We start from the raw sequence: 70,282 nt of genomic DNA, 5'->3' as shown, positions 1-70,282 counted from the left end.
GGGGGTGGCCCGACCCCAAGCTGGGAGGGGGCAGCCGCCGCAACACCCTGAGCTCGTCCCCTCTCGGGGGGAGCCACGTGGGTTTGAGGGCGGCCTCCTCCCTCTAGCTGGGAGGGGGTAGCCGCTGCGCCACCCCGGGCTCGACCCCCCTCGGGGGGAGCCACGTGGGTTTGAGGGCGGCCCGACCCCAAGCTGGGAGGGGGCAGCCGCCGCAACACCCCGTGCTCGACCCCCCTCGGGGCGAGCCACGTGGGTTTGAGGGCGGCCTCCTCCCTCTAGCTAGGAGGGGGTAGCCGCCGCGCCACCCCTGGCTCGACCCCACTCGGGGGGAGCCACGCGGGTTTGGGGGTGGCCTCCTCCCTCTAGACGTGATACCCTCGGGCCCATATCACCGACAGATAGTGAGAAAAAAGTTCCAACAAGGCTCTGATACCAGATTATTAGCAACCTAACTTGTATCTCACTCAAACACTCAAGAACACACGAATTTCTCACCAAATCCGACAGGATTGACGATGACCTCGCGCATGATCAGCTTCACAACCTCCGGATTGACGGGGTGGTCTCTAGCCGCCAAGCACCTAAGCTCCTTCTCCTCCTCGGTTTATATATCCACAAATTAATAGTAGTATTCTAAGTCAAATATTACAGAAATATTTAGATTCTAAGTCTCATAATTAAGAAACAACTTTGATGAATTACTACCATTCATCTACGAAACGAAATATTGACTAATTTTTCCTTACAAAATGTCAACATATTGTAGGTACTCCCTATAGTATTGACCCTCCTAATCCCCTCCCTCTCAGGCTGTGTTTAGTTCCACGCCAGAATTGGAAGTTTGAAGAAATTGGAACGATGTGACGGAAAAGTTGAAAATTTGTGTGTGTAGGAAAATTTGATGTGACGAAAAAGTAAGAAGTTTGAAGAAAAAGTTAGGAACTAAATAAGGCCTCACTTATATGTGGGTCCAACCTGATTTTAAATCTTAAACTATGATGTGTTCAATTGTCAATCTCTCCAACTTTTTCACGCGAACGTTTATCAAACTACTGTAAATAAATAATAATTTTTTTATAAAAAAATTATATATAAATGTTGTTTTAAAAAAATATGTTAATCCATTTTAAGGTTTTCTTAAGCTAATAGTTAATTAATTAGTATGTGCTAATGAGCTACTCGTTTTCCAGGTAATGGGATTGAGTTCACAAAGCATATGTTTCACTGTTTAGATCCGAAACTAATCTCTCGTGCATATGGAACGAAGAGACTTATTAGCACATGATTAATTAGATAATAGTTATTTTTAAAAAAATATATTAATATGCTTTTTAGAACAACTTTTCTATATTTTTTTTTGTCAAAACACATCGTTTAATTAGGAGTTTAAGAAGCGTGTACGCGAAAAACGAGTGAGGAGAGTTGGAAGGTTGACTATCGAACATAGCTAGCCTCCGGCTCCACACCCAAGATTTTGCTGAAATTTTGAAAATCGTTTACAAATATTTGAATTGAATGTACGTTTCACCGGAAACTTAATTCCTAGACGCTAGAAATCAGTGTTGGCTAGCTGTAATAGATGAACTTGCTGGTAATTCCATCTCGGCCATTACATGTAGCACAAAATCATCACATCGATTATGGACTAACTAGCCCGCCGTAATTCCATTGCGCGTACAAGATCTAGATTAACAGCTGACAAAAAAAAGAGCACATGGTAATCTACCTACTAACTAATAATGACAAATTAAGTGGCGATCGACATGAGCTCGCTAGTCTTGTGCGGCACTGTCTCCTGTGCGGCGCCTCTGTCGTGGCGGCTCCTGATCCTGCTCCTTCTCCGTCTCCGGCGTCGGCCTCTTATGCACGACGACGACGGGACTTGCTGCTCGGTTTGCATCGGCTAACAAGACCGCAGAGAACGCTTGTGATTCCGCAATCTCCGCCTCGGCCGTCGCGGCGTGCTTCTGCAGCGCCTGCACGATCTCCTCCTCCCCCGCGAAGGCGGCGGCGCCACGCGTGAGCTTCTCCTTCAACACGGTCATCTTCTCCACCACGGCGTCCTCGAACTTGATCGCGCTGGCCAACAACCCGGCCTTGCGGCTACGGACGGCATCACCGCCGGAGTCCTGCAGGACCAGTGATTTGGTGGACACGCGCATGGCGGTGATCAGCGCCGCAAGCTCCGGAATGACGGGGTGGTCTCTCGCCGCCATGCACCTGAGCTCCTTCTCCAGCAAGCGCCGCGCGGCGGAGGCGATCTCCACCGCCTCCGCGCGGCGCGCGTCGGCCCACGCGACGTGCTTCCTGAGTACCGCCTCCTCGGGCCTCCCTGTCCCGGCGAACACGGCCAGAGCCCTCCTGAGATCGAGCACATAGGACGCCATGTTATCCGCCGCCGACTGGGCGGAGATCACTGCACCTTCCGCCCATCCCACCTGCTCCGGCGAGGGAGGGTCGGGGTCCACAAGGTACTCGGTGGCTTCAGACAGCGCTGTCGCCGAGATTTCCTCGTGCTCTCGGTCCTCGGCATCGTCCTCCATCAGCTCGTCGATGAGCTCCTGGAGGTCATCGTCGACGGCGGGCGGCATGTCGTCCGCCATGATCGATCGATCTATGCACGGCAAAACTATGGCGGTATGCAAAATTAGTGATCTGTTGGACAGGATGGGAAGCAAATCTCCCTTGAAGGCGGGCCCCAATAAATAGAGAGATGGAGAGGATCCGATTCGGAGTCCATGTACTTCCGTGGATCCGATTCGTAGATGGACTTGCGTGGCCCACACCGCCACACGACATTCCACTCTGTGCCTCTTATTTATCTGTGGGCCATCATATGCATAATACTGTTTTCGACTGAACAAATTTGTTTTTCCTGAACTAAGAACATGGCAGAACATCATACCAAATCAAAGTGTTAGCATAGTATCATACTGTTAGGATTTCCCCAGAAAATCACGTCAAAAATGGGGCGCAAACAATTGGCAGCAATCTAATCAATGAATAAATCATGGGAAACATTAAATTTGAACCTAAAGCATAAGCATTAATGCTGGCATCCACACAAAGTTCAGAAACCTTGTTTCTAGTACCATTCTTACACGAAGTATTTTTCTTTGTTCACTCTTCATGTACAAAATAATGAGGTGTTGTTTGAATCTCCTGAAGATGAAAATAAAAATTAAGTGTTTCACACAAAACGAGATGGTAATAACGTGTGATTAATTGAGTTTTAATTATTATAAACTTGAAAAATATACTAATCTGACATTTTAAAACAACTTTCATATAGAAAGTTTTCGCACGAAACACACCGTTTTGTAGTTTGAAAAGCGTGCCATGAGTATTCAAAATTTCATCACCGTCTAGTTGGAGAAACGAACAAGACCTAAGTCAATCGGGTGAAAATCGGCAGTGTAAAAGGAATATTGAAGGACACTCCATTCTTCTTCTTCCCTCAACCCGACATCCTGTAATGAAGAAAATTCCATCTTTTTAACAAGGGGGATAGTGGACATTCCGTTCGAGGAGACAAATCTTGCCTCGAAATCGAGATGCTTTAAACCTTTAAAGGCTAAACACAAGAACAAAAAGAACTGTAGATGTATGAAGGTTGTGAGGCTGTGCAGGGAGCGATAGATACAATGCATCCGAACTGGAATGATGTATGCATAGGGACAAATTAGAACATTGAACCGATATGAACACACACCCAACGAAGGAATTTTTGACAAAGACCCAGATAGGGGAGCACAGAGAGTGATGGGGGGTATTGGGGGATGGACATTTTTGAGAGCCACTGACTGCATGTTCGAATGTGGGCCGGCGTCACCAAACGGCATCCCCGTGAAACAGCGACGACTTAAGAAGGAGATTTGTGTAGGACAACGAATTTCGCATGATGGTTGGAACGGCTCGGTCCTATCGCTGCACATCGCCATGGAACGAAAGGTCTATGAAACTATTGGCCCATATACTATATTCACCAAAGATGTATCTGTACAGTAAGTGTTCCCGGGCAGTTACTGAACATCTCTTTAAGAACAGGAATGTAAAATGAACATCGTAGCCCAACAGCAACAGGCCAATGATCTCTGACCAACAAGAAATTAAATGGCTCTTTAATTTGTAGTTGCTCCTCTAGAGATTGCCTCCTCCTTTTCTTTTATATGGCATAGCTGGGAGAATAGAGCAGCACGTTATTGCGGGGAGGAAGAACAGAGCAAGGCGTAACGGGGAAAGGCATCTTCAAGTAAGTAAAGAAAGCGTATTAGTTGTGTGAGTCTACTGTGTGGGGCCCAGAGGGCAAACGAGTGCTGACTATATAAATCTCCAGCTGCTGTAGCGTATATATACAAGTTGAAAATGTAAGAAAACAATCTCTCTCTCTCTCTCTCTCTCTCTCTCTCTCTCCCCTTCTGCTTTCCTCTCAATTCTCTAGAATAAAAGTTCTTCCTGCTCGCCGGGCGTCGCAGTTCCTCGCCGACGACTAGGTTGTAACGGAACTGGATCAACTGGCTGCACCACAACTTGCACACATGAGCTACAGCATCAACCTGCCAAAGAGATACTAGTACTCCTAGAAGAACACTGTATCAAAACGACAAACTGTACCTTTTTCTGCATATACCGAATCGTAGTGCACCTCAGCCCAAAAACTAATGCATATCTCTGGGTTTTGGGAGAAAACAAAAATAAACAGAAATACATCAGATACACATCTACTCAAGTAAGTATGACCTACTAGGCAAATCAACTAAGAACAGTGCAGTTAGTATATTAATTGCAGTAAAAATTCAATTGCCAAAAAAAAAAGGCTACCTCCTTTTGGTTTCTGGTCAGCAGGAAGAACTTCAATGTAAAAGGTATCTCTGCATGATGTCAGCAGGGTTATCTTTACACCATACTGCAAAAACCAATGCGGATACTTGAGTTTCACATTTATAACAAGGATCGACATACAACATCCCTAGATCATTCACATAATCCTAAGATGCACAAGATTGCAATATAGCTGTTGAGACATGCTGGTTACCAAAATAAAAACCACAGAAAATAGCATTATTTCTTTTGATTATTTGTCAATTAATGAATCTCCAACCATACTGTCCAATACAAAGAACTATTGATCTGTATACTTCATAATATGGCCAATGTACAAGACAGCAATTTTTATTTAACAACTCAGGAAGTGAGGAAACATCTTGTTTACCAAGTCGGCCCACGCGACGTGCTTCCTGAGCACCGCCTCCTCGGGCCTCCCTGTCCCGGCGAACACGGCCAGGCCCCTCCTGAGATCCAGCACATAGGACGCCATGTTATCCGCCGCCGACTGGGCGGAGATCACTGCACCTTCCGCCCAGTCCACCTGCTCCGGCGAGGGAGGGTCGGGGTCCTCAAGGTACTCGGTGGCTTCAGACAGCGCTGTGGCCGTGATCTCCTCACACTCTCGGTCGTCGGCCTCTTCCTCCGGGCAGGCCTCCATGAGCTCGGCGATGAGCTCCTGGAGGTCATCGTCGACGGCGGGCGGCATGTCGTCCGCCATGATCGATCGATGGATGCACGCACTACCTACCGTCCGTGTTACCGCCAAAAATTGCAAAGCCCAAAACCTTGGAGATATGGGACGGAATCGATGGATGGATGTCCCTCGATAAATAGACACGACTGCCGATCCGAGTCGGAGTACGTGTACCCGACGGACCGATTTCCTTTCCGATCCAATCGCGTGATCGAGATGGAGGTCGAACGAGGGCCCAACTTCACTGTTGGGCTGCTCGCAGCCGCGGAGCCCAGCCCATCTGCAACTGCAAGAGTTTTCGCAGTAACATTGAACAATTATGCCATATACTCCATTTGTCGATAAATTCTCTCTTAAAAATTGACAGATATAGCGAAAGAGCCTATAGCCTAGTGGTTACAAGAGTCTCAGTAGCATCTAAGATCCTAGGTTCGACTCTTTATGGGAGCGAATTTTTCAGGATTTAACAGCGTTGTGCTTTCAGTGGTAGGTGGCGTACCCGTTGACAGCAAGGTGCCTGTAGTGACGGTGCACGAACATGTGAGAAGATTCGTTCCCACGACTGCCATTTCACGAAAATACTCTGGTTCGGTTGATATATTTGTGTACCTATTTATACATATATGTTAGTTAATCTAAGTCGATTATTTAATTTATTTGTATCGGTCAGATATTTTGTGCACCTATTTATCATATATGTTAGTTAATCTAAGTTGATTATTTAATTTATTTGTATCGGTCAGATGTTTTGTAGGGTTTTACCGGTATTGGCTAAATTGCTTTGTCGATCTAGATTAGTTAATGTATCTACCACATTGAAAATCAGTCAAGGAGATTGTCTAGATATTATGTTCCTTTTCATACTTTGTGCTGCATCAGCCCTAGTCATGCTTAGAACCATAATCTCTAACATGTTTTTTGATTGCTAATAGGGTTTTATCGGGGTTTCAACCGATGAGTTATCTGGACGTTGCATCGGATTATAAGGATTACATACAAGTTGGTTTTAGCAGATTGCAACAAATGTTTCATTGATTATCTAATCGTTTGGACATCGGAACACTAGCCGATATATGCTTTAACCATCGAATCAGCACTCATTCTATCATATCATTATTAGTTGATTGGTTTCTATTATTGTTTTATTATATTACCATCAGTCGATTGTATTTATATCATTATTTACTCATTACCATCAGTCGATTGTATTTATATCATTATTTACTCAAGTGTCAAAATCTACACTAGGCATATAGCCGGTTGCTCAAAACCCTATCGACATCGGCTAGCGTTGCTATATCGGCTTGTCAACCGATTGGCTCTTTAATTTTTACTTTATACATCTTGTCGGTTACATAATCAAACTGAGTGGCACGTCCGCATCTCATCAATATTTTGGATCTGCATTGGAGCTAAGCAGATCTCCCAGGCCGTTGTGTTCGTCGACTTTGTTCGCACCAACACATATCTCGCACCATTGTTAGAGCGTAGATTTTTCGTCAACAACCACATGTGAGAAGATTCGTTCGTACGACCAGATGACCTCCATTTAACAAAATCAGCATGTTACGGAGGAATTTTTAAAAGTTATATATAAGTTAGCCTGTAGTTACATTGAAATTATAATATAGTTACACCACAATTATACTATAATTATATTTGTCAAAATTCTGAAATAAAATGTGTCGATAAATATATAGGTGATCCTACTAGTAGTACTATGCAGGTGCAGGTGGGTTAAAGAGGTGGGGCCGAGGACTTGTTTCTCCTTCTTCTTCTCTCCTTGTCTTGTCTTCTTCCGAGCGGCGAGGCGAGGGCGGCGTTGGCGACGGGCGGTGGTCGTCTGGGCTTGGAGGAGAGGCCACCGTGGCGGCAGCGAGCGGTGGCCGGAGGAGCAGCGCTCGGGCGGGGACGAATCGACCCGGCGTGGCGGGCGTCGTTCGGGAGCGTGGAGGCGGCGGGGCTTCGGCAACGTCCCGAGGTTGCCGGCAGCGAGGTGGATCGGGGCGTACGGTGGGGAGGAAGAGGGAAGCGGTGGTGGTCGGTGGAGGCCGGCATGTTGGGCGGCGCGGCTAGGCGAGGGGGAGAGGAGGCTAGTGGCTAGCTCGCTCAGTGCGACTCTGACCGCGGCACGCGGCACGCGGGCTTTTACAGCCGCCATGACCGCGAGGAGGGCGAGGACGGCGTGGGACGGGAGCAGGTGGCTGTAGCGGCGTGCGACCGCATGCACTGGCGGCGGCGGGAGGCAACGGGGCGAGGAGTAGGGGCATGGGCTCGATGCGACGCGGCGAGGCCGTCTTGGTCCGCGGGTATGGCGTGGACTTCTGGCGACGAGGCGTTGCGGTGACGGCGGCTACAGTGGCGCGCCGGCTTTGAGGAGAGGCGCGGTGGCTCGCTGCTCGGACCGCAGCGGTGCGGCATTTTGTCGAGCAGGTGGCGTGCGAGGGCGGCTGTCTCGGGGCAAGGCCGTGGGCTGGCTGAGAGATGTGGCTTAGGTTGAATAATATGCCTTAGGATTGAGAATTGGAGGGAATTCATTAGGTGTTAAGTTTGGATTTTGATTTTGAATGGTTTCTAATTTTAGAGGGGAGTGTGAGGATGTATGAATTGAGATCCTAACTGAAATTTATCTTGGGAGAACCTCTTGTTGATTAAAAAACAGACAATATTTGTCTTTTGCAGGCAGTTTCATAAGATGGTTTTACTCCAGAAAAGAAGTTCTCTAAGCTGCCATCAGGAGGATTAACGGAGCTCATTGGTGCATACTTAACACTGCTCCAGAATTTCTTTTTGAAGTTGTGCATAAGTATTGTTAGTGAGATGGTTCACTTTTGTAGGTCAAGATGGCATAGGCAGGAGCAACATCATGGAAGCAGAAGGTATTTTGAAAGATCTGATTGATGATAAGGTGAACAATGTTGATGCCGAGTTGCATTTCTTACAAGAAGAGCATGAAAAAGACCTGCTCGAGCATGACAGTAAGTTAAGTTTTATCTCTATTCCTTCCCCACCCACACACATGTTGCACTATTTTACTTATCCTTAAGTAAAAAAACACTGTGTTACATAGTATTATTATACGCAAATAAGGATGATCATCTTGCATTTCACAAACATAAGCTGATTATTAACCCTCAAATAATAATCCTCTCTGTTCTTTTCTTGAAAGGAACGGCCCAAAAGAAGAGGAGGCCCAGGAAATGGGAAGCCCAAAGCCCAGATCAGATTGGCAAACAGCAATAAAGCGGGGCGAATACCCCAGTTTCCCTCTCTCCCCCGCCGAGCCTTCGTCGTCAGCTGGTGTTACCCCAGCTTGAATTCTCTGCAAGACAGCAAGTTCTTCCCTACTCCCTCTCCACCCTGCGCAATTCCCTCGCATTCTCATCCTACTCCAAGAGCAGAGGAGGAAGGAGATGGAGAGGCAGGACGGCGACGCTGAGGGATCGGGACGGGGAGAGCATAGGAGCAGAGGCTGCCGTTCCCCGGCAGAGACTAAGACTGACCGAAGCCCCGGCATTCCCAGGTCAGGAGGACCAGCGAATCCATTCTCTTCTCGTTCGTCTTCACGTTCTTGCATTTCTTTTCGACCGTTTCAATCGCAGTTCCACCGCCATTCTTCCTTGCTGTCTTTCTTGGTCGGTGTTCTTGAAGTTCTCGTTTGGTTTGATGCAAGAAGCATATCTGATCGATTGATTGCAGAGTTCTGGAGGTGGGGTTCGCCACCGTGCGAGAACACCACGGGACCAAGAGCACCACGGGACCCCAAAAGAGCAACAACCTCCAGAACAAGAAGATAAAATCAAGAGAAGATGGCAGAGAACCGGAGGCCGCAGAGTTGAGACGGGGCGAGAGGAGAAGGTCAGGACCTGCGAATCTTTCTTTCCCTTCTTGTTCTTTGTTTCTTGCTGCGTTCTTGCTTTGTTTTCGATCGTCTCAATCCCTGCAGCTTTCTTGCGTTGGTTTTCTTGCCAAGTTGTGTTTGGCTTCACACGTGTCTGATCGATGTGCAGAGACCACGAGGTGGTATTTGCCGCTGCTGCGCGAGATCCACCTACACTGCAGCGCCCCGACTTCGACTGCGTGCGTCAGAACAAACATCCCAATGGTAATCAGTCTCTCTCCTGTCCTGCTCTGTGTCCGGTTTAATTCTTTTCCTTTGCTCTGGGAACGAACATGCATGTATAAAAGCCTATGTACTAGTTGTTGATCCATGTCCATGAATCTGGATTGAAATGTTAACAGATATTGGCAATATCTGTAAATTCTTGTTGGAACCATGCGGAAACTTAATCTAGTTAAGTTCACTGATGCTTTGACACCTTGGTTTCTGAAACTGGATCCTTGTTTCTTGCACTCCTGCCTTTATTTCAAAAGAGAAAAAAAGTAACTTCAGAATTTCCAACAAGAAACTGATCTTTTTTTTTTCTTCCTGCAAAATGCAAATGCAAGTTCACTGATTCATAGAGAGTTGTTTAAGTTACTCCAATCTGATTTTCTTTCACTACAAGAACTAGTCCTGGTGTTCAGTTTTGACAAACTTCTATGATATAAAAACTCCCTGATATGAGAAGCTAACATGTGTATGTGTGGTCATGCACCCAGCCAATACTGAGAATGAGATGACGGGCGGTGATCTCGAGAAAGCAAGTGGAAGCTTACTAGACCAGAGCAAGCAACCGCTGAACATAAAGAGGGATCGTCGCAGGCTAGAAGAAGTCAGGTTAGTGACTTCTCTGCTCCCTTCTTATGCGCAAATATGTATTGTTGGTTGCTCTGTTTGATCTGATAATAACTGTTAGAATTGAGATTATGTTGTTGGTGAATCTGACAAATTGTTGAACCCTAGTGATAAAATGTGGAAGGATGAAGCGAAGGAGATTGGAAGCAGGTCGCTAGCACTAACAAAGGGGAGCACGAAAGAGTCTCAGATGCTTCAGTCTCTCGGTAAATATATTTGAATTTGGGCTTGCTCTTTTGAACTGTGGAGTGGAGTTGATTGGGCCTGTTTTTACTTTTGGTGTGTGTGGATGCACTATCAGGTGCACAAACTGCTAAGAGCTCCAGTGGTTGTCAGGGAAAAAAATGCTAGTGTCCAACTCAATGGCTTCAGGGCAGCCACGGCATCTTTTTTCTTACACCCTATACACCCAGTGTAGTTTGATATCTATATCAGGTCATGTCCAGAGTAACGAGTGGATATTTCAATTAATCAGGATGGAAATTCCAACTAGGTTAATTGCTTGCTCTTGGTTTCACAACTTGTAAATTCTCGTCTCATGCATGGAAACCGTACAGAAACCTCTAATCTAGTTAAGCATGTCAATTCATACTGTAACAACATGCATGATTTCTGACAAGAAACAGAATTCATTGTTTATGTTTTGCTGTTACTTGACAAAACAACAAGCTGATCCCCCCTAATTTCTTGTAAAATGGTATCTTGTTGTTTTGTATCATGTTAAGTAATAATAATGTAACTACAAAAGGATTATTGGAAAGTGATTATTTTGCCAATTTGGAAAGGGAACGTTCACACTCTCAGTGTGCAATTTTGTAGATGAAATTGACTCAACATCAGTACCTGAAAATTGACTTTGAAACTGTGGTAACCCTTGGAACACTTCAATTTTACCTCCAAAATGTGTCCGCACCCCACTTAACATGCCTTTTCCAAACATTTCTTCTTGTAGATGGCAAAGCAAAAAACGCTCAGAAAAGAAGGAAAGATGCTAAGCAAGAACTCCGCAGCAAGATTCCAGGAGTGACACTGGTTTCTGATGACTCACTGTTTGGGCAAGCAGCTAATTACATCGAAGACCTTGAAGGGACATCACTTGACTTAGAAGGCTTATCTGGAACTGCCATGATCAGAAAAGTTCTTCCTGGTTCAAATAAAATACGAGGTGTTACCGCGCTTTTTGAGGCAGCGAGCAGACATATAACAGAAGGTAAGTAGGTAGAATACATCCGGATATGATTCAAGAGCAAATTTCTGCTGACTTCTTTAACCTTTAATTTTCCTTGTATCCACTACGCATTTGCAGTTAAAAAGAAAAAGAAAATTGCCCCTGAAGAAGTTGAAAAGGAATTTCGTCCTGGAGTTGATGCCCATGATGACCGAGCTGGGAAAAAATTGACCAACATGATTCCCATTCCTGTAAGTATTTATTCCCCACCGACGATTGAGCATATGTGCTCAGATTGAGATTCTTCTTGATGCTAGTTATCAGACAGCTCTCAATGTCCTACTTATACATGGAAATTATTTGCAAGCATTGGTATATTTTTTACTTAGTTCAGTTGTCAGTCTGCTTTGGTTGGAAAACCTGTATCTCCAATTCTCCTCACCATCACCAAGGAACTTGTTGTGTTCCTAGGCGTTTTGTTATCTTTCATGTTATATCTCAAAAGTAACTTATGTCCCTCTGTTATTGTAGCATATTCCAAAAATAAATGGCGATATTCCTTCTGCTGTTGAAGCCTTTGCAGATCACCAAAGACTGCTTGACAGGTAAATAGCCCTGTAGTATATTTTTAACTGTATTTCCAAATCTACGACTGATAGAATGTGAACCTCATGGCAGCTTTTGTATGTTCAGTGTTAGTAATGTGAGTCACCATAGGTGTTTCACTTAATGTTGCTTCTAAAATTTGACTCATGGCACGATGTGATTTCTTATTTAGGTTGGTGCTGTATGATCTGGCTGAAGTCAAGGTTAAAGGAGACAGGAATTGCCAGGTATACTTAAAATATCTAGCCATTTCCCTTTTCCTTAATTTTACTACATGTTGTACTTATCTCTTTTAGCATGTGTCTTTTACTCAGTTCCGAGCATTGTCAGATCAAATGTACCACACCACCGAACACCACAGGTTTGTTCGTCAGCAAGTAGTGAAACAGGTTAGTGTTGGTGCAATCATCATGTTTTCTTGTTAGAACTCTACTTGTCCATGCTCATGTTTCCCTTTTGAACTGTTCCACAGCTTGAGTCTTATCCTGAAATTTATGCGGGTTATGTCCCTATGGATTATAGGGAATATCTGAAGAAGATGACAGAGTAAGTAATTGCTCTTTTTGTAACAAGAAAATCTTTGTTATAGTGTAACATTATGCATTTAAAATTTGTTGCCACAAAATCGACCAGGGATGGAGAGTGGGGTGACCATGTTACGCTTCAGGCTGCTGCCGACTTGGTAAACAAGATGTTTCCTCACTTCCTGAGTTGTTAAATAAAAATTGCTGTCTTGTACATTGGCCATATTATGAAGTATACAGATCAATAGTTCTTTGTATTGGACAGTATGGTTGGAGATTCATTAATTGACAAATAATCAAAAGAAATAATGCTATTTTCTGTGGTTTTTATTTTGGTAACCAGCATGTCTCAACAGCTATATTGCAATCTTGTGCATCTTAGGATTATGTGAATGATCTAGGGATGTTGTATGTCGATCCTTGTTATAAATGTGAAACTCAAGTATCCGCATTGGTTTTTGCAGTATGGTGTAAAGATAACCCTGCTGACATCATGCAGAGATACCTTTTACATTGAAGTTCTTCCTGCTGACCAGAAACCAAAAGGAGGTAGCCTTTTTTTTTTGGCAATTGAATTTTTACTGCAATTAATATACTAACTGCACTGTTCTTAGTTGATTTGCCTAGTAGGTCATACTTACTTGAGTAGATGTGTATCTGATGTATTTCTGTTTATTTTTGTTTTCTCCCAAAACCCAGAGATATGCATTAGTTTTTGGGCTGAGGTGCACTACGATTCGGTATATGCAGAAAAAGGTACAGTTTGTCGTTTTGATACAGTGTTCTTCTAGGAGTACTAGTATCTCTTTGGCAGGTTGATGCTGTAGCTCATGTGTGCAAGTTGTGGTGCAGCCAGTTGATCCAGTTCCGTTACAACCTAGTCGTCGGCGAGGAACTGCGACGCCCGGCGAGCAGGAAGAACTTTTATTCTAGAGAATTGAGAGGAAAGCAGAAGGGGAGAGAGAGAGAGAGAGAGAGAGAGAGAGAGAGAGAGAGATTGTTTTCTTACATTTTCAACTTGTATATATACGCTACAGCAGCTGGAGATTTATATAGTCAGCACTCGTTTGCCCTCTGGGCCCCACACAGTAGACTCACACAACTAATACGCTTTCTTTACTTACTTGAAGATGCCTTTCCCCGTTACGCCTTGCTCTGTTCTTCCTCCCCGCAATAACGTGCTGCTCTATTCTCCCAGCTATGCCATATAAAAGAAAAGGAGGAGGCAATCTCTAGAGGAGCAACTACAAATTAAAGAGCCATTTAATTTCTTGTTGGTCAGAGATCATTGGCCTGTTGCTGTTGGGCTACGATGTTCATTTTACATTCCTGTTCTTAAAGAGATGTTCAGTAACTGCCCGGGAACACTTACTGTACAGATACATCTTTGGTGAATATAGTATATGGGCCAATAGTTTCATAGACCTTTCGTTCCATGGCGATGTGCAGCGATAGGACCGAGCCGTTCCAACCATCATGCGAAATTCGTTGTCCTACACAAATCTCCTTCTTAAGTCGTCGCTGTTTCACGGGGATGCCGTTTGGTGACGCCGGCCCACATTCGAACATGCAGTCAGTGGCTCTCAAAAATGTCCATCCCCCAATACCCCCCATCACTCTCTGTGCTCCCCTATCTGGGTCTTTGTCAAAAATTCCTTCGTTGGGTGTGTGTTCATATCGGTTCAATGTTCTAATTTGTCCCTATGCATACATCATTCCAGTTCGGATGCATTGTATCTATCGCTCCCTGCACAGCCTCACAACCTTCATACATCTACAGTTCTTTTTGTTCTTGTGTTTAGCCTTTAAAGGTTTAAAGCATCTCGATTTCGAGGCAAGATTTGTCTCCTCGAACGGAATGTCCACTATCCCCCTTGTTAAAAAGATGGAATTTTCTTCATTACAGGATGTCGGGTTGAGGGAAGAAGAAGAATGGAGTGTCCTTCAATATTCCTTTTACACTGCCGATTTTCACCCGATTGACTTAGGTCTTGTTCGTTTCTCCAACTAGACGGTGATGAAATTTTGAATACTCATGGCACGCTTTTCAAACTACAAAACGGTGTGTTTCGTGCGAAAACTTTCTATATGAAAGTTGTTTTAAAATGTCAGATTAGTATATTTTTCAAGTTTATAATAATTAAAACTCAATTAATCACACGTTATTACCATCTCGTTTTGTGTGAAACACTTAATTTTTATTTTCATCTTCAGGAGATTCAAACAACACCTCATTATTTTGTACATGAAGAGTGAACAAAGAAAAATACTTCGTGTAAGAATGGTACTAGAAACAAGGTTTCTGAACTTTGTGTGGATGCCAGCATTAATGCTTATGCTTTAGGTTCAAATTTAATGTTTCCCATGATTTATTCATTGATTAGATTGCTGCCAATTGTTTGCGCCCCATTTTTGACGTGATTTTCTGGGGAAATCCTAACAGTATGATACTATGCTAACACTTTGATTTGGTATGATGTTCTGCCATGTTCTTAGTTCAGGAAAAACAAATTTGTTCAGTCGAAAACAGTATTATGCATATGATGGCCCACAGATAAATAAGAGGCACAGAGTGGAATGTCGTGTGGCGGTGTGGGCCACGCAAGTCCATCTACGAATCGGATCCACGGAAGTACATGGACTCCGAATCGGATCCTCTCCATCTCTCTATTTATTGGGGCCCGCCTTCAAGGGAGATTTGCTTCCCATCCTGTCCAACAGATCACTAATTTTGCATACCGCCATAGTTTTGCCGTGCATAGATCGATCGATCATGGCGGACGACATGCCGCCCGCCGTCGACGATGACCTCCAGGAGCTCATCGACGAGCTGATGGAGGACGATGCCGAGGACCGAGAGCACGAGGAAATCTCGGCGACAGCGCTGTCTGAAGCCACCGAGTACCTTGTGGACCCCGACCCTCCCTCGCCGGAGCAGGTGGGATGGGCGGAAGGTGCAGTGATCTCCGCCCAGTCGGCGGCGGATAACATGGCGTCCTATGTGCTCGATCTCAGGAGGGCTCTGGCCGTGTTCGCCGGGACAGGGAGGCCCGAGGAGGCGGTACTCAGGAAGCACGTCGCGTGGGCCGACGCGCGCCGCGCGGAGGCGGTGGAGATCGCCTCCGCCGCGCGGCGCTTGCTGGAGAAGGAGCTCAGGTGCATGGCGGCGAGAGACCACCCCGTCATTCCGGAGCTTGCGGCGCTGATCACCGCCATGCGCGTGTCCACCAAATCACTGGTCCTGCAGGACTCCGGCGGTGATGCCGTCCGTAGCCGCAAGGCCGGGTTGTTGGCCAGCGCGATCAAGTTCGAGGACGCCGTGGTGGAGAAGATGACCGTGTTGAAGGAGAAGCTCACGCGTGGCGCCGCCGCCTTCGCGGGGGAGGAGGAGATCGTGCAGGCGCTGCAGAAGCACGCCGCGACGGCCGAGGCGGAGATTGCGGAATCACAAGCGTTCTCTGCGGTCTTGTTAGCCGATGCAAACCGAGCAGCAAGTCCCGTCGTCGTCGTGCATAAGAGGCCGACGCCGGAGACGGAGAAGGAGCAGGATCAGGAGCCGCCACGACAGAGGCGCCGCACAGGAGACAGTGCCGCACAAGACTAGCGAGCTCATGTCGATCGCCACTTAATTTGTCATTATTAGTTAGTAGGTAGATTACCATGTGCTCTTTTTTTTGTCAGCTGTTAATCTAGATCTTGTACGCGCAATGGAATTACGGCGGGCTAGTAATCTGATCAGGGCTACTAAAGAAATTTGCTGAATCTTGCCGAACGTGTACAGTAAACTGACGAACAAATGCAGAGAACGAAAAACTATCGAGAGTTTGTGCTCCGAACTATCGACAGCCTTTTCTGATTTCTCTTCTTCTCCTTTTATTAGATTAGATCTATTGGGAGTTTGTTACATGCATAACAATCAACGACTTTACCTGATCCAATCTCAGCTCGGTCGGCTAACCGAAAACAAACGATGCGGCTACTCTAGCCCGATGGTGATCTGAACCCGGTCAGCCACTTATTATTACATGCATGACTAAGTAAAAACAGATAGAAAAAAGAACAAGCTAGACTAGAATGTGCAAGAGTATACGACAAATCCATCAGAGATAACCCCTCACATACTCCCTCGCCTCGCTTATGCGATTCTCCCCCAATCTCCAATTTGGATTAGCAGGGCTGTCTGCTGGTCTTAAGTTTTCTCCAACCAAAAAGAGACACAATGTGCCAGTGCCACTACTAAGCATTCAGCGCCCCCGGGGGGGGGGGGGGGGGGGGGGGGGGGGTAGTCTCTTCCCTGTATCTACTATACTTATGTATATACTACATATACACATGCATATACATATGTATGTATATATAGTTATGAATATTTTTTAATGTGTACAAATATATACACATATACAAAGTTTATATACGATGTATACAAAGTTTATATAGGACATATATGAACTTTGTATATGATGTATATGAACTTTGTATACGATATACATACGTATTTAAAAAATAAAAAAAAGAAATTGTATCACATATATAAAGTTTGCATACGCGTATACAAACTTTGCATATGTACAAATACAAACTTTGTATTCATATATCTAAAAAAAACGAAAAAAAAGGAAAACCAATCTTAACAGAAACAAAAAAAAGGAAAAAAACAGCCAACCGAACAGAAACAGAAAACACGGAAAAGCAAAAAAAAAAAAGAAGGGAAAAGTCGGTCTCCCGCGTGGTGCGTCCGCCGCCCCCTCTCGCGCCATAGTATAAAAACTCGGACCGGAGCTTGACCCGGCGGACCTTTCGGTTCACCGGTCCGCCGGTCTGACCGATGAACCGGTGGTTCAACCGCGATTTTTTACATATAGGTATAGTGCATGTTTGCTAGTAGTCACAAGTGATATACAACCTTAACCCACAGACCTGAGGTCGATTCCCAAGTATGCACCCATTTTTGCCAAAAAATTCGAGGTACCAATATGATATGGACCATACTGGGCCTCTCATTGGGCCATTACAAACCTTCACTGGTCCAACTGTAGGCGGTTTAATCTCCGGTTCAACACAAAACCGCCCGGTTCAGCCGGTTCACAGCGGTTTGAATGCATGTCGGTTCCGGTTTTTCCCGGTTCAACCGCCGGACCGGTCCGGTTTTTTCCACTATGCTCCGCGCACGACACGTATCCAGTTGCGCGGGGAGGGACGCGCGGGGGGGAGGGGGTGGGGGGTGCCTGGGCTAATACGCGATTAGCTGCGCGCGGTCAGTCGCTCCCCCTTTAGTCTCTTCCCTGTATCTACTGTACTTATGTATATACTACATATACACACGCATATACATATGTATGTATATATAGTTATGAATATTTTTTAATGTGTAAAAATATATACACATATATAAAGTTTATATACGTATACAAAGTTTATATAGGACATATATGAACTTTGTATATGATGTGTATACAAAGTTCATATACATACGTATTTAAAAAATAAAAAAAAAGAAATTGCATCACATATACAAAGTTTGCATACGCGTATACAAACTTTGCATATGTACGAATACAAACTTTGTATTCATATATCTAAAAAAACGAAAAAAAAACAGAAGAGAAACCGAAAAAAAAAGGAAAACCAATCTTAACAGAAACAAAAGAAAAAGGAAAAAAACAGCCAACCGAACAGAAACAGAAAACACGAAAAAGCAAAAAAAAAATAAAAGAAGGGAAAAGTCGGTCTCCCGCGCGACGCGTCCGCCGCCCCCTCTCCGCGCCATAGAATAAAAACTCGGACCGGAGCTTGACCCGGCGGACCTTTCGGTTCACCGGTCTGACCGATGAACCGGCGGTTCAACCGTGATTTTTTACATATAGGTATAGTGCATGTTTGCTAGTAGTCACAAGTGATATACAACCTCAACCCACAGACCTGAGGTCGATTCCCAAGTATACACCCAATTTTTGCCAAAAAATTCGAGGCACCAATATGATATGGACCATACTGGGCCTCTCATTGGCCCATTACAAACCTTCACTGGTCCAACCGTAGGCGGTTTAATCTACAGTTCAACACAAAACCGCCCAGTTCAGCCGGTTCACAGCGGTTCGAATGCATGTCGGTTCCGGTTTTTCCCGGTTCAACCGCCGGACCGGTCCGGTTTTTTCCACTATGCTCCACGCGCGACATGTGTCCAGTCGCGTGGGGAGGGACGCGCGTGCGGGGGGGGGGGGGGGGGGGGGGGCTGGGCTGATACGCGATCAGCCGCGCGCGCGGTCAGTCGCCCCCCCCTCTAGTCTCTTCCCTGTATCTACTATACTTATGTATATACTACATATACACACGCATATACATATGTATGTATATATAGTGATGCGGATATCACTACCTCGGATACACACAACAATCCTCCAACGGTCATTCAAGGACCGATAACAAGAGCTCGTGCGCGACAATTAAATTTAGAGGTGAGCTCATTCCTATGTTCTTCTTTGTATGAATTCGAGAATAGATTGCTACCTAATGATTATATTGTGACTAGGAACAATGGAGGGGACAAGGAGACACTTGGAGAAGGACTTAGAGCCATGGAGGATCATCGGGACGTCCAAGTCAAGGTGGAGGCCCAAACCAAGTCGACGTCGGGTGCAATTCGGAGTCCAGGACCAGTCTGCACTAAAACGGGCGCCCAGGTCGCATACGTGCTCGGATTAGGGCGTTCTTTATATGGATGGAAAGCTAAGAAGATAACCTTTCCAATGGTTTTGGTCCCACGTCCAAATTCTTTCCGAGTCAATGGGAATTGACCGAACAAGTTGACATCCAGAATCTGTCCCGGTGCTGCGTCACCGTATTTGGGCCTTTGGCCCGTGTATCGTGTTGGAACCCATTAGGGTTGCGTCGAGAGGGGTTTGCACGACCCTAAACTCTATATATCAGTACTCGCCGCCATCTTTAGGTTTTTGGGTTTTGCTTAGATTAATCTGTCGAGAACAGTTTCGCCGCTAGATCGGTTTGTAAGACCCCAACTCGTGAGCTTAATCATTCATCTGCAATTTTGGTTGTTTTCTATCTTGTTCTTGTTTGTATTCTTCGATTGGCAAATAGGGATTAGCCTTCTCGGCGAGGTTATTCGCGTTTCGGCACGGGTGATAACCATAGGAGACGTGGTGCTGCGATTGCGGGGCTCAAGAGCGTACGCGTTCAAGAAGCCGGATCGATTTGTGTCGCGACTCCGCCCAAATCATTGTTTATCGGAACCTTTCGGAAGATTGGGAACCCTAGTGCACATCAAGTGGTATCAGAGCTCTAGGTTCACCGTCAGGTTCGCTCAGTTTCTTTGCCCTAGATTAGTTTTTGTTTTTCGCAATCATCCTAGAGTCTACAGAAAAGCCAAAAAAATTTTTAGTTGTTAGTTACCTTAACCTAGACCGTGTTTAGCCTTTGCATGATTCTTTTTCAGAGTCCGTAGTGTTGAGTTTGAGTCCTAGTTTAAGTTCCTGTTGCTGGTCTAGTGCGTGTTTTAGTCTAGTCGTGTGTTTGTCCTTTGTAACCCTAGCCGCTACCTTTCACCGTGTGTTAGGGTTCATCCTTTGAGAGCCGTTTCCGCCATCATAAACACCCATCCAGATCACCACGCATCACCAGAACACCCTACAACTCCGCTGCCACCATATCCCAATTCCACCGCATAATAGACTAGGTTATATCCCCTCTGGAAAACCTAGCCGGAAGCCGAAACTTCAAACAGCCATAACTTTTGCATACGGACTCGGAATCAGGCAAAATTTAACTTTTCGGATAAGAGAAAAAAATTTTACATCTGTTTCTCCCCCCTTTGGCGGGTTTGGCAAATCCAAAATTCCAAAATTTGGCTTGCAAAATTGTCTGTTCGAGCTCACAAGTTCCTGCACCTTGTTTATAGTGGTTTCAGAAAAATCCATAGGCCACATATCTACTCCGATTGAGTTGTAACTTGGAGGTGTGCCTATTTTCGTGTTCTAAAAAAAGAAAAAAATATCAAAAAAATAAAAGAAAAAAAAAGAAAAGTTGATTTCCACTAGTGCTTTGAGCTCACGACGCGCTCCGTTGAGCTTATCTGCTAGTTCGGTTTTGTAGTTTTTGCTGAAACTCGCCGAAGCTTGCCTGCAAGTCCTTCTTTGCTGCTTACTGGTGTCATTTTTCTTGAGCCATAATTGTTACCACTACTGTCTAGGACACGAGTAGACCAGCAACTAAGGGCAAGTGACTTGGGATTTTTATTCAGCATTACTATCTGTCATTGGATTGTGTACCACTCATATACATATATTTGGCTTTCCTAGATCCACATATTACTTCTGGACAGTACGTACAAGTTCTTGATCCCTGCAATCGCGACTACGCCTTCCAGGTATCCTTTGTTTTGCTGGTAAGAACCTTATAAGAGCTTGGTTAGGAACTCCATATTGCTGAGAATTATTGAGAGGCACCACTACACCTGCGTAGTAGATTATTAGGGATAACCTTCACCGTTTTGTTTCTGTTTTGGTGTTTCAATGTCAGGTAACGAAGGTGAGAAGAGTCTCCAGGATTTTGCTGACTGTGTCAGCCAAGAGCAACTACGAACACTCCAACAAAATACTCAAAAGGACATCACGGAGGCCGTTGCAAAGTCTGTCCAAGATGCCTTCACTAAAATCGGCTTCCTGAACCACATGGAGAGGTTGGACAAGCGGATATCCACGCTAACTGATCGGGTCGCCGCGTTGGAGACACCTTCCAATGAGGAAGTGGTGAGTGGTGACGACGATGCTCATCCTGAAGACACGGTGTATGATTCCAATGGCTATATTGATGCACCGGCTACAAGGCAAGCACGGCTACGACGTCGCCTACGCACAAACCGCACAGGTATGGGTGGCACTCGCCACCAACAAGGTAATAATAATAATCGCGTGCCCGATGATCCTTATGCTAAGGTTAAGTTTAAAATACCATCTTTTTCGGGATATTATGATGCTGAGAAATACCTTGATTGGAGATGACAGTAGAACAAAAGTTTAATGCCCACCTTGTACCCGAGCAACATAGAGTTAGACAAGCTAGTAGTGAGTTCAAGGATTTTGCTATTATGTGGTGGGCTGGGTTATCTGATGAGGGGGTACTACCTACTACTTGGGAAGAACTTAAGGTAGCTATGCGCGATAGGTTTGTTCCTCCATCTTATCATAGAGATTTACACAAGAAACTGATGCGTTTGGAACAAAGGGATAAATCTATATAGGATTACTATGGTGAGCTACAAAAGGGTGTGAGACGCTGTGGCATAGTGGAGGGGGTCAAGGATTCTATTTGTCGTTTTTATTCTGGTTTGAGGGAGAAAATTCAGAACATTGTTGATTATAAGGAATTTAACTCTATCAACCAGTTGTTTCGATTTGCTATGCTTGCAGAGAAGGAATTACAGGGGCGTGAGCATCAGGGCAAGAGCAAGGCGAGCACATACACTCCGCACACGATGCCATCTGCGGGACTGCCCAAGGCCGTCTCTTTTCGGGCGTCCTCCCAGCCAGTGGGCAAGCAACCAGCTACATCCGGAGCTTCTGCGGCACCAAAACCATCTCCACCACCACGACCAGCAGAGCCAGGTAAAGGTTCCTCGCAGGTACCCGCCAAGAGTGCCTCATCTGTCACCTCGACGGGACGCATTCAGTGCTACCGTTGCCAAGGGTTTGGGCATGTGCAGAAAGATTGCCCTAGTCAACGGGCCTATGTTGCTACAGAAGATGGCTACATCACCACCTCCGACGTGGAAGAGGAAGAGGGGGAAGAAGAAGAAGTTGAGGATGACGATGGCGAAGTTTTTGGTCGTGATGACACAACGGACTATAGGACCATCATTGTGCAGCGGGTGCTCAGCGCGCAGGTACAGCAGCATGACAGGTTGCAATGCCATAATTTGTTTCAGATTTTCTTCGTCATCAACAACCGTCGTGCACGTGTGATCATTGATGGAGGAAGCTGCAACAACTTGGTGAGTTTTGATTTGGTCAAGAAGCTTGGCTTGACTACACGTACACATCCACACCCTTACCATATTCAGTGGTTAAACGATTTCGGAAGAGCAAAGGTAACACAGGTTTGTAGGGTTTCGTTTTCCATTGGCTCATATGCAGATTCTGTTGATTGCGATGTGGTTCCTATGCAAGCTTGTTCACTTTTGCTGGGCCGTCCTTGGGAACATGATAATGATGCTACACACCATGGTAGGAGTAATAAATACACTTTTGTGCATAATGGGAAGAAAATTACTTTGCTACCTTTGACCTCTGCTGAAATTGTAGAAGCTGATAAAGAGCGAGCTGCTAGTTTGAAACTTGATGAATCTGAAAATCAACAAGTGGCTAAATTTGTTTTTCCACCTAAAAAGGATAAGCTTTCACCTAGTTCTAAGGCTGAGGGAATTAAGTTGAAGGGTGGTGTTATGCTTGCAACGAAATGTGACATTGCTGAAATTTCAGATGATGATATGTGCTATTTCTTGATATGCAAACAAGCCTTGGTTTCTTTAGATGATATTGCTAGTTCGATACCTTTCGGAAGATCGGGAACCCTAGTGCACATCATATAGTTATGAATATCTTTTAATGTGTAAAAATATATACACATATACAAAATACAAAGTTTATATACGATGTATACAAAGCTTATATAGGACATATATGAACTTTGTATATGATGTATATGAACTTTGTATATGATGTATACAAAGTTCATATACATACGTATTTAAAAAATAAAAAAAGAAATTGCATCACATATACAAAGTTTGTATACGCGTATACAAACTTTACATATGTACGAATGCAAACTTTGTATTCATATATCTAAAAAAACCCAAAAAAAACAGAAGAGAAACAAAAAAAAAAGGAAAACCAATCTTAACAGAAAAAAAAAGGGAAAAAAAACAGCCAACCGAACAGAAACAGAAAACACGGAAAAGAAAAAAAAAAAAAAAGAAGGAAAAAGTCGGTCTCCCGCGCGGCGCGTCCGCCGCCCCCTCTCCGCGCCATAGTATAAAAACTCGGACCGGAGCTTGACCCGGCGGACCTTTTGGTTCACCGGTCCGCCGGTCTAACCGATGAACCGGCGGTTCAACCGCGATTTTTTACGTATAGGTATAGTGCATGTTTGCTAGTAGTCACAAGTGATATACAACCTCAACCCCCAGACCTGACCCATTTTTGCCAAAAAGTTCGAGGTACCAATATGATATGGACCATACTGGGCCTCTCATTGGCCCATTACAAACCTTCACTGGTCCAACCGTAAGCGGTTTAATCTCCGGTTCAACACAAAACCGCCCGGTTCAGCCGGTTCACAGCGGTTCGAATGCATGTCGGTTCCGGTTTTTTCCGGTTCAACCGCCGGACCGGTCCGGTTTTTTCCACTATGCTCCGCGCGCGACACGTGTCCAGTCGCGCGGGGAGGGACGCACGCGACTGATCACCCAATAGCTTTCTCGCAGCAATGGATCGGAGGCTCGGAGCGGCGGAGGCAACGGCGTCGGTTGGGTTGGGTGTTCGCAGATCCCGACTAGCAGTAAAATTCAGCGTTCCATGGTGTATAGCGCGTTTCACAGGGGTTCCCCTTGGGAACTTCCACTGCCGCTCGATCAGGCCTTTACGGCCCAGATCTCGCACTCACACATGGTAATACGCTTCCGCAGGTTCGGAGTTCACGGTTCACGATGATCATTGGGAAATGGGAAGTTTATGAGCGCTCACAATCCTGCTTAGTTTATACTACTATGACTCCCGCAGGCTTCTATTTGGGCTATCTTCTGATCTTGATTTTCTCCTAACTTGAAAGAGAAACAATGTGTAGTAAACTAACCAGTGATTGCTAGTATATGGATCATGCGGCTTATGGAAATCCGAGTGTTTTTTACCCCATTTCTCTGTTTCCTCCGAAAGATATTCAGTTAGTCCTACACACGCGGACAGCATTATAGAGTCGGACTCCGATTGTCGGATTGTGTAAAGAAAAGAAAAAAAAAGAAAGAAATAAAGAACTAGAGCTAATCCGAGTCAGATACGCTGTGCAAGTATACAACATGTATATGCAACTGAATACTTAAATGATGGTGATGTGGAGGAGAGAAGAGAAGAGAGAGAAGCAGTCATCACACCTCATACAAGACTACAAGAGGCAACATCCACACAAACTTTAAGAAACAAAAAAAAGAAAAGAAGAGGGGTTGATTGGTGGCAAGTGTATTAGACCCTGTTTAGATGGGACTAAAACTTTTAAGTCCCTATCACATCGGATGTTTGGACACTAATTATAAATATTAAATGTAGACTATTAATAAAACCCATCTATAATCTTGGACTAATTCGCGAGACGAATCCATTGAGCCTAATTAATACATAATTAGCCTATGTGATGCTACAGTAAACATTCTCTAATTATGAATTAATTAGGCTTAAAACATTTATCTCGCAAATTAGCCAATGTGATACTACAGTATATTAAATGCAATGCATTTATATAAATTAGTTTTAATTTTATGGATGGATGATGTAGGTAAAATTGGGGTTACCATCACCCATTAAACTTGCCCTAACTAGCCGGCCTATATATAGCCAATGGTCGGTGAAGCCAGACGTACGTAGGCGTGGCCAGCCATGCCCACATTTCCGAGGCAGGTATGCAGACGGCACGGCAGCAACAGCATCATCACGGCGGCGGCTCTGTATTCTCTGCCCCCTGTCCTGTGAAGTGGTCAGTGGAGTACAGTAAATTTCTTCCTCCCTCGCCCGCCGACACTATTCGGTCAATCGCTCGACTCGATTGCCGATTTCCATCCATTGCATGCATTGGCCGCGCGCGTATCGTCTTATCCACTCGATCGTCGCGCGCGGCGCGGGAGACCCGGCATTTTGCAGGCCGGCCGGCAGTTCATTTACAACTATGGAAGCTTTTATTTGTGGCCATCGATCTGTCGGTTCATTTACAACTCACTTCTTCTCCACCTCCAAACGAGAACAACTCGTTAGCAGCAGATCAACACAAGTGCATACAACTGCTGCTGCACTGTACGCACCACAGTTGTAGAAAAGAAAGAATGACCTCGCCTGGGAGAAAACGGACGAGACACTTGACAATATGTACTCCTATGTGCTAGTAGTTGGCTACTACGTCAGTTTCATATTAAGTTTATTTTTATCACCTCCCATTTAGCTCAAATAAGTTCTTTTAAGTAATCATTGCGTCAGATTTTATAAAAATAGAGAACAATTATATTGGAAGTAGATAAAGTGAGTAGTAATTGCATTAGAGCAAGTTTAACATTATAGCCCACTATCAGCTCCAAATCATTTATAGCCAATGTAATAGCCAATTTATACAATAGTTGTTTACTATACTATTAATATATGGTCCCACATATCATACACACATTACGTCTTGGAGTTCGTGCTGCAGCTGGCTACAGATCTATAGCCCGCTGCTCTTCTCCCTCTTCCTTTATCTCTTTAAAATATGTTTATAGCTGGTTTATAGCCTGCTATTGTACCTACTCTTAGGATTGGATAAAGTAGAGATATTCTAGTCTTTTAGTGTTTGTATTGGTATGTGTGGGAGTAGATACTTAGGAGTATTTTGGAATGGAGGTAGTAGCTAATTGTTGAGGTTTTATTACATCTGCAGTGGTGAATGCAGCGCAGTAGTAGACGAGCTCTACTCCTATCTAAAAAAATTGATTGTATAGCCAACTTTTTTTATAATGTCGAAGATACCATTATAGAACATACAAGATTGATAAAGTATATCCCGTTAAGATCCAAAAGATTATGAAAAAAATGTGTTTAGGTCTTCTTTATTTAGACTTATAAGCCGAAAAGTTTAAGCTTAAACAAACAAACGGTTTTTTGTTTGGCTTTTTTAAGCCATAAACCACTCTTACACTATTAAGCCAAAAGTTAGGTTAGAGAAACTATTTTGGCTTATTTAAGATAGATATATGACTTTACCTTTAAATTTAGGGCTTTAAATCCACTAGCTTATAAATCATATAAGTCAAAAATCTGACTTAAAAGGCAAAGCCTAATCAAAGAGGCCCTTAGCCTCCTAACTTTGCGTGTCAGTTTTAAGATTTGTTTTTTATGCTTTTAGGGTGTATTTGAGAGGGAAGGTTGGAACTTCTCTAGCGCACGCAAAATAGGTGACTCGTTAGTGCATGCTATAAAAAAATTTAAAAATAGATTGATATGCTTTTTAAAATCAACTTTTTTATAGATTTTTTTTTCAAAAAACACATTGTTTAACGGTTCAGAAGAAGCTCGCACGCATGAAAAATGAGGGAGTGGAAGTATTTCCTGAGGTATTTTTGTGTAGTTTATGAAAGAGGAATCACTTAAAAAAGATAAAGGGGAAATATTCAATGAAAACCCATGAAAATCATACCTAAAAGTTCTCTAAATTCATGAAAAGTTACTGGATAGAAGTATAGGCATGAAATACATTTATACCAAATCTCAAATCCAAACTCAACTTTATCTGAGAGAAACAAAAGGGACAAATTTGAGGTAATAGTATCATGTTACTATTCACATGAAGCTTTCATTTTTTACTTCAAAATAAAGTTGAGTTTGAACTTGAATATATTTTAAGTCCACATCTATCTCTGGTAATTTGTTTTCATAAATTTAAAAACTTTTAGGCCCGATTTTCACGAGTTTTCACTGAATATCTCCCTAAAGATAATAGCACAAAAATATTTGGTGTATCATATGAAAGATTACTTACATAAATAAAAACAATAACACAATTTATGTACCATATAATATGTAAGTTTTATTTTCAAAAGTTAGTTAATAATGCAGAAATATCGAAACTTACACAAACTACTATGATGTGCTAGGAGGATAGACAAAATTTCTCATAATTCTCTTAATCTTCTGACAAGATAAATCAATTGTCAGCCTTATATTTCCATAGGCATTTTGGAAATTCTTTACAAAGTATATGGCCCAATGGCATATTGTATAGACAATTGATAAAAATAGTGGTATATTTGTTAACAACGAAAATTTGCATCAGATTCGGAGAAGAAGGAAGAAAATCGAAGCGGATTTGGTGTTGAATCGAGTTGGATTCAGAATCATACTACAGATCGGCTGGATACCGCATCGGCTAGAAACAGAGGTTGAAGACTGAACAAGTTGAGAAGATTGATGGCCGATACAGCTGATATGGCATGACTTAGGCTCAGCATGGGCTTAGATTGGGATAACCGTCATTGCCAATTAGAGATGGAGCTCAATTAAGGCAATTGTATCTATTAATTAGGATATTGAGTCGGTTTTTGTTAGATTTGGTAAGAGACCGCCGTATATGGTCTTATTTTTATCTTAACTTTAGAAAGGTTTGAGTCGTGTCCATAACGGACTAATATGTACTTGGGGTATAAATATAAACCCCATAGCATTGTAATACGGGAGCCAATCCAATACAACTTCGGTGCATCACCACCCTTTTACTTTTCTCGTTTCCGGCGAGTTCTTCACAAGAGGTAACCCGTCTCAATGGCCAGCGCTATCGGGGCTAACATGTCGCTTTAGACATGTTAGGCTCGATATTGCGAGTCATTGCTATCATATGTCTTAGCTAATCTATTCTTAGCTTTTCAATTTAGCTCTATCGGTTGCTGCTCGCTTTAGGGTTTATGCTGGTTTCGGTTAAATTGTCTTGCTAGATTAGATTAGCTAAGGCATCTATCATCTTGAAGTGTCTAATATCTTGATTGTCTAGATTGCATGTTTCTTTTCATACTTTGAGATGCATCAATCCCTAGTCGTGCTTAGAACCATGCAAACTAGCTTGCAATCGGACATAATAAGGATAATATCAGGGTTTCAACCGATCTTACCTAATATGCATGTTTCAATACATGTTTCATGTATATTCGACACTTATATAGATAGATCGTTTTATGTAAGCATATCAAGCTTTAGTCAGTATCGACTAGATTCCCGCACCTTCATACCTGATTTCTGTTTGATATGTTTATATGGATCAATCTGTTTATATAGGTTTGTACTAAAGTATTAGCTAGTACGTTATCTTTCCTGCTATAAATACTGTCACATCGGCTACTTTCATAATATTGTCTTAAACTAATCTATTAAACTCGATAAACAGTATTACAGCCGATTAGGCGTGTTTAGGGTTTATTATTCTTTGATATATCCAGTCCATAGCCGGTTTGGTTGAAGCATCTAGGCCCCCGTTGATAATTTTGGTAATTAATGACAAGCGCTAATTGTGGACTAACCATTCTATTGAGTTATATATTTTAAGTTAGGTTCACATAATGTGTGCTCATGGATGATTATCATGAGCTAAAATTGATGGCGCAAAGCAAAAGGAAAAGAAGACGGTAAACTAGTGTTTTAATGTTAAATTGATCGAGAAGATGGGCGATCAAAATTTGCTAGTTTATTTTTAGCTTCGCCGTACTATTAAGAGGGGTAATGACCTAGACAAAGAGATGATCAAAATGCCACATTAGGTCATTTGCATTTGGACTTGTTTTAGATTCAATTTGATTTGATTGTCTGTCCAGGGCCAGTCTGACCGATGGCCTCAAGCCGGTATGACCGGCATGCCTTGGCTAATCTGACCGTCGGGTTAACCCCGGTCTGACTGGCCTCCTGGATGCCGGTGGCTGTGCTCTGGGATGGTGATCTAGAGCCGCCAGAGTCGCAGCAGGTCTGACCGAGCCGTGGCCGGTCTGACCGCCCACACTACTGCGGTCTGACCAGCCCTCCTTGTGTCAGTGCATTAAATGCACTGCAACAACAGCTAGTTTTCTAGCCGTTGCATAGTAGTTCGGTCTGACTGGCTACACAACGGCGGTCTGATCGGCAGTGCACTGAGTTGGGGGATTTCGACCCCCCAACGGCTAGTTTTGGTTGGTGGGAGTATAAATACATCCCCACCAGCAGCAAGGGACCTCTCTTGGTACTTTCTTCACTTGCATACACCCCTTGCATATCTCCCACACCCACTTGAGCTTTGTGTTTATCCATTTAGTGTGTTTGCGGGATTGTTGAGCCAAGAGTCAAGTGCATTGCTTCATTGTAGAGCTAATGCGGCACTTGATCATCTCCGAGCCGTGTCATTGCTTGTTACTCTTGGAGGTTGCCGCCTCATAGACGGCTTGTGGAGGTGTTGCCCGGTGACCTCTCATTGTGGAGGAGACCCAGCGCCGGTTTGTGAGTGGTTTGGAGTTCACCACTTTCGGAGTGAAGGAATAACTACCATAGTGATCGAGGCTTGGGTAGTCCTCTCCGTAGGCCGGCTCCCACCTTGCCCACCCCTTGACGAAGGGGGCGTGCGGTGGCTTCGTGGTTGAGCGGTGGAGTTGGCTCGCCTCAACGGGGATTAGGAAACCGGCGAGTTTCCGGACCTCAGTGAAAAATTTCTTGTGTCTTGTCTCATTTATTTGTTGCATTTACATTTGTACAATTTACATTCATAGAGACATATTTGACCCCATATCACCCTAGGATTGCAAAACTTAACTTATGTGTGTGATTTACTTTCCTAGAGATACATTTGAGCCCATATCACCCTAGGTTTGCAAAACTTAATTTAGTTGCTTAGTTAACCTTGTACATCTCCCTGCCTAGCAACTTAGGTTAGTTTTGATTAAGTGCCATTTAGTTTTAAATAGACTATTCACCCCCCATCTAGTCGACATCTCGATCCTATATTGGTCTAACTCCATCGGCTGAGACCATCAACGATACGCTATCGGTCTATCGTCCGATCGGCTATCGGTCGACTAATTTTGCTTTTATTCTTTCTTGCTAATTGCAGGATCAAATCAGCTGGCACGCCCTTGACACACTCAAGTCTAGCCTTGGACCTGCACTGGAGTTGAGCAGATCTCCCAGGCCACCATGTTTTCACATCAACAATATTATAGAAAGGATAAGATCAATTGCAAATTGTTGAATCAGTATAAACATAGTGGCGTGGATTCTCACATTTTAATAAATCTCACTAGGAACATGCATTTTACATCATTTTTTGATTCATAAAATTCAAATTCATATGGTTTTTTTTCTACATGTCCATTTAATTCATAGGGAAGAAAGGAAACTCTCCATAGGATTATATTCCTATGCTTCATATTTCATAGGAAAAATAACAAGATGTTGTGTGACCTCTTTGTTATTTTTTTTGTCTTTCTCATGGCACTATCAAAGGACTCTTATTGTATTTCTTCTGGTTTTTATTCTTGTTGTATTTGAGAAACATACTATTCAATTTGTGGTTTTTCCTATCCCATGAATCAAAGGAATCCTAGTGTGCAGCCCAAATCCACTAATCGTGGGCCACCAAGATCACATTGAGTCTACTCCACCACAGGCTCAATTGGAGCTACATCTTTAGATCCTGTGTCTACATAACCTAAAAGACAAGTTTGATAGATGAGGAATATCTCCACCTTTTAAGTCGTACTCTCCCATCATCAATTACCGATATAAGAATAAACCTAACAACAATGTTGTTCAACAATAACGAAGGAGTTGACCATTTACCATTTGAAGGCATCATATACAGTGTCTTCCATAGAGTTATAACAAAAATGATAATAAAAACAAAACAGACCGCTTCCTCACCCCATTTACAATGGGGATTGCCTGCAATACTACTGATGCAGTAGCAGTGGCTGACATGTGGGCCCACATGTCAGCCACTGCTACTACATCAGCTGTACTGCAGAGGATCTGCATCCCCCCATTTTTCCATTATCCTACATCACCCTCCAAGCTACCTTTAGGCTGTGTTTGACAGCCATCTTTTCCAACTCATCTCCATCGTTTTCCGCACGCACGCTTTTCAAATTGCTAACCCTTGTGTTTTTAGCAAAATTTTTCGATAGAAAAGTTGCTTTAAAAATAATCATATTGATCCATTTTTATAAAATAAATAAATAAATCACGTACTAATGGACCATTCCGTTTTGCATGCTGGGAGTAAAGGTTCCTAACCCACTCCGGAACTCAGCCTAATTCTACATCATCTCCATTGGCTACCTATACATTCTGATATACCCTCCCATGGGTCTATGAGCTTCCCTACATTTCAGTCATCCCTTCCCATTCCTCCTTTCATATCTCATCATCAATGCAATTTGGCAAAATTTGCTACAGGACACTCAAAAAATATGTAATTAGCTGTGGGACACTGTAAAAACGTGAATTTTCCCGAGGACACTCTAAACGTGTGGTAATTTGCTGTAGGACACTGAACGCATTAAAATATAATATCTACTCAATTGATGAGAGAGAAACCATATATAATGACACTTTTACCCTTATCTTCTTCTTTGTTCCAATGTTCTTCAAACGCTCCTCAGTTGTCGCTCCCATTTGCTGGAGTTGCCAGGCCATAATGTAATACATGTGTAAGGTGTTGCCCCCATCCATCCATCCACCCTGCTACCGCATGCGGCTACAACCAAGCAAACAAATGCTTTGCTGTGCGTATAATGGCCCTCTTACTTTGCTGTTGTCTTGTTTTTTTTTTTGACTGAAAGTAGTGCCAGGTCTTTGCCCAGCAGTGTGATTTTCATTTATTGAAAGAATAATTACAGTAAATATTTACAAGAAGAAACAAAAGAAAATAAAAATGATCCTATAAAGTTTGTAACCAATTAGAAACAGATTGCTTCAGTGGATCCTTCATTCTGCAGAGATGTTGTTGTCTTGTTAGTCCTTGACATCATTGTAGCGCTCATGTACCTCGTACTGCTTCCAGATGTGAATAGGAGTAATAGGCCTGAGAGGTGGGAGGACGGCGATGGTTGGCAGAGGCTGCCGCCATAGCCGCGGAGGCTCCCGCTGCTCAGATACCTCCACCTACTCAGCGCGCCACTGTACCAGGCATTCCATCCCTTACCGCGGCACATGGCCTGGTGCTGCTACTCTAGCTCGAACGCATGCCGGTGATGGTTGTCGTCGTTCGCCGCGACGAGCCGGCCCAAGAGCGCTATGGCCGAGCAGCTGCTCTACGGCTGTGACGTCGCGTTCGCGCCCTACGGCGAGTACTAGAGCTAGGAGTGCCGCATTTGCGTGCTCTTCTTCCGCTGCATCAGGGAGGAGGAGGTCGCCGTGTTGGTCGAACACGTCCGTCATCCCTGCCGTGGCCGCTGGGTGCGCGCTCGACGTTGAAGAAGATGGGGAAAAGGGACAACGGAGAAGATAAGGGCAAAACTGTCATTTTACATGGAGATATTATATTTTAATGCGACCAGTGTCTTGCAGCAAATTACCACTTTTTTTGAGTGTCTTCGGACAAATTCACATCTTTGCGATGTCCCACAGCTAATTACATATTTTTTGGGTGTCCTTTAGCAAATTTTGCGATGCAATTTCCTCATTGGCGGTGTGAGTGGCTCCCTCCCATTCGGGAGAGAAGGCATAGGCAAAGGATATGATACTTTCTTATACATTTCCATGCAGTAGGGAACACACTAGCACACTTCATACATGGCATATTGTGTCCGCATGCTATCCATCCTTAGGTCTTTATTTTACTTCTCCTCCGTCCTAAAAATAAGTTTATTTTTCACTCATCCTACACATATAAAAAAACCAAAAAAGATTATTATTTTTTTTAAAGTAAAGAGAGATTTCATTAATGAGAAAACAGAGGGTTACATTCCTGGTTCAAGAGGTCAAGAATTTCTGCAGGGGAGCATAATCTCCAGACCGCATTAGTTCCTGATCCTATTACCAGTTGGGCTAAAGCATGAGCTATCTTATTAGAATCTCTCTTTATCTCGTGCACTTGCACCTGAACTAAACATAACATTGCCGCTTTAACATCTAAAATTATGCCACTCAATCTGCTCTTGAGACATTGGTCACATTTAACTCAGCGATGACACTTGCATTATCTGATTCTAAGATAAGTGGCATATTCACCCATTCATTAGCTAGCTGGATACCTTCCAAACATGCCAAGGCTTCTGCTTGCATTGTCGAACTAAGATTAGAATACCCCCACTTTATCAAATCCCAATATAATTATTCTTCACTTTATACTCCCAATGCATTTACTCCTACTTTCACAAACTCCGCTCTAATGATAGCTAGAAAATAAACTTAGTTTAGGACAAAAGATAGGAGAAAAAATGAGCTTATTGAGTACGCAGTAGGAGAACTTTTATACTGCCTCTACATAGTATGCACGCTTATTAAAAATTGGCCGTGACTTGATCGCTTGATGCGATAGAGCAAGCCTGGCTAGCACAATTTATCGTACTGTAGTTCATCCGACAAAAGTAACGGCAGCTTGGGGGTTTGTTTCTACAATGCTCAGGGACTGGCTGGTCATTTCGCAGGTCTGACCTCTTGTTGTCGGTGAGATTGATTCTCTTGAAGTCCCACAACTATCTGGACCCTGCATCCGCAACTAGCTAACATATGTACTGATGTACAGTTCAGACACCGTAGTCTTCAGTTCCATTAAGACCCTGTTTAGTTTCCACACAAAAACTTTTTACCCTGTCACATCGAATGGTTGGACATATGTATGGAGTATTAAATATAGAAAAAAACTAATTACACAGATTGTGTGTAAATTGAGAGACAAATCTTTTAAGCCTAATTGCTCCATGATTTCATAATGTGGTGCTACAGTAAACATTTGCTAATGACGGATTAATTAGGCTTAATAAATTCGTCACGCAGTTTATAGGCGGAATCTGTAATTTGTTTTGTTATTAGTCTACGTTTAATACTTCAAATGTGTCTCTGTATATCTGATGTGACACGCCAAAACTTTTCGTCTCGCAAACTAAACAGAGCCTAATTTTTCCCACAGCATGTGGCAGTCAAAGAAGAACCGGTGACAGATCATCATTCATTCTAAGAGATATATCACATTCTCTAGCATTTACCTATTCATACCTTCTAGGTATCAGAAATCAAACGCTACAGATTTAGTATTTTTTTGGTACTTTTCTCAAGTACCGTAAAATTGCTATCATTCTAAACATTCTCCCACAAAGTAATTTACAGACAAACAGATAAAATTAAAGATAAACAACTAAGAAACTTATTTAAGGTTTGAATTCAAGTTGCCAGCTTGAATCATGTACAACAACGGTGCATCTGCATGCTACAACCAAAAGAGTTATTGCAGCCAAGCTGGAGAAGTAACAAATTACTGCAAAATTATGAAAGTGCACTTTCTTTCTTTTTTCTGTTCATCCAATCCATTCATCACTCTAGTCAATCCACCACAGCAGCAGCATCACCACAACTTAATTACGACGAGGTTGTGGACCAAAGGGGTGATAAGGATTGTAGTGACCAAAATATGGAGGAGGGACTGGAAAATATACAGGAGGACCTGGTATAGTTTGGTTTTCCCAACGAGGCATAGCCTGATTGCTCCTGTGCCTCTTGTTCTTGTGCTCATGTGAACTTGAGGTGGAACCAAAAGAGAAACTCCGTTTCTTCTTCTCATAAGATCTCATCAACTTGTGGACTTCTTGCATTATAGTGTAGCGGTAGTCAGATCCACTGTCATGCGCTTCAATTGCTTCCTTAGCAGATCTCAGAGCAGCAACATCCTCTTGCATAGCACGATCCTGATGGCATACAGTACATTATACCAATTTAGAAATTACCAAATATCTGGAAAAGAGATTAATTTTCTTTCATGAAACATGATGAATTAATCATTTTCTGTTCATGACAATACAGCTGTATGTATCATGATTATATTACTCCTTTGCAATGTAAAAGGATTTCCTGGCTGCAAAAGAGTAACACAATTCATATCTATACTCCTTGTAAAAGAATGCAACAGTTGTGTTGGTTGTAGTGAATCTTATTTGTTCTCAAATATATGTTTATCACATAAAGGTCTTATGATGAAATTGTCACATATATAAATGCTAAATCTATAATTAGAGTAATGTAAAAGTCACCAAGTGCTACCTGTAACAAAAATTAACAAAATACTGAAGATGTGTTGAATGAAAAAAAAAAGAAAAATCATTTGATTCAAAGAACATTAGAGCATGTGGAATTCTTTTCTGTCTATAGCAAACATGTGTGCATATATCTAGCATAATTAAATCTAGATGGCATAATTAGTTAAAGAAGTAAATTAGGAAACAAATCCCCCATTGTCCCAGTTAACCAGATGAAAGGTATACCAATGCCTGCAGTGAAACTGCGTCCTTGCTAACCATGTCTTGAGCAGCCTCTTTTACTTTTTCAACATATGCTTTGATAACAGAAACTGGAGGGAACTTATCAATCAAATTGAAAGCACGAGCCACTTTGACAGCATCGATGTGTTCCCTTCTCTTCATCAGACGATTAATTGACTCTGCAAATAAGACAGTGAACATCGTAAAGTATCAGCAATGCCACCAGTCACTTCCTGAAAAATAGAGAATAATGCTCAACAGAGTAGAGATGTGAATTCAAAAAACGAAAAAAAAAACAGGCATAGCAAACCATTTATGAATCATGTTTGCTGCTTATGTCCTAAAGCTCAAAATGATTTATAATAGAAATTCTGACAGAATGCATACTCAAACAATTAGTTCTTTCAGCTCATTGTCTTTTGCGGCTCGTCAGAGACTTCGGAACTGGAATCCACTTCGCCTCCAAAAGATGGAGGAAGAAATTATGACTTATGTCATAAGGACCAAGGGTGGACTAGGCCCTAAGAAACCTGGGCCATATCCCAGCACCTAGGACTAAAGATCCATTGGATATATTTTTAGCACGCTTGCACAATTGCACAAATGCATTGTAAACTAGAATAAGTCCACTTTGACTCCCTCAATATAGTTCTAATATGATTCGTATCCCTCAACCGCAATATCGGATATTTTGACCCCCCCTCCCTCCTCCCCAACTATTTAAAATGGTGCAATTTGACTCTCAGCGATTATGAGAGTGGTTTCCACTGACGTGGCAGGTTGACTTGGTTCATTTGTGCTGACATGGCAGCCTTGTCGCAAATTAGAAGTGGGGCTCACATGTAAGTGACTAGGGAAAAAGTAAAAAAAAATTGGGGCCCACTTGCCAGCCACCTTCCTCTCCCTCTTCTCTTCTCTCTTTCTTTCTCTCCTCTCCTTACTATGGCAGCGTAGAGAGGCCGATGGGATCCCATGTCTTCTTCTCGGTGGGTAGTGGCTAGTAGCAGCAAGGCGATAGTAGCGAAGAATCTACAATACCAAGGCAAGGCAACGGGGCAGACGAGCTCGAGGGAGCTGGGCGACATTAGGGGTCCTCGCATGATGCCCCCGCAGTAGCTTCCCGATAGTGTGGTAGTGAGATCTTGCTCCTGCACCTTAGTCTTGATGGCAGTGACACACACATTGGGCTCATGGCCGACAGCTCCTTGGACATCCTCTCGGCCACAGTTTTGTCTGGCGGCACTATTGCGGCAGTTGCCAGCACAATGTTCAGTAGCCTTGTTGCCGCGATGTTGTCTGGTGGTGGCCGCCATGACCCATGGAAGCTACCCCCTTCTTCCTACTCCCACTTCGACCAGAGCTCAGTGCCCTCTTCTTGAACCCGTCTGCACTCACGTGCCTCCACTCTCCTTCTATGTGTCATCGTTGTCTCCATCCGTTTTCACCAGCCAACCCCATCATCCGTCCCGTTGCAGACCCTTCCACTCCTCTAGCTGCGGCGATGCCAGGGCGAGGCTGTTGGGGGCCAAACTTGAGCTTGGGAAAAAGATAGAGAGGGAAGAAGGGGGCTGACAAGTGGGCCCTACATTTTTTTTATTTTTTCCCCCTAGTCACTTACATGTGTGCCTCACTACTAATTCGTGATTGAGCTGCCACGTCAGCACAGCTGGACCAAGTCAACGTGCCATGTCAGTGAAAACTAGTCTCAAAACCACTAAAGGGGTCAAATTGCATCGGTATTGATAGTTGGGGGAGGGGGTAAAAGATATCTGGTATTGCGGTCAAGGGATACAAATTAGATTGGACCTATATTTGAGGACTTATTCCTCCTATACTAGGGTGGGATGGCTCAGGCCTTGGCTCAGTCCTGGGTACCCCCTTAGTATGAGAACTAGGTGGCCCTAACAAATCACACCCCTTACACCATGTCATTGGCTAAGTCAATGGATTTTCTTTTTGTAGTTGCAAATGAAACCTTGTATGCGAACAAAGCATCTAGGTGATCCAATCTTCATGGACACCATTCATACTGTAGGGGATATTCCTTGCCATTAACCCATCTTGGATAATCACCTAACATACAGTGGATTCGACGGGACATTCACATCGATAAATTGACATTTCAGTTACAAATTGTATTGCACCTCCATAGAGTGCAATGCTAATGCTACCATTTCTCCTATGTAGGGAACTTTCATGGTCTTACTCCTAGAAGAGCAAATGGACATATGCATTAGGTTTTTTTTTTCTAGCTAAAGATTCCTTCAATGATTTGTTTTACCAACTAGAACAACATGATTAAAGAAGGACCAAAACTTGGCCAGGAGAAGGCATGAATGGGAATCAGGAAGCATTTGCTTCATCGAGGCTGGGCTATAGAGGGAGGCCTTGGGAGGTGGCAGGTTGGTGGTGAGAGTAGTACGGTGAAGCAATAGTGGCACCACCAGAGCTGTGGGTGATGAGGAGTTGAGGACCTATGGTGCTGGTCTTAGCAGGTGGTGAGTGGTGACTGGTGCCAGTGGATCTGGGACAAGGGAGCTCTTCGATAAGATGAATCAGGTAGAAGATAGAAACTGTGGCAGAAAGTGCTAGAGACAGAAGAAATGTATTCTTCGTCAATTGGATTGAATATGTGGGAGTTGATTGCAATTGACTGACATTTAACGCAATGTCAGCCAACTGATGCCTAGTCACCTTTTTTTATGAATTAAACAATATAGCAAATGTGTTCATCCACTAGAAGATAATCATAACATGATTTTGCATCAGTTTAATCTTGATCATACCCAAATCATCATGGCACTAATGCATACCCAGCAGCACAACATAACTGCCTTCATCCAAGGGAAAAAATGGAAAAGATAATGCTAACATGGGAGAGTTGGCAAACAATGGCTAGGAACAATGATGCATCTCAATATATCTCGGTTCTTTAACATATGACGCCGTTCACTTTTTGCACATAAGTTTGACATATCTTATTAAAAAAATTGCATAATTATTTTTTTATTTTCTTGTGATTTGTTTTACTATTAGATGTATTTTAAGCATGACTTGCATTTTTTATATTTGCATAATTTTTTTAATAATACAAATGATCAAACGTATATCCGAAAGTCAATAGCGTCATACATTATAAACCCAAGGGAGTACATACTTAATTAGCAAAAATAAATCTAGTAGCAGATATTGGGTTGCATACCACAAAAGAAAACCCAATGTAATAGACAAGCCCATGAGTTGACCAAGACTCAGTTTGATCATTGAAAACATAACATTTGTTAGGAAAAAAATAGAATTATGCATATATGCCAAGAACAATGAGTATGCAAACCTAATTGAGACTTAAAAGAGTAAGATGCAACTAATACATGCACCAATTGCAGATAAATAGAAAATATATTTTCAGTTTACTTGCGTGTCACTAACTCCATTTGCCCCTTGGAAGCCAAGTTATGACTATTATTTGAATGAATGAAAGAAATAAATTATTGATAGAAATTATAAAACTAATATATCTAAAAAATGTGTTAAATTCCCATGATAATTTCAGCAAATTCCCAAATTAAACTTCACTAAAGTGTCCAAATTGGCAGGGCTCAAAGGACCTTATTTCCAGAAGGATTCAAATGGGATTTTTTTTTTTTTGCCAGAAAGCTTCAAAAGGACAAAAGATTGAACTAAGAATATACTCAGCTTGTGTATCAACTCTACGCTTTACTGGGATACTATCAGAATCTCTAATCTTAGAGCAACAACTGCCGAAGGAAAAAATGGAAGACTCCAAAAGGAGATACTAACTCTAACAAACAAAGGAAAACATAACCAAAAACATCACCATGCACTGCAGTACTAGCGTGTAATGATCACAGTACGTAACAGTTTTTTTTCTGTGGAAATTAAGTAAAAATTCACAAACATTTGCGATTCGATAGACAATGGTTACGCGGATAAATTAATTGAGAAAATGGAATGAACTGTAATTAAAGCTATAGATTATTTTTACCAGTAGCCCTGTCAGGCAGGCCAAGGCTCTTGATCAGCTCGGCGCCGCCGTCCCTGTCGCCGACGGTTTTGAACACCATCATCTCCTTCACCTCCAGGTTGCTGGCGATGGCGTAGGCGGCGACGAACTGGAGGAGCGCCCAGGTGGCCGAACGGGCCCAGGCCACCCGCTGGTGCTCGCGCTCCGCCTCGCCGGCGACCATGGCGATCCACTTCTTGGCCATCGCCGTGGCCTCCTTCGCCCTGGCCTCCAGCGGTGGCGCGGCTCTGCCGCTGGTGGCGAGCCTGCGCACGCCGCGGAGGAGCGCCGCGAGGTTGTCCCAGCTTGTGGAGTCGACGTCGCGCGGCCCCGCGGAGAGGACGTACCCGGCGGCGTGGAGCGCGAGCGCGGGCGCGTCCGGCGCGCGGCGGAGCGCCGGGAGGAACTCGCCCGCGATGCCGCGGCCGGACCTGAGGACGAGCTCCGCCATGTCGAACGAGTCCATCCGCTCGCACGCCGCCACGAGCTGACGCCGCGGCGCCGGCTCACGCTCCCGGCGCCGCCGCCGCTCCGCCCCTGCATTCGCCGCACCATCACGGTCGCGGACCACCTTACCGTCTTCTTCCTCCTCGCGAGATGCTCTCTTCGTCTTGCCCTTGGCCTCCGCCTTGATCTCTCCGACCAACGCGTCGGTGATAGCGCCGCCGTCTTGGTTGCGAGGCACGTACATGGCTGCTTTCTTCTTCCCCGCGGCGACGATCTCACCGCTGCTACGTTCTGGAGAGGCTCGCTTGGCGCCGTCATCTGCCTCCTCCTCCATCTTCTTGACCTGCATTTTTTCTTCGTCATTACAGATCTCCATGTCCGCTTCTTGAGCATCATCTTCTTGAACAGACACCTCCTCCATTACTGCTTCTTCATTGGCTTGGTCAGGATGCACCTCCATCTCCATGGCTTGGTCAAGAGGCACCTCCAGGTATGCTTCTCCTTCTTCTTCTTCCTCCTCAGTCCTGTCCATCAAAGGGATCCCCACCTTGTCGATGGCGTCGAACGCCTTCTTCGCCGCATCCTCTGTCTCCGCCATGGTCACCACGGCCTGCATGTCAGCACCCTGCTCGGGCGACGGATCCATGGCCTCGACCTTGATGTCCAGGTCAGGAGACTTGCCCTTACCCTTGCTTTCCATCCCGACGTGGTTAAAGTCGTCGGCGTCGGCGTCGGCGTCGGCGTTGGCGGCGGTGGCGGTGGCGAGCAGGTGGAGGGCGTCCACCTTCGGCTCCACCGATGCGTCATCATCACCTTGGTGAGGAAACAAATCCATGGCTTCTTTCCTCTCCTTCTTGACAGCGACCTCGCCGCTGTCCTTGTCATCAGCAGCAACCTCTCCCACGGCCACCGCCTTGATCTCCCTCTCCTCCTCAACCGGCGCAACCGCCTCCTCCTCCATGGCGGCGCCATCTCCGCCGCCCTGTTCATCGGCAACAGAAGATGCTCCTCCTTCCATGCCCTCGCCGCCCGCCTCGACGGCGGCGACGGCGATACCAGCATGACCGGAGGGGCCGGCGCCGTCGCCGTCGCCGTGCCGGACCTGGCCCTGCCCGTGGAGCGAGGCGAGCCCGCGCGAGAGGTAGCCCTGCGCCGAGCCGACGTAGCCCTCCATGTTCCCCCAGAAGAAGGGTATCAGGAAGGGGGAGGAGGCGACGAGGCGGTCGTACGATTGCCGCAGGGAGTCCACCCTGCCGGGGAACGCCGCGACGGCCTCCTCCACGTTCGCCATCAGGATCGACTCCAACGACGGGCGGTTCAAGTCCGGGATAAGATCCGGCCGGTGAACGGCGGTCTGCGGCGCGGTGGGGCTCTCCGGGGCGGGCGGCGGCGGCGGCGGCGGCGGCGCTTGTTTGTCAGCCATGGCGAGGGCGAGGGCGAGAGCGGAGAAGTGTGAAACGAGGAGAGCGAGGGCGAGGCAGAGTTGGAAGCTTAATTAGCTCAGTTTACAGCAAGCGAAGTACGAGGGTGTGGGGCCCGCTTGCTCTCTAGCTAGCGGTGGGGCCTACGCGTCAGCGTGGCTCGCGTGGGCTGCGGAGCGGAGGACCAAATGGGGAACGCGAAGCTGTCTAGGGTGGTTTGTGTAAAAGGACAAGATAAACATAGTACTCCTTCCAGTTTTGGGAAGTTAGTAGTACGACGTATGTTCTGAAAATTTAAAATGTTTTGTTAAGATAGGACGATTTGTTAAGAACCATTTCACACCTCCTTGGGTTTGGTTTGCCGAAAACTCACCAAATTTGGAGACAATCAATGTGCAATTTTGTATGCTGAATTATGATTAATAGGGAAGACTGAGCTAGGAAGAACCACATCTATGCAACTTTAAAAGAGGGCAATCTAGAAAGTTAGCCAAGTAAATACAGTATCACCATTTAAATTTAAGGATGTACACAAAGGAGTAGTAGATATAGACCATTGTTTTTTTTTTTTTTTTTGAGAGGCTATTTCAATCATGACAAGAAACTTCTGCAATTTGCAAGTTGGAAAGTACTAAATGGACCATAATAATTTGCTACTTTGACCCCAAAAAAAAGATGTAAAAGGCCTTGCCGAATTTGCTTAGATCATCAAGCTGTAGTGATGTAGCGATGTCAGACATTATGTGCTAGGTAGGATTTTTTTTTTGGGACTGTCTAACAATCATTCGACAGATTTTCTTTAGAAAATCAGTCGAATTTTCAAGCCACTACCATGTGCTGCTCAAATGAAAACGTATCAATGTACGTCAGTCACTGGACATTAATCACGTCAGTGATACTGCTAAAAAGAAAAGGAAAAATAAGCAACTTACATCAACTTACGCATGTAATTTTAGGGGTTACATATGTAATTTTGAAACTTACACTATAAATATATTAAAATTACATATGTAATTTTAAAACTTACAGCGTAAATATATTAAAATTACATATATAAATTTGAAGATTTACGATGTAAATACGTGCCGATTATTTTTTTATGAAAAATATGATGGCATATATATAGTCTGAAAATATCAAATCACACCTCAAACAATTAGGTTAACTACAGTATAACAAAACAACCATGAGTAAAAAAATTACCATCCATGTAAAACAAAAATTACACCTGCATCTATTAAAAATTACACTATAAATGTAGTGTACTTAACTATGAAACTGCGGTGAAAGTTTTAAAAACGTTAGGTATAGCAGCAAAGTAATCAGTCGCTTCTTGCTCAGTTGGTACGATGCACGTCATGGCATCCCGACATCATGTGGTCGATTCCCTGCTCTAGCGGCATTTTTTTTTCACTCGAAGGCACGCGCACAAATCTCAAAGTAAATCATACGGTGAAGAAATCGACAGATTTTTAACCAAAAATCTGTCGACAGATATACAGCAATTCCGTTTTTTTTTATTTGGAGTTTAATAAAAAAAATGACAGATAAACCATGAACCTCATGAATTTTCTCATGTACTCATCAAGCTGTAGTGATGTTCACATCTTGATTTGGTAAGTAGAACAGACTTTATAACCATTGAATCAACGTAAGTCGCGGGCACATCTCAAATCTTGTGCTAAGGCCAATAAAATCAGCTTTAAAGTGACTACAAAAGTGAAAATTATGATAGCAACTTAATTAAAATACTGCAAAAACTCAAAACCATGATGCATATATCTGGATGGTTTCTAATAACAAATTATCACTTCTTATATAAACAATTTTAACAACTCAAAGTTTCAAACTGGTTTGTAAGGAATTGGTTTGTGGGCTATTATTCTAGCTTTAGTCTTACCAATGATGCTAATTGTTAAATATCTGCTTAAAACTCTAACTGTCATTGGTCCGGTGAAAACTGGTGAGTTTTAATACACTTTTGCTAACGGGTAAATACCACTTTTAGCCTCCTCAAGGTTGGTACGTAATAAGTGCTTCTATTAAGTGGTAGAGCCAGGAATTTTACTATGCGGTCAAATATAATTGCTTCACATTTTAGTGGGATTATTTTAATATATTTTAATGGATTTACATATAAAGATGCAGAATCATAAGGGCGTTTGTGGAAAAGTTGTGGGGTCAGCAGACCATACAGCCTTATGGGTGGCTCCACACCACTGCTTCCGTGATATATATGTAATGCCAGGTTAGCTGAATTAATTTTCTCTAGTCATCAAGAAATAAAGTAGTACAACTGGTAGCATGCAAATACGACATTTTCTTCATTTATGTTGTTGACGTGTTTTTCGGCCAACATGGGATACACCTAGTGACTTGCGGGTATAGTCAAGAGAGTCTCTAAAACCTACTTTGATCTCCTTGGTTTAGGTTGCCTTCATCATACCTCCAATGGGTATTGGGACATCATTGAACCCTACTTTGATGATGATCACCTCCATTGTCTTGGTCTCCACCTTTGAGCGTTTTTCGCCCTTCTTCTCTCCTTCCAACTCGTCAACCGATTCTTTTGTTTGAAACTAGCTTTTGGTTGTAGCGGAGAAGCAATCATGAACTGAATTCGTTGGTTTCCACTCCTTGATGAAATTGTATTGGCAGGGATGGTAGATAAGGAATGTGCACCAGTGCTGGCATCCCCATAGCATGAAGTATGGAAAGTGACAACTAGGCAGAAGTGTTGGACATGGATTCCATGGCATGATTTGAGGCCCATATGGAAACCGTTGCTCCAATTGTTTAGGTGCTTGGACAAATCACCCCCTAGGAGGTGATCTTAGTCTCTTTGCATCGGTAGGCCGACCACTCGATCATTGTCCGACTTTTCATCTCTCATATTATAAACATATTGAAGGTCATCTTGCCTTTATCACCATATTAGAGCTAAAGGCTTCATTTGTATTAACTTTCCAAACTCCAATCTCACGGCCTTTTGGTTTGATCATCTTTGGCTAAGGTTCACCAACAATCATACTCTTCCCATTTGTGAATTCAACATAACTAGACCAAATCAACACTTTCACATTAACAAACTCTATGGTGTTTACCAAGAAGGGATCATAATTCATGATCAAACTTCATCTTTGGACCATCTATGAACTACAATTGTCCTTTATCAATGGATGATTGAAATTATTGATGAAAAACATTGCAATCATTAATAGCATGTGAATAAGAACCATACCATTTACAGTGTGCACAGTGTTTTAATTAACTCCTAGGCAATGGTATGTGGCCTTTAGGCAAAATAATATTTCTTGCAAGATATAATCAAAGATTTTATTTCACATGGACACATCAAAAGTACACTTGATTTTAGTTTGTTGATCCTTGTAGTGTGTCGGCTTTTAATTTGAGCAAACAAATGGTTTGTTCTTGTTAGTCCAGGACCATTTGGCCTTATACACGTCAGGTTCTTCTTCATCCGAATTCATCATCAAAATGTTCAAATATATTCACACTAGGTTATTTGTCAATAGATATAATAAATTTCTTATTTCTCTAGCGCAACTTTCTTAAGATAGAGCCATTTGCAAAACTTGACCAACATCAAGAAGTTGTGGCCATCAAGAAGTTTTGACCAGAGCAATTAAACCATTGAATGCAAGATCGGCCAAATCTCTTTTAGTAATAGACAAGTTAAAACATCGGTTTTTAGTATCTCTAAATCCCTTGAATAAAACAATCACAAATTCATTGTACCTTTGCCTAATCATTGTTAAATCAGATAATGTAAGCTCAATTTCCCCGGTATAGAAATAATCATAGAAATTTAATTTGTTCTAACTGGGTCCAAGTATAAATAGAATTTGCAGGTAAAGAAGTAAACCAAATAAAGGCATTGTCGGATAAAGAAAGAGAAAAACAAGCATAACTTGAAAACATCGGCATTGCTCGCTTCACCGCATTGTGCTAGAAATTGGTCTACATATTCCTATACGTTTCTATTATCCTCATCATTAAATTTCACAAATTCAGGAAAACTAGGAGGATATGGGATTGTATAAAAATAATCAGGGTAAGGCTTTTGATAGACTGTAACAATATTCCTTGTCTCAATTCCATAATTTTCTATAATCATGATAGGCAATTGATCATCTAACTTTGGTGGTGTTTGGATCGAGGGACTAAATTTTAGTCCCTGTCACATCAGATATTTAAACATAGACTAATAATAAAACTAATTGCATAAATGAGAGCTAATTCGCGAGACAAATTTTTTAAGCCTAATTAATCTATAATTAGCACATGTTTACTATAGCATCACATAGGCTAATCATGGATTAATTAGGCCCAAAATAGATTCATCTCATGAATTAGTCCAGGGTTATGGAATGGGTTTTATCATTAGTCTACGTTTAATAGTTCTAATTGGTGTCTAAACATTCGATGTGACAGGGACTAAAATACAAACAGGACCTTTAGGCCTTTGTTGATTCTTTTGTGGCGGTTGGCGATCATTAAAGCTCATTTTGGCCACCAACATTCGGCATCAAAAACAGGTAAAATAATGTTCAATGCATTGATTTGGTTGAGACTAATGGTTTCCTAGTTTTGTCATGTCTTAGTTATTTTGCAAGTTGCATTCAAATAAAGGTTAAATGCATTATATTGAAAGAAAATTGTGTTAACCAAGCCAAGGGCCCTGGCCGGCCGATCAGAGGGTGGGCTGGCTGACTAGCCAACACCTCCTCAGGTAGGAGGTTAAGGGCTAGCTAGGCCAACCAGCCACCCCAAGCCCGACCGACCACCTTAGCCTGGCCGACCGAAGGCCAACTAACCTGACGTGGAGGTCCGATCATCCTACAGGTAGACTGGTCGGGGCCACACACACTGGTTAACCGGCGTAGCCCACCTCACAACCATCTATTAGCCAAAAATGTAAGGACATCCAAGGGATAAAACTTACTTTGGGAGCGAACCTAGACCACAAGATGAACCAACCGACCTAGCGGAGGCATTAGGAGCCTCCACGGAAGCTGATTAATAACAATTCAGCACCATGAAAGTAACTAATTGTACATTGCATATAGAAAGCCCACCTCACAACCATCTATCAGCCAAAAATGTAAGGACATCCAAGGGATAAAACTTACTTTGGGAGCGAACCTAGACCACAAGATGAACCAACCGACCTAGCGGAGGCATTAGGAGCCTCCACGGAAGCTGATTAATAACAATTCAGCACCATGAAAGTAACTAATTGTACATTGCATATAGAAAGTAGTAGTGCAACAAGATAAATTTGAATCAGTGCAAAGCTACACTGGCCAATCAGCATTGAGTGACTTCTGTTTTTCTGCGACCAGCGCAATTTCCGTTCTCTTCTACTATCTTTATCTTCAGTTCAGTCAAACAGTAATGGTATCAAGTACTACTATTGTGACTTGAATAGTTGAATGTAGGCAGGATGAACCCGGTCCATTATATATGGACCCTAGCTACCAAAAAGGTCCGGTATATGGTGCAACAGGTGTATATGGTGCAACAGGTGTTCCTATAGTTCCTGAAAAATGCTGGCTGAGGTGGTGGTGAATTTTTGATCTGACATAGCTTTGAGAATTGGTAAATGAACCAGCGTGATATAGTTTTCGCTGTTTCTCAAATTGATGCTGCTTCATCACTTGTGCATTTTGCTTCCGCTTCCTGCGCTGAGTTCTCTTGTTTTTCTTTTTCCTCAGCTCTCGTAACTTTTGCATCCTTCTCTCTTGTTCTTGTTCCTTGGATTGATTTTGAAACTGCTGCTGTTGTTCCTCTCGATGCTTTTGCTGCCAGTGGTGCTGCTCTTGCGACATTTGGTGATGCTTCTGATGTGGACTAGAAGTATCAGAAGGAAGTTCTTCTAGGCTGTGCCTCTTGTTTGCATATTTATGCAACAGCTGGGTAATTTCTGCCTTAATTCTATCACAATGGACAGAGTCAATATTGCATTCACCAACAACCCTCCATGACAATATTAGAGCATTGACCTGCTTTGACATGGACAGTTTCTGCTCAATACAAGATGCATCAGGTGTGTTAAACCAATTTTAAAATAAGCATATTTGTATATCAGTATGTGGAAGCAATCATTTACCATGCCAAATGATCTGCAGTGATTTTTCACAAATTGAATATGATATTTTCTAAAAGCAATATGAATATATAATTTGAAATTACCCACTACTCCACTACATCCTAAATAAATCATTACATTGAAAACATCCTAATTACGTGCTTCAGAATGTTGTGCAGTACAGTTTTTACAAAGCCGGAAACACCAGTTGTTTACCTTTAAATCATAAGAGGGTTACATTAGAAAAAGGAATATAGTTTTTTTTTTCTAACTCTGCAACGTGAAGAGCTACATGCTCTAGAGCACATGAATGAACTATTCTTCCATTCATATTCACACGGATTTGAAATTTTGGATAGAAAAACGAGTAGAAAATATAAATGAGATAGCTACTGCATAAAAAGGGACATACCAGTGACTCTGAATCACTTTCCATGCTCAGTATCTCTTGAGCAGTCTCCTTAGCATTCTGAATATAGTCTTCCATGATGGGAAGTGGAGTGTATTTGTCTGTCAAATTCAAAGTGCATGCCAATCTGATAGCGACAAGTTGTTGTCCATGTTCAATCAAATGACCAACTGAATCTGAAATAATGAGAGATAATCATAAGTCCACATGGAACCCTTTTTGGATATAGAAAATGTTCATGAGATAACTCTTTTACTAGCAAATGCAAATATAATGTTGAGGTCACCATTTTAGGATGCAAATTAATGCTCTGTATTAACTGTGACTAAAAGTGTAAAACATAATTTCTACTGATTCAGTTAGATGATAAACAAATTAATGGCCACTAAATATAACATAAGAAGGCTTGGGACATGGAGTTAAACAAGCTTATCATTAAAGAATGTGAACACAAGCACAAATCAATGAATTTCCATATCCGCGACAATTGCGCTAGATGTGTAGCATAAGTTGCCTACAAACATATGAAATTATAGTTGAGCAATGAGTATGAGTAAGAGGCATTGAAACTGTACCAGCCATCTTGTCAATCAGTCCAAGATACTTGCAGAGGGAGATGCAACACTGCTTCTTGTCGTCCGGGAGAGTGCCAAAGAAATGGATGATTTCTTCCGCGTCGAACTCCAGGACAATGTTGTAGGAGACAAGAAAGTTGAGAAGGCCCCATACAGCCAACCGGCCGAGGTTCATGCTGCAACTTTCGGTCCTCCCGATCATCTCCTTCCAGTCCTCGGCCAAGCGATTGGCCTGCTCCATCGTGCCCGGCGACGGCGCCACGGCGAGCTTGGGCACGCAGCTGAGCAGCTCCACGCAGCTCTCCCACGCGCTGTCCCTGATGGGCGCCGTCCCGGCCAGCAGGTCCCTGACGGCGCGGACGACGAGCGCCGCGGGTTCGGCGGCGGCGAGAAGCGCCGGGCGGAAGTGACGTGCGGCGAGGGTGGCGTGGCTGCTGCTGCTGCTGCCGGACGAGCACAGGATGCGCGCCAGGCTCGACGAGTCCATGCTCGCGCACGCCGCCGCGAGAGACCGCCTCAGCGACGCCTCCGCGCCCCCTCTGCCTGTGAATCCCGGAATCGGAGAGATCGCCATCGCCGTCAGTTCCGCCGCCGCCGCCGCCGTCGCCGTCGTCTTGGTCTTCGCATCGTCCACGTCGGCCGACATTTCCATGGGATTCCCCCATCTTCTCGACATGTCCGCGCCCTTCCCATGGATTTCTTCGCTAGGAGGAGACGCATTGATTGGCCCCCCCATCTTCTCGTCCTCCTTCACCTCACCGTCTTCTCCGCGAGGCGCCTCGCTTGCCACCTCCACCACCATGCCGTTCTCCTCCTCGGATTCTACGTCCATAGCCACCTCCTTGCCTAGCCCACCCTCACCCTCACCCTCACCGTTTCCACCGTCCTCATGGCGCGCGACGTGGGACTCTTGGCCCTCCACCACCACCACAAGGTGTTCGACCGAACGCTCGACGCGGCTGCTGGCGTTGCTGGTGGCCGGGGCCGCCGTTATTCCAGCGGTGGCGGCGGTCTGGAGCGCCTGGAACTGGCGGAAGCGGCCGGCGATGGAGGACTGGATGGACGAGACGTGGGCGTCGATGTCGTCCCAGCGGAAGGGGATGGGGATGGGGGAGCAGGCGACGAGGCAGTCGAAGGCCTCGCGGAGGCGCAGCTTCTTGGCGGCGAGCGCCTCGATGGCCGCCTCCAGCTCCCCCATCGTCGTCCCCGCCGCCGCCGGGACCGGAAGTGGGGGTGGCGCCGGCGGCGAGGGGGTTGGTTGGGGTTTCGGGGAATCGGACACCACCATTGCGGGTGGCGGGTGCGGAGATCAGCGTGCGACCTGGGATGGGCCTTGGGGTCCAAATGAGAGGGGAATGGAATAGCCGGGTTGGTTGGGTTGGGTCGGGTGGGTGAGACTGCTTCATATATAGTCGTAGTAGCCTCGTAGGAGGTTAATGCTGCTGCCGCCGCTGGTAGGTGGGGCCGCCGTCTAAATGGCCAAAACAGGGTTTTTCTCATGAATCCAGCGTGACTCACGCTAATGATCATCCTAAAATATTACATAATTCTTAACGTTTGGGATAATATTAAAATCAAACTTTTATAGCTTTGATTATAAATAACTTTAAAATTATTCAATTTAAAGACACTAGAATAACATATATAGATTTATCTTATAAAATACTATAATAAAAGTAAACATACATTTTGTGTATATATCTTAACTAATTAAAATATTCGTATTTTTCCTTTCGTCACATGCGTCCGTCATTACGTTTTCGTCCGTCCCTCCAAAACTTTTGGTTCGTTCGTTTAAGTCCGAATCTGTCTAAAAAAAATCCCCGAGCTAGATCCCCAATTCCCTCGACCTCATGAATTTGATCCCCACAAGAAACCTAATTCCATGTATTACCTCCCTCCCAATCCGATTCATCTGAGACGACAATACAGAAACAATAGAACATTGAATCACAAATCCACTAAATCACGAAATCACAAATCCATCAACAAATCATCCTAGAAAATTAAATCACAAATCCAACAACAAATCATCGCAGGCCGAGAACACTGCTGCCCCGAGACCGTGGTACAAAGGTAGCAAGAGGCACGTCGGGTTGCAGGCGACGTGCGGCGGTGGAAGTGCTTGGCGCAGTCGTCGGGCTTGTGGATGAGCTCGACGTGGGCCGGCGGCAGGGACGGCATCCGTCCTTGCGGAGGGGAGACGGTTTCCTTCTTGGGCGTCAGTTGAAGGCCAGCAAGCAGTCTTGAGGCCAGCGTCGGCGGTGCACTCATCGTAGGTCCTGAGGAGAGACGGCGCTTCGAGAGATCTCGTGGGCGGCGGCGGCATCGAGGAGACCGGCGCATTAGATGGCGCGCGGAGGACGGTGAGGCGGCGCACACTGTGTTGGAGGAAGCACCAATCTAAGGACGTTTGTCACTCGAAGCATCCGGCGCACGAGCGCATGAACATACATATATTACAGACCGCGCGAGAAATCAAACGACCGAGGAGAAATCGATGAAAACTATCAGTTGGGAATTTTGAGTGGAATCACGAGTTGCTCTTATCTATACCAAATTTTATTGGAAATACGATTGACATAGGGTTTATTAGGATAGGATTTTCCCCTCTCTGGTATGATTATATTGTTTTTGTTCGCAGGCGACAAGTTCCAAAGAGTAAGGCTTTCGGTTATGATTCATATAGAATAATATATCGAGTCAGAAATTCAGATGAATGAACGAATTGATCGAACATGCAATACATTTACATCCAATTCTGATATCTGACCGATGGATTTGATTTCGTCGTCATCACGATGCAGTTGAGACTAAGGATGAACTCTTCTATGATCGGTTATGGAGGAACGCGTTGTGCTCGTGCAGGATCGGATCTTGAAGGCGCCGAGCAACGAGGCCAGCGGCGATGACGACGGCTCCGGCAGCGCCACCATTGGCAGGCCTTGCCGGAGGCAGCGGTCGTAGCTCTCCAGCACGGACACGATCTGTTTGAACTCGGGACGCCTCGCTGGTTCGGTGGACCAGCACCTCTTGATGAGGCTGTTGATGGCCGGCGGGCACGACGGCGAGAGCGGCGGCCTGGCGTCCCTGTCGCAGACGGAGTAGGCGACCTGCACGGGGCTCAAGTTCTGGAACGGCACGAGGCAGGTGGTGAGCTCCCACAGCACGAGGCCGAAGCTGTACACGTCCACCTTGCGGTTGCAGCGCTTGTCGTGGATCATCTCCGGCGCCATCCACCGGAACGTGCCCGCCTTGGAGGAGCACTTGTCGCCGCGGCAGGTGGCCTCGAGGCAGGACGTGCCCAGGTCGGCGACCTTGACGCGCCCGCCGCCGTCGAGCAGCAGGTTCTCCGGCTTGAGGTCGCGGTGGACGACGCCACGCGCGTGGAGGTACTCCATGCCACGGGCGACGTCAAGCGCGAGGCGGACAATGGTCTCCGGCGGCAGCGAGTAGGGCTCCCGCCCGTGCAGGTACGCGCTGAGCGTGCCGCGTCGCATGAGCTCGGTGATGATCCAGTACACCTCCGGCTCCCGGCACACGCCGACGAGCCGCACGACGTTGGGGTGGCGCAGCCGCGACAGGAGGGACACCTCGGCGTCGAACTGCGCCTCCATCTCACGCCGGACCTGCACGTCGTCGTCGTCGTCGCCCACCGGCGCGTGCATGATCTTCACGGCCACTGGTTGCTCCCCGTACATGCCGCGGTGGATGCGGCTGTTGGACCCCGACGCGATCTTGGGCCCGAGGAGCAGCTTCGACCGGTCCGCCGCCCACGTCTCGACGATCGCCGCCGACCTCGCCGGCTTCTTGGGCCCGAGGAGCAGCTTAAGCCACGCGCTGTGCTTCTTCATTATCTCCTGGTCCATCTCTCACGGCTGCGTCGACGTCGACGGCGACGGCCGGCCGCCGGCCCGGAAGGGCGAAACCACGCAAGAGGAGGATCAGGAACAAGAAGTGGTTGATGCGGGCGAACAAGGGATCAGGCGGTCACAGTTTATATCCCGGGAATCTTGGTACAAATCGGACTCCAGCAACAAAAGAATCCTGCTACAAATCGGACTCCAGCAACAAATCGGACTCAGCAACAAAACAAATCGGCGACCATATGCTCAGAGTTGTTGTTTGCATGCTGAGTGCTCTTTTATTTTGTTCCGAACATCCACTAATCAGCAGAATCCGAAATTGAACCAAGCAGCTGAATCCGAGTCTGGACCTTCTGTTGTACGCCTGGTGTATATAAGATTGATCCGATTTAGTCATATGTATATAAGATCGTAAAATCTAAATCGAGAGCATCTCGTTTTAGTCGTAACCAGTGACGGAACATCACAGACTGGAAGTATGAAAGTATCTACTTAACTAGAGTACTACTAGTTATAATAGAAAAACATAATCAAAGATATATTTTAGAGATCGTGTCATCGTCCAAAACGTTAAGAATTATAAAACCGAAAGGAGTAACAACTTAAAACTGAATGGGACATATCCTAGTCCAATGAATCTGGACCACTTATACAGATTTATTGGACTAAGATGTGTCCCATCTAGTTCCAAATTATTATATTTTGTGATGGAGGGAGTACGCGATTTCCAATAAAAAAATTATAAGTAGAATTCAGCAAAAGAATTAGGGATAACAATGTGATGATTATTTACGTTGTTATCTCTAATTCAATTCTTTGTGTATACCTCCATCCCACAAAAGTTGATGTTCTAGTAATTAGATAACTTAGCTCACAGTTATAAGTACCAATGTGCCCTCCAGTTGTTAGTGTGTTTAAGTGCTTGAGAAATAAAAAAGAATTAATACGTATGCACTCAGTTCAAATGAATGGACCAGAATCACCCGGGAGAAGTAGTAATGGCATCACAGAACTGCAGCGACAATCTTTACGGGATATTTAGCAATTGGTAAAACGACTACTTTTATGGGACGGAGGAAGTACTATATAATTTGAAGCCCATACTAACGTATGCAACCTCAGGCCATCTCCAATGCATGAGATAATCAAACCATGCCACATCCAACCAAACCAATTCACATAGTGACCGATCGCCAAATCATCACGAGGCAAAAATCGAACCATCGTATTATTTCCTCTAGTACTACCACTGCAGGAAGCAAACCAAAATTATCACAAAGGCAAAGGAATAAGGTTGATCCTTTCTTTCTGTTGGTGGATCTCGTAATTGAATTACACTCTGAAACTAGATTAGTAGAATCACTACTTAAAAAAAGGTTTATTCATACAGTTAGGATAGAATTTTGGGCGATCCCGGCTTTAGCTCCATTGTCGGCCTAGCAGCGGCAAGTCACGCATAGAGGTGATCGGTCCGGTGCAAGCCTTCCCCCGGATATGTGTTCTGGTGTTGTCGGTGCGTGGGGCGGTGGCTTTTTTTCTTCGTTTTCCTGGTTACGACCTCCCAGGGTTTTAATCTTGTAATTTTTTTTATGCTCTATCAATATAAACTTTACGTTGTCTGGTGCAAGTCGTTCAATAAAAAAAAGATCTTTGTAGGCGGATAGATGGCCCGTCCACACGCAGGTATTTGCGAAAATCAGTATTTTCGCATGTGGGCGGCCCAACCACATGCGATAATCGATTTTCGCAAGCGGACCTCTTAATGTGGCCACATGCGATAATCTATTTTTGCAAGCGGATGAGTTGTGCAGTCCGCCTAAAAAGATATTTTTTCCATACGCTGCATTAAGACGCACGCACGCGATAACACATTTCAGCAAAAAATGTAAAATAAAAGAATTATGAAACCCTAAGATATGCATCCACATGACACAACATTCATAGATCCATCCACATCTACACACCACAAACAAATTGTATAAAGAACATTAATCAAAGATTCATCCACAAACATAGACTACAAACAAACAAGAACAAACATGAACAACTAGAATTTCATCCAAAACATAGTACATGCAGCAATAGATCCGAGTCCGGCGGAGGAGATGAGGCGAGCGAAGGAGACGAAGAGGCAGAGGAGAGGAGACCGAGGGAAGGAGACGAAGAGGAGGAGGAAAGAAGGCCGGCGATGCAGACCCGGGGCACACGACAACGATGAAGAGGTAGAGGAGAATAGGCACCGGATCCCGTCCTCCTGAGGTCGCCCGTGCCGATGCCGGCCATCCCATGGCCACTGGCACAATGAAGCAGGAGAGGGAAGCCTCCCACCATGCCGCCTTATGGGGGCTGGTCTGGCCTCCCGACCACCCAATTCGGCTTCCCAACCGATCGATGACTTACCCAAGGTCGCAGGTGCTAGATTCGCCCGCCATTCGGTCAACGGCATTGGATCCACCGCCTCACCGTCGTCAGTGATGAATCTGCCTGCCCAGTGGTCGCCGACGATGGATCCACCGGTCCCGCTATCATCGATGCTAGATCCACCCTCGCACGATCGATCGTCGATGATGGATCTGACGGCCGCTCCTGTCGTCGCTGCTGCTCCCGGCCAATTTGAGCAGGGATGTTACGTTAGAGAGAGGGAGGGGAGCAGTGGAGAAGGTGGGGAGGGACTAGGAGAGTAGGGGAGGGAGATGTAAGTGAGGAGAGAGTGGGGAGAGGATAAGGATGGATGGCTGTAGTGGGGTTGAGGCTCATTTGCTCTCTATGTTAATCACATGCATGTGGCCTTTAAGAGGCCGCATGGAAAAATAAATCTTCACATGTAGCCCTTGAACCACTCCCCCGAAACGATTTCTGTGTGCAGGAGTTATGGTTCGTCTATAACATACTAGGGTCTTGTACAGAAAAATTAAATATGCAGTAGTGAATCAAACCATGCATCGTGGACCCCATGTCTTGGTGAACTATTCAATTGTCGGTTCAATTAGCTTATAGTGCAAGGATGTGTAATAAATAATGATGATGGCAGTTATTCGCACTAATGTTATTATTAGGGGTGCTATCGTATCACAACTGCTAATCAAGAAATAACCTAAAAAAAAGTACGAAATTGAGTAAATACTAAGTCATACTATACCGTTGCTTTCTAAAGTGTTGTCATAAATAGGTAGATGGACATATGAAACTTCAGTTAATCTACCTATATGGAGCATAACCATAGTAAAAAAGACGAGACTGATGGTTGTATCGTAAAAAACAGAACCACAATCCTTCTTACTAGGTCGGTTTGCTACAAAGACCGGATATGCATTCTGTGTGAATCGGACGGTTTTACGTGGAAAACCGATGACCCGCCTTCTGTTGGTGAAAATGGGCCATCCTATAAAGGCTCATGATGCTTACTAACCAACCCAATACGCTTTAGAGCAGGTACAATAGCAGGCTATAAGTCAGCTGAAAATATATTTTAAGATAAATAAGGAGAGAGAAGAGTAGCGGGCTACAGATTTACAGCCAGCTGTAGCACGGGCTCCAAGACATAGTGTGTGTATGACTGGTGGGACTAGGTATTAATAGTGTAGTATATAACTATTGTATGAATAAGCTATTAGATTAGCTGTAGATAAATTGGAGCTAGTAGTTAGCTATACTATTAAACTTGCTCTTATTGCAGAACGGCCGTAGGAAGAGATTAAACGCTGTCTACCTAGTTGAAAACTTGGCGTCACTACCAAACAGCTAGCTTAGAGGAGATATGCATGGTAAATAAACTTTCCAGTTCAGCACCTAGCTAGACCGGACGAATCTTGTGGAAAATCCTGTGGAATTCCTACTTCCGAAAGGATACCCAAGTTTTCAATTGAATACACAGTTATTGGACCCAAAAAAAAAGGAAATGAAGGGCGTATTCCAAACAGAAATAAATAAAACCATCTTTTCTAAGGAAAATCCTTAAAGTCGGGCGACCGGTGCGGGGGAGCCGGATCAGACGCTCCCCCCGCGCGCCCCTCCTCCACGTGCGCACCTGTTGGGCCTACCCACCTCTCTCTCCCCTTTTTCCACAAAATATGTTTCACCTAGTGTACTTACAGTATTTCACTATTTATAAATCTAATGTTGCAGTGAATTAAAATACTCTTTTGCAACAAAAAAACCCACATATTTTGGAAACTCTCTATTAAGGGAATTTGGTTTATTTTTTGTTCCACAAGAAATGTTTCACTATATATACATCTAATGTTGCGGTGAACGAAACATTCCATTGCAAAAAAAAAACCACATATTTTGGAAACCCTCTATTAAGAGAATTTGGTTTATTTTTGGTCCACCGAAAAATGTTTCACCTAGTGTACTCACAATGTTTCACTATATATAGATCTAGTGTTGCAGTGAACAGAAACATTCTTTCGCTATTTGCTGAAACATTAGTTTTATATAAGGTGAAACAACACCCGAGTTAAACGAGTGAAACATTTTCGATCTACTTAGTGAAACAATTCCGATATACCTGGTGGAACATTGTGCAACATTTAAAAATAATTCAATAATAAGCTTTTTTTTCGTTGGAATATATCCATGTGTAGTCTTCTTTTGAATATTTAATTGCAACGAATTTAATGGTGCAATCGGATCATGATTTGGATAAGTAATTTAAGAGAAAAATCAGTTTAAAGTAGTTTTGCACGTAAATCGGGTGCTGACGTCATGCTTATGTCAGCGCCCGATTTTAATCTCCTCCCATCGGCCGCCCGAGCGGGAGTCACGTCCTCTTTCTAAGCCCAATTCAAGTAAGTTTAGTGGCTTATTTCAATAATTAGCGCATGGTAGATATTAGGCTTTTGGCTGTTACATTTTCGATACACAACTTCAAAACCCTGGGTCAGCCCCTGAAAGGATGTCATTACTCATTATATTTCCGCAGCCAACTTGCTTGATTTGGTGCTTGTTCCACTCTATGGCCAGTCAAATTCTCCTATAACACATTTAGCATGATAGCATATTTGTCTCTTCTTGCTACATTTGTTCATGCGTACGCGTTGCCGGCGTGCATGCTGGCCCACTAAGGCCCATGCATACACGCGCTTGTGTTTCTCTCTTTTTTTTCCTTTTTTTCCCTCTTTGTTATTCCCGCCGTACGGATAGATTAGTTTCCTATTTTTACTAGTGATTAGTTTACTAGTAATTTTTAAATCTTAACTTTAAAATTTTCAAATCTCAAGTTGAAAGTTTTCAAATCTCAAGTTGAAAGTTTTCAAAATTTTCAAATCTGGACTTGAAAGTTTTTGAATCGAGTCGAAAGTTTTCAAATCTTGAGTTGAAAATTTTCAAATCTCAAGTTGAAAGTTTTCAAAATTTTCAAATCTGGACCTGAAAGTTTTCAAATCTCGAGTTGAAAGTTTTCAAATCTGAGTTAAAAGTTTTCAAATCTCAAGTTGAAAGTTTTAAACTTTCAAATCTGGACTTGAAAGTTTTTGAATCTGAGTTGAAAGTTTTCAAATCTCGAGTTGAAAGTTTTCAAAACCGAGTGGAAAGTTTTCAAAATTTGACTTTAAAATTTAAATCTTAAATCAAAAGTTTTCAAATTTGACTTAAAAATTTTCAACCTGTTAGTAAAAAAATCTCCCGAAAAAAGAAAAAAAATCTTGAGAATCTTCCATAATTACTCGTCATTAGTGTTAAGTGGCTGTTAACTAATACTATAGAGTAGCTAGGGAGGTAATACTATAGAGTAGTTAGGGAGGTGCTCGCTGCTGGCGCGCACGCGCTAGCTAGCAGCTAACAAGGCCGGTGGGGATTAAACAGATAAGGGGCTACTAAGTAAGTTTAGTGGAAGCGGAAATCCTTGCCACGAAGCAATTTAGGAGCTATATGAACCCCTTATTAAGTTGCATGAACTGACTAAACAAAATAAAAAAACTTAAGCTAATAATTGAGGAAGATGCTCAATCAACTATTTTAACACTTTACCCTCACGTGAGCCTATTAATGTCAGACGTGGAATATTTATTAGTATAATAAATATCAAATTGAATGCACAAGCTAGTTTAACACAAAAGCATTCGAGAATGCTGCGCGTCGGGCGCCCGATGGCAGGGAAAAAATCGGACGCCTCGTGCCACCCGCGCCTCCTACCGGTCCTTTTAAAATGATTTTTCTCTTAAACTAATTATCCAATCTACGATCCAATCACATCGTTGTATTCGTTGTAATTAAATCTTTACAACAAGATCACACATGATTATATTTCGATAAAAAAATATTTTAGCTTTTCTATTGATATTTTTTTTGAATATTGCATATGATCTCTTTCGATGTTTCAACTAGTAGTTTTATGATGTTTCAGCTAGTGTACTTACGATGTTTCACTATGTACGGATCAAATGTTGTAGTGGATTTTGATATTATGGAACACGCCGTTGTAACAAATCACCCATATATTTTGGAAATCCCCTATTAAGGGAATTTGGGATTTTGATATTATGGAACGCGCCGTTGTAACAAATCACCCGTATATTTTGGAAACCCCCTATTAAGGGAATTTGTTTGATTTTTTGTTCCACCAAAAATATTTCACCTAGTGTACTCACAATGTTTCACTATGTATAGATCTAATGTTGCAGTGAACTGAAATATTTCATTGCAAAAAAAATCACATATTTTGGAAACCCCATATTAAGGGAATTCGTTTTATTTATTGTTCCACAAAAAAATATTTCACCTAGTGTACTTATAATGTTTCACTATGTATGGATTAAATGTTGCAGTGAACTGAAACATTCTTTCGCTATTTGCTGAAACATTATTTTTATATAAGGTGAAACAACACCCGATTTAAACGAGTGAAACATTTTCGATCTATTTAGTCAAACAATTCCGATATACCTGGTGGAACATCGTGTAACATTTAGAAATAATTCAATAATAAGCTAAAAAAAATTCGTTGGAATATATCCATGTGTGGTCTTGTTTTGAAGATTTAATTGCAACGAATTTAATGGTGCAATCGAATCATGATTTGAATAAGTAATTTAAGAGAAAAATCAGTTTAAAATAGTTTTTCACGTAAATCAGGCGTTGACGTCATGTCATGCTGACGTTAGCACCCAATTTTTCCCCAAACATTCGGACGTCCGAGCCGGAGTTGCCTCCAAAAGCATTAAACTGAAATTCATTTGTGCTTCGCGACATGTTGAACAGAAACCGCACCATCATACCTCCACGCCTTTGCATATAATCCTCAAACGTCCACACTTAAAATAACAAACGAAACAAGGAGCATGTCAACTGTCAGTTAAATCGACAAGCTGCACCTTCAAAGGGCAGAACTATTGAAAAGCTATTACAACAAAGAGAATGGCCAAAACTGTATATACATGTTAATGTAAGTAAATGTCCAACACAACATGAGGCAATTGAGCCAACACAATTCAAGAGGAAAACTCCTGTAAGCATCTATATCTTTCTCTAGTTTACTCAACAACCCATTGCAGCAAGTGCTACCTGGGATAGAACGGTGGATGACGGTAGAAGGGATAATTAGGCTGTTGGGGATTAAACATACCCATAAATTGAGAAACTCCAACATTTTGTGCAAATGCAGCGCTCTGATTTCCAGGCCAGCCTAGTTGGGCAGCATAAGCGTGAGATATAGGCATTGCAGCATATGGTGAATGCCCAACGGAATCAACCTGCACAATATGCGGAACCATAGGTGATATGGAAGCAGGGATAGATGGTGTTGGCAGCTTGGTGGTGCATGGCCTTGGGCGTTTCTCTTGTGGCTTACTTTGCTGTTGTTGTTGCTGCTGCTGCTGTTTTTTCTGTGGCTTCTTATGCTGTTGTTCTTGAGGCCTATTTGTCTTTTGTTGCTGCTGCTGCTCTTCTGGCTTAGTTTGCTCCTTCCCCATCTTCTCTTGCGGCTTAATTTGTTGCTTCTGCTGCTGCTGTTGTTGTTGCTCTTGAGGCTTATTTGTGTTTAGCTGTTGTTGCTTCTTCTGTTCTGGCTTAGTTTGCTGCTGCCCCTTCTTCCCTTGTGGTTTAATCTGTTGCTTCTGCTGCTGGATCTCTTGTCCCCTGTGCTGTTGCTGCTCGAGCTGCTCTCTCTTGCGCTTCTTGTTTGTATGCTTTTGCTGCTGCTGCTGCTGCTGCTCTGAATTTGAAGTTGAGGCAGAACAAGCATCCCCTGAACTTCGCTTCGTTGCATATTGATCTAATAATTTCTTCATTTCTGCCAGCATACCACTGCGCACGTTGAAATCAGTGATCTGCTGTTGAACTATGTTCTGTGCAACCATTAGACTATCCACCTCCTTCGTTATAAGTGGACTCTGCTCACAAGTAAATGTGCCATCATCAAATATTTAAACCATCAAAAAATAAATAGCTCGAGGAGAGAACAAATTTTTGTAACATAAACATCTACCAGACTACTACTACAAGAATTTATTTCCAATTTCTTAATTTTTGCAAGGTAAAAGATCACTCTAATAGTCCATGCATAACAATATTTCAAGTTTCTATTTACTCTTATGATTTATGACATCGATCGGTGCCAGATCACGTTGCAGTATAAATTAGAAAAGTACTACCCTAACATTTAATCATTTCCTATGGAGTAGTCAATACCAGAGACTTGCGTGGAGAATTCATATTAATTATATCCAGAGCATTCTGTTTTGCCCTTTCAACATATCCCTTCAGAAGAGAAAGTGGAGTATATTTGTCTATCAAATTAAAAGCTTGTGTTAACAGTAAGGCTTCGAGTTGTTGACCATTTCCAATCAAATAATCAATTAAGTCTGCAAAAACATGACAACAAGAAAAATGTCAGCAGACATTGCTCCAGCAAAATAAAAATTATCAAAGAGATAAATGTCTACAATTCTGTTGAAATGTATATATAAAAAGGAAATAACTAGTTAACTACAAGTAGCACAGCATCATAGTATCAAAAATTGAAATTTCATCAGCTAGTTACTACAGAGTATACATTGCACCAAGCAATTACCAGGTATATCTGTGATGTATCAATATCAGATGATAAACTATCCTACATGAGCTTATATTAACAGGTCTATCAAATAAACAAAAATGTCATTTGGTCGCAGCGTCTACAAACACTGAAGAAACTCCATTATGGAATTAACATTTTTTTTTACTGTGAATCAGGAAAAAGTACCTCGTGCAAAAACAGGGCCTCAAGGTGCACAAGTGGAGCAACTAAGCAAGTGAATAATAATTGAAACTTTGTTCTCAAGACTAGCATGCCAATTAGAAAGGATTTTTATTTTATCGTACAAATTATTGGTCAGCTGTCACTTGTATATACTGTCAATAGCCCTTCAATGCCTGGAGATACATGGAATATGCAAAATGGTTCAAGATGTTCAAAATGATTGACTGATTTAGACCATCAGAAGAGGAACACATCCCTAAAAAGCTCAACATATCTATATGTATTCATCGAACAAATACCACAAAAAATAACGCTTATTAGGAACTCAAATGAAATAAGCAAGTTATTAATCTAGATTTTTTTTTCTTGAACACGCAAGAGAATTGTGTGTCATTTCTTTAAGAAGAGAAGAAGAAAAAACAGGGGAGGAAACGATCCCTCCCCAAGAGTTAAAAAAAAAACAACGCATGCTTAAAAAGGCTATCGACCAAAACCCACGCTTAATCTAGATTTCAAGTGGATTTTCAATGTACAACATGATATAGTCACAGGCTCACAGCATAAGGATCACAATGATTGAGATCCACTGCCTGGGGAACTCCAAGCTGCTTCTCCAAATGAAAATTGATGTATCTTGAAATCAAATAATGTGCAGCCAGTACATTTTGAATAAAACAGTCCATTAAGACATGTTTTCATGTTGATCGTTTAAGTAATTAATTTTGAATCATAAACATCTATACAGTTACATTACAAGAGTTGGAGACTAGAAGAGTTAATAATCAATCAGGTATTGTTCAGCAGACACGGTCAAATTGGTTATGAAAAGCAGTGAGATATATGCCAGAACAGAGAAGCAAATACAAGAGATCGAGTTGTGCCATCTAGTTCTCTATGTTGTGCAATGGTTTTCCTATAGGATTCAATGATTAATTGCCCCTGAACATCTGAGGTATGTTGAAAATGTGGCAAAAGATGAAGCAGAATAGTAGAATTTGACCAGTTGACCTTCAGTTTTAGTTTTTTTATTGTACTCCCAAAATTCTCTTTTGTAGTGTGAAAAAACCACGCTTTATCATAAGAGAATATTCTGGGTTAAACGATGGTGAACAGATATTAGATTAGAAGATTATTTTTACTACACTATGAGTTCGACATGTTTCACTCCGACTACTATACAAGCACAACCTGCTTGCATGCAACATTTCTTGCTACCAGGAAAAGGAGTACTCTACCTATGCATCTCTTATTGGATGATTCACTATTGATGATTATCTTGAAGGCTAGCAGCATTATATGCAGTGCACATGTTCACTGTTCAGTGGTGGCTATGAAATTTGGCAGTAATGAAATGGGTCGAACAGACCTAGATGAAATACTGTAAACTATAGCATAATGTGCATGGACAGAGTGGCTGCAATTGAAAGAGAGAATTACACATTTCGATGAGTGTTTGCAGGGTGCCAGATAAAGGCTAGCAGCATTATATGAAGTGCACATGTTTACTGTTCAGTAGTGGCAATGAAAATTTATGGCATTAACATACTATCATTGAGCACAAAAGTGCAGGAACGCATATGATCCTTGAGTGAAGAGAGAGTCATCCATACCAGTGATCCTATTGACAAGCCCAAGACCTTTGCAGAGTTCGATGCAATTCTTTTTCTGTTGTTTGCGTGAAAGAGTACCAAAGATACAGAAGATCTCATCAACAGAAAACTCCGATACAATGTTGTAAGAAATGAGAAAATACAGGAGGCCCCAGGAGGACAGGTTCAAAACGTCCCTGCTGCTTCCAGTGCTGTCAATCATCTCCTTCCAATCCTTCGCCAGCTGCTTGGCCTGCTTCATTGTGTCTGAGGACAGCGAGGCATTCACTGCAGGTAAGCACCGAATCAGCCCAACACAGTTACCCCAAACCTTGGTGGTCTTCATCTTCTTGCTGAGAAGGAAACCCTGGACGACTTGGAGGACAAGGGCAGCAGCATCTGGGGCATGGCGCATCACCACGAGGTACTCATGCCAGAGGCAAATGCTCTGGTTCTTACACACCAATTTCAACAGCCCCCTGACGTCCATGCCAGCACACACTCCCCTAAGATGATCGCTGCAACTTGGAAGAGCTCGATTGCCTTGTTCTCGAGACGCTTTCTCGTCGCCCTCCTCGATGTCATGCTCCATAGATATCACCTTAGCCTCATTTTGCTCCTCCAATTTGGCCTCCATTGTCTCACCGTCAGCCACCTGCTGAACCCCTTGGGCCTCCACATCCCCATTCTCCCCAATGTCGTGTTCTTGAGAGGCCAGCTTGTCCCCATGTTGCTCCTCATCTTTGGCCTCAATTATCTCCTTCTCTGCATCATCCTCTTCCTGTTTCTGCACTGGAATCGCACTCTTGGAAGCCTCATCAGCATCTTCTTTGGACTTCTGCATCTCCTCGTTGGCTCCCTGCTGCTCCTCGTCGACCTCCTCCCCGGCCTCCTGAACCTCTTCTCTGACTTCCTCTTCCTCCTCCTCAATCTCCTCTTCTTCCTCCACAATCTCCTCCTCGACCTCTTCCTCCTCAATCTCCTCCTCTTCCTCAACTTCTTCCTCCTCAACCTCTTCCTCCTCCTCCTCTTTCTCCTCCTCGTCGCTGTCCTCTTCCTGCTTCCCGCCCTTCTCGCCGTCGCTTGTGGAGGCGGCGGCGGGACCTGCAAGCGCGGGGCGGGCCGCCTCGAGGACCCGGAGCTGGCCGAACCGCCGGTCGATCGACGACTGGAGCGAGGAGATGTAGGAGTCGAGGTCGCCCCAGGCGAAGGGGAGCGGGAAGGGCGAGCAGGCGGCGAGGACGTCGAAGGCCTCGCGCAGCGCCTCCTTCTTCGCGGGGAGGGCGGCGATGGCGGCCTCCATCTCCCCCGTCGTCATCTCCACCGGCAGGCCGTGCAGCGCCGGTGCGGAAGGGGCCGCATCAGATTTTGGACCGGCGCCGCCGCCGCCGGCGGCAGCGGCGGCGGGGTCCATCGCGACGCCGTCACGCCGCGCCGACGGCGAGACGAGAACGGCGTGAGGGATTCCTTCCTCTCTCGTGTTGCGGCAAAGCGGATCGAGCCAAACCGAAAAGACTCGGAGGAGAGATTAGAACGTGGTTTAGTTGGGCTCGGACTCGGACTGCGCCGTGATTTACTTGGGCTTTTCTCTTTGGAATAAGTTCACTTTAGGTCCCTCTATTTGTCGGTCAGTCCGATTTTCATCCCTTAACCGTAAAACCGGATACGACCCGTCCCTCAACTTATGAAAACCAGACAAACGAGATCCCTCGGCAATATGGAGGGTGGTTTTGGCCGATGTGGCACCTACATGGCTCTTTTGACTAGGTCTTCGTCCCACGTGGCATTGACGTGGCGGTGACGTGGCAACTCAATATGAAAAATATTAAACCCCGTGGGACCCACATGTCAGTTTTAGACACAAAGTAATAAAAAAATGGTGGGGTCCACGTGGGCTCCACATGTCACTCCCCCCTACCTCTTCTTCCTCCCCTCTCCCCATCTCCCCATCTCCCCTCTCCGGCCACGGCTGTGCCGGGCAGGGACGGATTTAGCGTATTAGCAGTGGGGCCCTGGACCCCACTCAAATTTTACATATATTACACATACCCCTAATCATATTACCAATAGGCCCTCACTCTTCTAGTTTTTCTTCCTTTGCAATCTTTGTGCGTGCGGTGAGGACAGTATTGAGGACTCGAACCGTCTGCTCCCCTTCCCTGGATCCCAATCTACAAATCGTAATTACCGGAGCTATTGAGGCCATCAAAATCTGGTGCTTCCCGCAGTTCGCCGTTTCCCACAGCCTGCAAGTGCCGGCGCCGAAGGAGGCCGTCGCGACCACCGCCTGGAGGCTTCACGAGAGCCACGGATGGCGGGATGTCGGCGTCCTTCCATCGCTATCTGCCCAACAACGCATCTCCCGTGCCAATCGCGTCATGCCGCAAGTCGTGGACAGTCTCTATGGGCTATGGCCACGGCCCATGCGGCCATGTCGGCATGCCTCACCCGGTGCACCTGCAGCCTGAAACCCTCTCTAGTTGCCCTTGGTAAGTAGCCACGGTATGTTTTATGTTTACATTAGCAATTTTGTCTTTCAAAATTTTGAGCCATACTCCTCTAGTTTGTGGTAGCACTAATATCGTAATGCAACATCTCATCAATGATTTGGTAGGAAAAGATAATGACATATATTTGTAATAAAAAACAACAGCAATAATGAACACTAATGGAAGGAATCTAGTGCAAATGCATCAAAACCAATAACTAGACAAAATTTTGCAATGCCTCAAGCCCCTCAACCTACTGAAGTACTGATTCAGACAAGCTTCCTTGGAGTAATGTAATATGTCATAGTCATTTTTATGTAGGATCTGCAAAATAGGTGAATTTACTTGGGTTTTCTAACTTGCTATATATAAGTTATAAAGTTAAGTTAGATAATTTACATACCACAGATGCCCCCAGTCAATTTTTATCCTGCGTCCGCCCCTGGTGCCGGGGACTACCACCTCAAGAAGACTCCACCGGCACGTCCGCCCGTCGCTGCCCCAGTCCGTCGCGTCGGCTTCGCGCTGCCGTCCACCCCCCGCTCCGCCCCGCCCCGCCCCGCCGGCTTCGCACCGCTGCGCACCGGAAAGACGTCGACGACGAGGCTGGCGCCCTCCGCTTGGCTCCGCCGCCCGCCGAGTCGCAGCCGCACGCGGACGGGAGCTCGACGCAGCCCGCCGACGCCGCCGCGGAGGAGGAGGAGAACACGGCGCTCAAGACTCTACAAGTTCCATCTAGCTTTGCAAGGCCCATCAACCGCAGCATCATCGGTTCTTCTTCTTCGTAGTCGTCGTCTCAGAATTCTCTGCGGATGGAATATTCAGACCTGTGGATCGGACAAAGTATACTCGTTTGAATCATTGATCATAGCTGGAGAAAAAACCTAGGAGCTGGGGATAACTGATATGATATATATGGAAAAGGGATAGACATGCTATTTTATCTCTAACAATGAAAGATGTGATCATCTCAACTAACAATCCATGGCAGCAACCTGCACGGCTGCGTGGACGAGGGCGCCGCGGCAGGAGCAGGCGGCGGAGATCCCCATCGTGCTGTTCCCGTCAGTGGTCTTCCCGGGCGCGACGGTGCAGCTCCAGGCGTTCGAGTTCAGGTACCGGACCATGGTGCACACGCGGCTCCAGGTTCGGCGTCGTGTACTCCGGCGGGCGGCGGCGCCGCGGCGGAGTGGGAGGCGGGGTGGCGGCCGGCGAGGTGGGGTGCGTCGGCGGCGACCGGTTCCGCGTCGTCGCCGCCGTCAAGACGAAGCCGTACGTGGTCGCGAGGATCCGCCGCGCCGCCGTAAGCCCGTCGCCGCCCCCCACTCCGCCCCGCTCTACCACCCAAGCGAAGCTTCTTCGTCGGCGGCAATGGCTGATAGGGGAAGTAGGGGAGAAGTGTATAGAGAGGAGAAAGAAATTGCTACAGCCTACAGACTGACATTCGGGGTCCACGTGGGCCCCACCATATTTATTTTGTTGTGTTGTTGACATGTGGGCCCACCGTGGGCCCCACCATTTCTAAATTATTATTTTTTTGTGTAGTTGACATGTGGGCCCGTGGTTTTATTATTTTTTGAAATATAATTACCACGTAAGTGCCACGTCAATGTCACGTGGGATGGAAACCTAGTCAAACCAGCTACGTAGGCGTCACGTTAGCCAAAACTGCTATCCAAACCACCTTAGGACCTTATGTGCACTGGTTTTATAAGTTGGGGGATACGTTGTATCCGGTTTTGCGGTTTAGGGATGAAAATCAGACTGGGCGACAAATAGAGGGACCTAGAGTAAACTTATTCCTTTCTCTTTCGATGGTGTTGGGTTGGGCTGGGCCAGCTATGTCTGTTTTGGGTTACTGGCCCAGTGGCCACCGCGTCCTCGCCGTCGCCGTCCCTATCTCCCTGCGCCGCCGCCGCCGGCGGGGAACCGCTCGAGGGGAGAGCGCCACCGCGACGGGAGGCCGCGTGACCATCCTTGATACAGCATTCCATCTCGGCGCTGGCGCATCGACCTAGCGGCGGACCTCACTGTTTCCAGGCATAGCGCCGCCGCCACCCATGACCTTCTCCAACTCTACTGAGCATTGAGCAATCGGAGTTCGAGCAGCCATGGCGGAGCTCACTGGTTCTCGAGCGATGGGCGGCTGTCTCTGCAACTGCAAGGTAGCCTCCCCCTTCAATTCCAGCTTATTACCATGGGAGAGCCTGTCCTCTTCCTCGATGATGCACTAGCTAGTTCCTCCTTATTCTCTCAGTTTTGAATATTTATTATTGTCTCTATTAAATTTGGTACTCCCTCCGTTTCATAATGTAAGTCATTCTAGCATTTTCTACATTCATATTGATGTTAATGAATCTAGATAAGTATATTAATATGAATGTAGAAAATGCTAGAATGACTTACATTATAAAACAAATTCTAGAATGACTTACATTATGAAACGGAGGGAGTAGTGTCTAAATTACTTCAATACCGATGAGGTGCTAATTGGTACTGACAATGTTGAAACCTGAAAGTACTATCTACTATAACTGTTAACTGTAATGCCTTAGTTAACCCTAGTTTTATCGTTGAATTGAACTAGTGGAGTGTGGCCTCTTCTGCCTGAGATGTTCAATTCATTCTGGTAACTAATAACATTGTTTCTGTCTAATTGCTTACCCTCAATTTGCTTTTATGTTTGTTTAATTATATAGAGTAAAGTTTTCAAAAGATGAGGAGATTGGTGGAAGTCACTCTGCACAAGTGCTGCTGGCAAGGGACACGAGGCTAACTAGAGATTGAGTAGCCACTGCTAGAATTATATGATTGATGACAGAATAGTCATGTGGCTAGGACCTATAGGACTCTGTGCATAAGTATTATATCCAAGAACCGGCACTGACTAGAAGCAGGTCTCCGGTGGCGCAGTCCTCTTCAAGGTCTCCGGCAGGTTTCCAGTAATGGCCCCAACACCGGCGCTCTCCAGCAGTTATCATCCCCTTCCCTCTCAGCTTACCATAGGACAACCTGGCCTTGCTATATTGTGCGCTAGTAATGTTGAATTTGGTAATCTCATGCATAATAAACCCTTTTTGATCTGTTGAGTACTTGAATCTGGCCATTTTAGATTAGTTCAATATTAACTACTCTGCTGATGCCCATTGGTACTGTGCTACTGATTATGTTGGAAACCATGAATGTGATTTTTTTTAATAAAAAAAGGGCAGGAGATCTGTCTATTCAATTGAGAAAAACAGAAAGAAATATACATACATGTTCTCAGCCAAAATTTGGAAGAAACGAATGCAACAACTAAGAAAACAACAGCTAGAACTATCTATTCCTGGTTGAATTCCCCCTGGGCTAATCTCCTCCCTGATAATATGTGCCACTTGCATGTCAGTTCTTGATTCTTGTTGAAACATTATTTGTTCCCTTCCCTGCTATACATTCTGTCAGGTCCTAATTAGGTATCCATGCATTAATCTTATATCTTCTTTGCATTGATCCCTTTCCAGTGCATACCACCAATCTTTGTTAGACAGATTGTGCCAATTGGATGTTTCCATCAAGGCCAACTTATGAGTATACGATTCCATGTATGAATAAAGAATTGACACACTTTGGCTAAATGGATCATAGTCTCATCCTCCATGATACCACAAAGTGAGCAAGATGAACCACATTCTTCAGTTTTATCAGTGAATTGAATTATTGGGGGTGTGGCTTATTCTGCCCTAGTTCAGTTTGTTCAAATACTAACATTTTTTTTTTGTCTACTGTCTTACCCTCAATTTGGCTTTATATTAGTTTAATTGCAGGAAATACTTCAGCTTGCAAAAGATGATGAGATTAAACTTGGTGGAAGGTGGAAGTCACTCGACACAAGTGCTGCTAGTAAGATACAAGAGGTCAACTGGAGAGTATCCCAGTACAATGTAAAGCGCTGCCGGCATTAGATGATGGGAGGATAGTCATCTGGCTAGGATCTACAAGACTTTTGCTCACTCTTTTTCAAGAACAAGCACTTCCACAGGACCTCAGTTTGCTGTTAATCAGTTTTGAAGGAATCATTCCATTAATCAGTTTTGCAGCATCGTTGTATCGTGTTGCATTGGAGCCAACAAAGTTGTTGCAAATTCTTGAAGATGCTCCATGTTTTTGTTTTGTACAATCTTCAGTAAATGTAAATATCATGTAGGACGTACTTGTCAGTATACATCCTAGTACTGACATAAGTTAGGGGAACTGCAGCTCTGTTTTGTAGCTCCTAGCATGTTGGTTCTATAACTGTATGCAAGAAAAGTGCTAGGGTGTCGGTGGCACTCATGTAGGTGACATTCACAGTGCAAATAAAAAAGGATGTGGTATGAATGTTTGTTCTATATTCTCTGAAATCGTATCATTTA

The 70,282-nt window shown here is 44.0% G+C and overlaps 6 protein-coding genes and 1 pseudogene across 9 annotated transcripts; 2 read left to right on the top strand and 5 right to left on the bottom strand.

Annotated features, from left to right (window-relative positions):
* Positions 1–4,149: 4,149 nt before the first annotated feature.
* LOC127766321 (uncharacterized) lies at positions 4,150–5,545 on the bottom strand. Its single transcript, XM_052291398.1, has 4 exons — positions 5,213–5,545; positions 4,822–4,906; positions 4,615–4,671; positions 4,150–4,518 (listed from the first exon to the last, which is right to left on the bottom strand). The coding sequence occupies exons 1-4, from the start codon at positions 5,543–5,545 to the stop codon at positions 4,511–4,513; spliced, it is 483 nt and encodes a 160-aa protein (XP_052147358.1). The 3' UTR covers positions 4,150–4,510.
* A 1,787-nt stretch (positions 5,546–7,332) lies between these two features.
* LOC127765802 (uncharacterized) lies at positions 7,333–13,716 on the top strand. Of its 2 annotated transcripts, XM_052290762.1 has the most exons (18): positions 7,333–7,502; positions 8,204–8,279; positions 8,359–8,499; positions 8,691–9,044; positions 9,221–9,379; positions 9,532–9,626; positions 10,124–10,241; positions 10,368–10,465; positions 11,212–11,469; positions 11,566–11,678; positions 11,959–12,032; positions 12,206–12,260; positions 12,348–12,422; positions 12,506–12,579; positions 12,667–12,715; positions 13,022–13,106; positions 13,257–13,313; positions 13,410–13,716. In XM_052290762.1, exons 4-18 carry the CDS (start codon positions 8,935–8,937, stop codon positions 13,415–13,417), a joined length of 1,428 nt encoding a protein of 475 aa, XP_052146722.1. In that variant the 5' UTR covers positions 7,333–7,502; positions 8,204–8,279; positions 8,359–8,499; positions 8,691–8,934; the 3' UTR covers positions 13,418–13,716. The 2 variants fall into 2 exon arrangements, with proteins under 2 accessions (XP_052146722.1, XP_052146721.1); XM_052290761.1 differs by having other exon boundaries at positions 7,333–8,279.
* A 21,009-nt stretch (positions 13,717–34,725) lies between these two features.
* LOC127765048 (uncharacterized) lies at positions 34,726–41,672 on the bottom strand. Its single transcript, XM_052289846.1, has 3 exons — positions 39,785–41,672; positions 35,782–35,957; positions 34,726–35,208 (listed from the first exon to the last, which is right to left on the bottom strand). The coding sequence occupies exons 1-3, from the start codon at positions 41,670–41,672 to the stop codon at positions 34,879–34,881; spliced, it is 2,394 nt and encodes a 797-aa protein (XP_052145806.1). The 3' UTR covers positions 34,726–34,878.
* A 4,949-nt stretch (positions 41,673–46,621) lies between these two features.
* On the bottom strand, positions 46,622–50,127 carry LOC127765859 (uncharacterized). Of its 3 annotated transcripts, none has more exons than XM_052290819.1 (3): positions 48,767–50,127; positions 48,195–48,367; positions 46,622–47,717 (listed from the first exon to the last, which is right to left on the bottom strand). In XM_052290819.1, the coding sequence occupies exons 1-3, from the start codon at positions 50,052–50,054 to the stop codon at positions 47,169–47,171; spliced, it is 2,010 nt and encodes a 669-aa protein (XP_052146779.1). In that variant the 5' UTR covers positions 50,055–50,127; the 3' UTR covers positions 46,622–47,168. The 3 variants fall into 3 exon arrangements, with proteins under 3 accessions (XP_052146779.1, XP_052146780.1, XP_052146782.1); XM_052290820.1 differs by having other exon boundaries at positions 46,622–47,699; XM_052290822.1 differs by having other exon boundaries at positions 46,622–47,696.
* A 1,313-nt stretch (positions 50,128–51,440) lies between these two features.
* Positions 51,441–52,709, bottom strand: LOC127765860 (serine/threonine/tyrosine-protein kinase HT1-like). The gene has a single exon (XM_052290823.1). The coding sequence runs from the start codon at positions 52,633–52,635 to the stop codon at positions 51,580–51,582; it is 1,056 nt and encodes a 351-aa protein (XP_052146783.1). The 5' UTR covers positions 52,636–52,709; the 3' UTR covers positions 51,441–51,579.
* Positions 52,710–59,989: 7,280 nt separating this feature from the next.
* On the bottom strand, positions 59,990–64,885 carry LOC127767720 (uncharacterized). The gene is made up of 3 exons (XM_052293153.1): positions 63,421–64,885; positions 61,261–61,433; positions 59,990–60,962 (listed from the first exon to the last, which is right to left on the bottom strand). The coding sequence occupies exons 1-3, from the start codon at positions 64,811–64,813 to the stop codon at positions 60,132–60,134; spliced, it is 2,397 nt and encodes a 798-aa protein (XP_052149113.1). The 5' UTR covers positions 64,814–64,885; the 3' UTR covers positions 59,990–60,131.
* A 1,987-nt stretch (positions 64,886–66,872) lies between these two features.
* Positions 66,873–70,236, top strand: LOC127768127 (uncharacterized; annotated as a pseudogene).
* The last annotated feature ends 46 nt before the right edge of the window (positions 70,237–70,282 follow it).

This window comes from Oryza glaberrima, chromosome 3 (genome assembly GCF_000147395.1).
Source record: "Oryza glaberrima chromosome 3, OglaRS2, whole genome shotgun sequence".
NCBI classification, from domain to species: domain Eukaryota; kingdom Viridiplantae; phylum Streptophyta; class Magnoliopsida; order Poales; family Poaceae; genus Oryza; species Oryza glaberrima.
Note: the sequence above shows the minus strand (reverse complement) of the source record. Positions and strands in the feature narration are given on the sequence as shown.

Bases quoted from the DNA above. Each gene is read 5' to 3' on its own strand.
- LOC127765048 (XM_052289846.1), bottom strand. From the start codon at position 41,672: ATGGCTGACAAACAAGCGCCGCCGCCGCCGCCGCCGCCGCCCGCCCCG. The intron at 35,958-39,784 runs GTAAAAATAATC...TCTTATTTGCAG, and splicing joins CCTGCCTGACAGGGCTACTG to AGTCAATTAATCGTCTGATG. The intron at 35,209-35,781 runs GTATACCTTTCA...GTATGCCATCAG, and splicing joins CAGTTTCACTGCAGGCATTG to GATCGTGCTATGCAAGAGGA.
- LOC127767720 (XM_052293153.1), bottom strand. From the start codon at position 64,813: ATGGACCCCGCCGCCGCTGCCGCCGGCGGCGGCGGCGCCGGTCCAAAA. The intron at 61,434-63,420 runs GTATGGATGACT...ATGTTTTTGCAG, and splicing joins GCTTGTCAATAGGATCACTG to ACTTAATTGATTATTTGATT. The intron at 60,963-61,260 runs GTATTGACTACT...ACTTGTGAGCAG, and splicing joins ATTCTCCACGCAAGTCTCTG to AGTCCACTTATAACGAAGGA.
- LOC127765860 (XM_052290823.1), bottom strand. From the start codon at position 52,635: ATGGACCAGGAGATAATGAAGAAGCACAGCGCGTGGCTTAAGCTGCTC.
- LOC127765802 (XM_052290762.1), top strand. From the start codon at position 8,935: ATGGAGAGGCAGGACGGCGACGCTGAGGGATCGGGACGGGGAGAGCAT. The intron at 9,045-9,220 runs GTCAGGAGGACC...GATTGATTGCAG, and splicing joins CGAAGCCCCGGCATTCCCAG to AGTTCTGGAGGTGGGGTTCG. The intron at 12,261-12,347 runs GTATACTTAAAA...TCTTTTACTCAG, and splicing joins AAGGAGACAGGAATTGCCAG to TTCCGAGCATTGTCAGATCA.
- LOC127765859 (XM_052290819.1), bottom strand. From the start codon at position 50,054: ATGGTGGTGTCCGATTCCCCGAAACCCCAACCAACCCCCTCGCCGCCG. The intron at 48,368-48,766 runs GTACAGTTTCAA...TCATTATTTCAG, and splicing joins ACTGATTGACAAGATGGCTG to ATTCAGTTGGTCATTTGATT. The intron at 47,718-48,194 runs GTATGTCCCTTT...TGTATTGAGCAG, and splicing joins AAAGTGATTCAGAGTCACTG to AAACTGTCCATGTCAAAGCA.
- LOC127766321 (XM_052291398.1), bottom strand. From the start codon at position 5,545: ATGGCGGACGACATGCCGCCCGCCGTCGACGATGACCTCCAGGAGCTC. The intron at 4,907-5,212 runs GTAAACAAGATG...TGGTTTTTGCAG, and splicing joins ACGTCGCGTGGGCCGACTTG to TATGGTGTAAAGATAACCCT. The intron at 4,672-4,821 runs GTAGCCTTTTTT...CCCAAAACCCAG, and splicing joins TGACCAGAAACCAAAAGGAG to AGATATGCATTAGTTTTTGG.